The sequence below is a fragment of the Cyprinodon tularosa genome, unplaced genomic scaffold (assembly GCF_016077235.1).
Source record: "Cyprinodon tularosa strain WSP-4 unplaced genomic scaffold, ASM1607723v1 ctg238, whole genome shotgun sequence".
Taxonomy (NCBI): Eukaryota; Metazoa; Chordata; class Actinopteri; order Cyprinodontiformes; family Cyprinodontidae; genus Cyprinodon; species Cyprinodon tularosa.
In genome coordinates, this window is record NW_024038890.1 from 420185 (window position 1) to 474378 (window position 54194).

The window sequence follows — 54194 nt, forward strand, 5'->3', positions numbered from 1 at the left end:
CACTGGTACCTCTTAATAAGATGCAGTAATTGATAAAAAGAGTCCATCTTTTTGAACGTAAACTCAGTTTAAATGCAAGTTTTGTAAAGGCCTCTGAGGTTTATTAGATAAAAATGTTAAAACAAAAAAACAAATACAGAAGTGAATCAGTTTGAAATTGTAAAATTATCCCAGCTTTGAACACCACACTGCTCAATCCATCCACTTAACATGAACAGTGTGGTAAACTGCAAACTTGTGAAGATGCTCTTAAAAATAACTAACAGGATACTAAGGAACTAAGTCTGGAGGAGCTGCAGAGATCCAAGGCTGTCCATCAGCAGACTGAGGGCCCATTTAGAGATTTGGTAAAGATCTTCAGGAGAACCAGCAAACTAAAAATAGACCATTGATTCATTATCGCATTCACCAGCTATGCCTTGACTTTACATGAAGCACACGCCTCCCCGCTCCCCCCATGTTCTATTCATTTTTAATGGGTTTGATTAGTTTATAGATGTTTTTTGTGGGTTTAAGATTTGTTACCATATTGTAAATTTTTTTTATGATGTACATAAAGAAAGAAAAAGGCATATCGGCTTAAAAAACACCCCGTAATTATCAGCAGCACATATTAGGATCGGTTAGGTTTCATGTTTCCAACATTATTTAGCTTCTAACCCATCAAATGACACCTGTCCACTCATGATCTAGGATAATAGATTAATACATAAACATTTTAAGAAAATAAATTGAACCATGGTTGTAATAATATTAAAAAGAACATCATCCGCTTAAGTGGTTGAAGTTTTTTTAGTTCTTAAGTGATTCTTTATAATCTTGAGGCACTTTAACAGAAATGTTTATTGTGAAGTTACATTTCTCTAATGGATTTCAAGACCTCACTCTGGTTGATGGAGGGCCCCAAGTGGGTTATGGCCCTAACTTTGGGATTCAATAGTTCAGACTGATGTCAAATAATCAGCATGGGCCTTTAAAAAAACATGTATTGGTCAATCTCTACAGGAAATGTTTAAGTTTTGACGGGCAGATGAAACAAAACATGAACCTTAAGCTCTAAAAATGCATATTTAGGCCTTAATCTTTCTAGAGATCTGACCACTTTACCTTCTTCTGTTAATTTATAACACTCTAAGATAACTATATTTGGAAAATGATTATACATATCTATATCTATATACTCTATATCTATATTATTAGTCTTGTCATATTTAATTATTCTCATTACTAGCTCCAACTCAGAACCTCGTCTTCCTTTTCCATCCATCCTGCCCCTCTAAGCTGCCCCTAGCACACAGAATTTAGTTAAATAGAGTGGTCCAAAGAAATTTGCACCCATTATCACCATACCTGTCAAGTTTTGGAGGTAAAAACGTGGACATTTTGTGGCTCTCAACATCTGCTGTGAGTCAGACTACCCCAGTCACGCTTCAGTATCAATTATATTTTAAGACATGTGTACAAGAAATCTAAAATAAACACTTGTCAACCAATTTCAAACTTCGATAAGGTGATAAGATTTTGACTTGCAATCCTAGCGACAGTTACATTTGGAGACAGATTTTTTAGTATAATACGGGAAGTATACAGGAGACTGCTAACATGGGAGAACGGCAGGAAAGAGGGGGGAAATACGGTGGTTTCCTGACCAAAATGGGAGAGGAGACAGCTATGGCTATCACTTCACATTACCCTTTAACCAACATCCCAGAACTGTCAAGGGCAGAGTTAATGAGAATATGAGTGGAGTTTAATACAGAGCAGGTCTGGAAAAAAACAGTGGACTTGACAGGGATCCTAAAAAAGAACCAGAGCTACGATGGAATGGTTTAGATCAAAACAGATATGTGAGAGAATGGCCTAGTTAAAGTCATTAATACAATAAAAAATCTTTGGCAAAAAAAAGCTATTCAAAAACATATAGATGGGTTCTGATTATATATCAAAAATTAAAAGTATTATTCGGAATAGACACAAAGTGTTTAAAAAAAAAGGAGGTCTCACAAAGTATTTACTGATGGACTGAATACAAATGCTTGCCACACTTTTTAGATTTTTCAGTTCTAAATGAATAAAAACAAAACAAAACAAAAACGTTTGTAACGTGATAAATTATGATGTTCAAGAGGTATGAATAATTTTGGAAAGCACTGTGCTATGTGTCTGTGTGTGTGTGTGGGGGGGTGCTTTAAGCTCTATGATATGTCTGCAGGTTCATATTTAAAGAAAACTCTAAAATGGATCCCACATTCTGATCCTTCTGTAGTTCTACACAACAGCTAAAGACCTTCCAAAAACCAACAGTTGAACATGACAACAGAATCACAAAACTAGAATTGCAATCTTTGGCCTGAATGAACGCAAAGGCAATGTACAATGTGTTACTGAGGTTGCTATGGTGACATGCTCTGAATGTTTAGGAGAGATCTGAGGTATGAAAGGTGAAATATGGAGAAAGAATAAGTTAAGAGTTGTGCAGATGGTGACACGTAAAGGGGGAGGTGGGGGGTGGATGAAAGAGATGTTGATACAGGATACAGGCCAGAAAGTACATGACTGAAATGACAGGAAAAAAAAAAAATTCTCTCTTTTTTTGAGAAACAAATTTCACTGACCCCAGACCCCGCCCCCCCTCCCCTATTCCCTGTGGTGGTCTTTATTATACAGTGAATCCCCTGAATATCGGCTTGTCATCTATCCTCTTCCGGTACAAGAACAACAACATTGGCTCTTTTCTATAGTCCAACAATCCTGAGGGAAAATAAAGTTTGTCTGAATATTTCCACACATCTCCACAACATCGAGCGTCCTACTACTAATGCCCAGAATCTCAGGGCCAGGTCAATCCACCCCCCTTGTGCCCTCCCCTCCCTTCCCTACCCGTGGGCCGACCATTTAAGCTTTTAGACAGGCTGTCTCCAGCTGCTGCTCAGGCCTTCAGCTGCGGACCAATCAGCAACAGGAAAGCTCTTCCGAGCTCCTTCCCTTCTTGTGAGTGTTTGCGGGTTAAGTAGCTCAAACTCTGTCACTGTGCCGTTAGGGGGCAGAGTTGGACATGGAGTCTACAGAATTTACACTGGAAGACTGCACACGGCTGTTGGAGATGGACACATCTGGGTGCTGTTGTGAATTAAAGAGGGAGATAGAGGGAGGTGCATGGGTTAATTTTTATTTAGCACGCCTGGATCATCAGTGTATGTGTGTGTTTGCATCTGCTTACATGCCTCCTGAAGATCCTGTCCAGCAGGCTGCGTCTGGGTGGCTCCGGCGGCTGATTCCAGTCCAGATCTGGAGGTCTTGTTCCTTGAGGCCCAAACACATTCAGATCTCTGAAACACTCTGTTTCAATCATCTAAAGGATGAAATAGAAAATAAGTAAAGTTAACACTGGTTGATCGAAAAGTGAGCGGAGCATTTAGGAATTTCTTGCTCACCTCGTTTTGCCACGGGATGGGAACACTGCCTGTAGCAAATTTGGAGTAGAAGTCATTGTCAGTTTGGTCCAAATTTACTCCCTTGACAGTGGAGAACTGCTCTATGTCCAAAACATCCTTACAGTACACTGCCCGAGGCTGGGAGAGGGCAATGACCGGAGGGGACAGATAGGGTTGAGGAGAAAATGAACAGAAGCGTTTATTTAAACAGAAAGTGTAACACTGATCCAAACAAACCAAAATAACCGACCACTCACATCAGGCAAAAAGGGAGGATCTACTATTCCAGCCTCCATTCGCTTGAAATTGATGTTTTTGAAGAACGTGTGAGCCTTGATGCCTGCTGCTCCGTCCGCATTGCACCCCAGCCTCTGCTTGGGGTCTTTGGTGAGCAGCTGGTCGGGCAGAAGCCGAGAGATGAGTCACTCGGGTTATTTATTATTTATTTACCTCTTTCTGTCCGTACACTCAGCTTTCCATCCAGTCTCACCAATCTGCAGATCGTCTTTGTGTCCTCTGTAAACTTGTCGTTGTACTCCTCCTCTTCCTCCTGCACCCTTCTCTCCACTTCGTCACGCTTTACTCTCTCTTTCCGGGCACGGAAGGGCGATCTTCCTGCGGTCATCTCGTAAACGAGGCAACCCAGCCCCCACCAGTCTGGACTCATGGCATATTTTTCATTGTTGATCACCTCTGGAGCTGGAAAAAAAAGAACCTATTAAAAATGACGGTAAAGAGTTATCTATGTGTATTTAAATCTTACTATGTAAATATAATTATCGATGATACTTAAACCATAATAACATTAGCTTATTTATTTTGTGAATTAATTCTACACTATATGTTCATAAGAAATAATAATAATGTTTAATGTTTAATTGCTTTTAATAACTTGTACTATTAAAAGTACAAGGAGTATGTAGTCGGGGGCCCTTTATTAGGGGCCATCCGTTCTCTGTACAAGCGGAGCAGGAGCCTGGTTCGCATTGCCGGCATTAAGTCGGACCTGTTCCCGGTGCATCTTGGACTCCGACAGGGCTGCCCTCTGTCACCGGTCCTGTTCATAACTTTTATGGACAGGATTTCTAGGCGCAGCCAAGGACCAGAGGGGGTCTGGCTCGGGGACCAGCGGATCTCGTCCCTGCTTTTTGCGGATGATGTAGTTCTGCTGGCTCCCTCCTGCCAAGACCTACAGCGTGCGCTGGGGCGGTTCGCAGCCGAGTGTGAAGCGGCCGGGATGAGAATCAGCTCCTCCAAGTCCAAGGCCATGGTTCTCGACCGGAAAAAGGTGGCTTGTCCCCTTCAGGTTGGAGGAGAGTCCTTGCCTCAAGTGGAGGAGTTCAAGTATCTTGGGGTCCTGTTCACGAGTGAGGGAAGAATGGAGCGGGAGATCGATAGACGGATCGGTGCGGCTGCTGCAATAATGCGGACGCTGCACCGGTCTGTCGTGGTGAAGAGAGAGCTGAGCGAAAAGGCAAAGCTCTCAATTTACCGTTCGGTCTACGTTCCTACCCTCACCTATGGTCATGAAATTTGGATCATGACCGAAAGAACGAGATCCCGGATACAAGCGGCTGAAATGAGCTTTCTCCGCAGGGTGGCTGGGCTCTCCCTTAGAGATAGGGTGAGGAGCTCGGTCATTCGGGAGAGGCTCAGTGTAGAGCCGGTTCTCCTCCACATCGAGAGGAGTCAGTTGAGGTGGCTCGGACATCTTCTTCGGATGCCCCCTGGACGCCTCCCTCGGGAGGTGTTCCAGGCACGTCCCACTGGGAGGAGGCCCAGGGGACGACCCAGGACACGCTGGAGAGACTATGTCTCTCGGCTGGCCTGGGAGCGCCTAGGGCTTCCCCCAGCAGAGCTGGAGGAGGTGTCTGCGGAGAGGGAAGTCTGGGAGTCTCTGCTTAGTCTGCTGCCCCCGCGACCCGGTTCCGGATAAAGCGGGAGACGACGAGTACGAGTACGAGAACTTGTACTATTCTCATTTATTATAAGTGCTTTTATTATGAATATGTTTAAAAACTTTGCAAAACTGTTTTAAGAATTGTGGTTGAAAAGGTTCCCATTGTAGATGTTTATGTGAAGCATAAACATTAACATCGCCTTTTACAGCTGCTTTTTGTATCTCTGCTTCTGTCTCCTTGAACCCCAGTGGGCCTCAGGAGATGGCCGCTCACACTGAGCCTGGTTCTGCTGGAGGTTTCTTCCTGTTAAAAGGGAGTTTTTCCTCTCCACTGTCGCTACAAGCATGCTTAGTGTGAGGGATTGCATTCGAGTCAATGCAATCAACTTTGAATCAATTTCACTGTATGATCTGGTTGAACTGTAAAGTGCCTTGAGATGACTTGTGTTGTGAATTGGCGCTATAGAAATAAACTGAATTGAATTGAATTAAATTGGTAGCTAATGAGCAGAAGATAGCAGCTGTAGCTGTCAGGGAAAAAAAGCTATGTTTAACCTTGTTATAATTTTTTTATTTTATTCAAGTAATATCTAAGACCAAATCACAAGCAAATTGTATTGTTTTTCCAAAATCAAATGAACAAAATGATCTTAATAATAAATTGAATTCCACCAGGTCTAGCTGAGTAAAAACTGCATTAATTTAGCTGTTAAACTTAGTTTCCACTTAGATCTAAAATATATCAACTTGGTTGCATAGACCTAACTGTTTTAACTCTCATCAAGGGTTTTATTGGCGTATTTGTAGAAAGGTGGCGTAATTTCTTACCCATGTAGCCTACCGTCCCCACCCTTCCTCTGATGAACTCTCCTTCAGGCACTTTGATGGCCAGCCCCAGATCTGAAATCCGAATGTGTCCTGCAGTGAAACAGGAGGGACATCCTCTAGTAATGTGGATAAACAGCCCAAAAATATACTTGTTCTTAAAACAAATACATGGAAAGTAGATCTGCTTTGATTCATTATTAGATATTAGTGTGGTAAACAGCTTTCACACTTATCAGCGGCATGAATTTCTTATTAATTTGGGGCTCTTACTCATCCTTTGTTTTCTCAGGTGGAATGATTTTACAGAAACAAAATGTCCATGCATGAATAAATTGCACATATTGCACATGATTTTTAAAATCTAGATGTGATCATAACTTTACATAAATTCAAACTTGTGTGTTTTTTTTGGGATGCATCCCCAAAGACCCCAAAATCAATTAAACATTTATTCCCATAGTTAGCATATGTTATACAAAGACTTTTATATTATGACTTCAAATGTATAAAAAAAAAAAAAAACTTACCATTATCATCTAGTAAGATGTTTTCTGGTTTCAAATCCCTAAAAGTAACAAAGAATGTAATAAATAGATTTTTTTATGCCACACACGACAAGAGGAATAATAATGTTCAATGAACATGTTTCTTTCTCTGCGTTTAATACCTGTAGACAATGGATTCCCTGTGCAAATGCTCGAGTCCACAGCAGATCTGAGCGGCGTAAAACTGGACCCTGTCTTTGTCGAAGCCCGGCGTGCCCATGTTGTAGATATGGAACTTCAGGTCGCCACCGTTCATGATGGTCAACACCAGACAAAGAGCGTCTTTGGTCTCGTACGCATACGCCAAACTCACCTATGGAAATTCAGAAACGTGTAACATAGTTTGAAATAACTGCGCTAGAACATATACAAAGATAAAATCCAAAATATATGCATTAAGAAATTATTACTCACAACAAACCGACTGTTGACTTTCTCCAAAATCTGTTTCTCGTTCAGGGCCATGGATTCTCCTTTCCTCTTCTTGATTCTCTTCTTCTCTAGTTTCTTGCAGGCATACATTTTCCCTGTTGCTCTGACCTGGCATGCGCACACCTGGGAAGAAGAACAAGAGTACATTCTGTGTGTTGCAGCAAAATCCTAATATTTTAGATCCAGCACCAAACTGATCCTCTTACCTCTCCAAATCCCCCCTTTCCTAGCACTCGGTACTGTCTGAATGTGTCTTTAGTGATTGGTTGCCTGATAGAACACAGATACAGCAAAATCCATTAATAAATAGTCATATGGTATTGATCAGGGCTGAGATATTATCTGCAGAACTCAATACCATCCTGACTCTGTTTCCTGTACAAAGGGTGGAGCTTCTTGTGCCTAATTTCACTTTCCAGACACAGATACGATCAATGCTGCCTTGATAGCCTGCTGTCTACTTTAAACTGACCTCGATATGTGTTTTGCAAAAAACATCTTTTATCCTGGAGAATATATATATGTTTAAAGTAAGATTGCATCCCAAAGATCATCATAAATGGCCTTCTCTGACATGTTCAGGATAGATGTTTAATATATGTATATTTAACTTTAAAAAAATAAAAAATATGGCCCTAAATCATCATGAAAACCTAAAACCCTAAGATCAGAATTAGCAAAAAAATCTTACATTATTTTTCAAATATAAATAACATTCAAATTATGGAACCCCTGCTCAAGATGTACAATAGGCTCTAAGGCACATCCATCTACAAGTAAGTAAATATAGTAGAGGATTGGTGATGCTGTGGGCTCACTTCTCTTGAGAGTCTTAAGAGTTCACATCTCCTAAAACTCTTTGAAATAACAGAAGATTTTAAATAAAAGTGGTGAGTAAAGAAATGTACATGTGGAAAAGACTAGAAGCATGCCAATACTTTGGGACTTTCCAGAGTAGATACACAGGACAGAAAATGACTGTAAGAGCAGTATGGACTTTTCAGTTGTTTTAAAGCTGTTTAAACAGCTTAAGAAAGCTTTGTTTAAATAGCTTACTGCTAAATAATACATTTAGTTTAATATTTGTTGGATTAAACTGCCCGGTAGATTTAGCTGTATTGAGCTAATGTGACAAGCGTTGGGACATAATGTAGAGATTGACTGAGAACCAGAGGAATACTGACAGCAAAACTAAAAGAGTATTTTAGTGAAGGAGCAGAGGGCAGACATTTTTATACTCATCGCTGGAAGGTAATCTGTTGGTCTATTTAATGAAAACATACTAAATCCACTGACTTTAGGTCTAGGTTTCTATAGACCAATGTTAGGACTGGGCTTAACCCTCAGGTGACTTAGAAAACTTTTATTATATACTAAACAAAATTTAATTAAGTACAGCTTTCAGACAGAGATTTAACATTTCCATTCTATAAAGTGCAGCAGTGATCAATAGTAAACTGAGTGGGAGGAAAAATATGGTGCAACAAACACACTCATATGGAATTACAGAGCATTAATGGTGCAAATATGCAGTATTTTCGGTTTGGTGTTATCAGTGCGATGCAGAGTCTGTGACATGATTTAGAGTTTTCTCAACAGTTCAACATTCTGATGGTGGTGGGGAAGAAACTGTTGCAGAATCTGCTGGACCTGCATTGAATGCTGCAAAGCCTCTTCTCAAAGAGGGCAGCAGGGAGAACAGTCCATGGTGGGGGTGTGAGGGAATAAAGTGGCTCTTAGGTTTTCGTCTTTTCCAAAATGTGAATTTCTTTTTGTGTTTGACAGAATCTTGTTGGCAAAAATATATATTATCAAAGAAAAAACAAAAGGCGGTGTTCAAACATCTCTACAAACAGCAGCCAGGAGTCATTTATGTAAAAAAGGAAGGATTAATAGTATAAATTAAAAATTGTTTTGAAAATAAAATCTTGAAATAAAATAATTTAACAAAAAAATACTAAAAACGTCTTCCAAAGTAACACACTTCATTGTATGGACTGAATAAATGCTAGTGCCTAGCCCCTGCAGTAGGGGCCTTTAAAACCAATGTCTTAAGCAGTGCAGAAAAACAGGTGCAAACAACGGGAAAATAAGAGACATGGATGAGAGGAACTACTGATTAACAGAAGGCTGCGGCTGAGAGACAAATGAAAGGAAAGAAAAAAGAATATGGCAAGCAAAAACGATACAAACTAAAACCTAATTTGCAGATCCTGACAACTATAGAAGAAAGTTAACATAGTTTAAAACTATATTTTTGGTTAATAGGAGAAATTCAATGAATACTTTGCACAGACTCTGTGAACAATATCCACAATGGTGAGTTTCATCCCATCTGTGGAATTTATACATCCATACATGTAGGAACTACAATGTTGACTAAATTTCGCAGAACTTCAAAAAGCAACAGAGAAAAGTAAAGCTTAACTATTTGTCTGTATATTACTACTAAGCATTCAGTCGAGTTATTTCAACAAATTCATATGTGCAGCAATAATTGGTACAGCTGTTGTTGATACTTTCTAAAACTCCCAGTAGATTGAAGCTACCAGGTTTGTCCCAGTATTCTAAAGACTCCATGATGTTATAAATTACAATACAGTGGTCAGGATCCTAGGGAATAAATTAGCCGACAGCATCACAAATCCTCCACCTTCCTCACCTCAACTACTTCCACTGACTAGATTATGGATGGTAAAAATGAATCATTATGGATTTCTCTAAATTTCTTAATGTGGCATTATACTGTTGCAAGGTGATTTCAAGGCTTTATCATTTTATCGAAAAATGTAATGGGTTGTTGGATGCAGTGTAAATTTGTGCATTTCCCCCCATTGTTTTTCGAAATATTGCAATTATTTTAGAAAAAAAAATGCACTGCACTATACAACCAGAATATGACCTTAAAGGAATAGTACACCCAAAACATGATCAGCCTTAATTTTCTACTCACCCCCATGCTGAACAACACTCTGGAGTACTTTTTTGATATCTCAAATGCATCTGGAGATCTGGGAGGCTTCTTGCTGTCTGCTGACATTCAAATAATGGAGGTCTATGGTGCCCGAGACAGAAAGGTCCATAAAAGTCCACAAAAAACGTGTCAATATTCCTCCATACTGCTCGTCCAATGTATTCCAAGTGTCCTGAGTGGGTAGCATCCAGAATTTACTCGAAACGAAGTCATTTAGAATGTTTTTAGAGAATAAACATAAGTGTATAGGATTTCCTGAAAGCGCGCACCTGCGCGTTCAGGATGCTACGGAAGCCGGCAGACCAAACCAGATGAAAGTGCGCATTCAGCGTCTGCTCTGCCAATAATGCAAGCGTAGAAGAAGAAATGTGCTGTTTACCTGTGCAAAGAAAGAAACAACGAAAGAAAAATGTCTGAGGACTTCAGTGTTGAGGAAGAGCATGAGTTCTTTGCTGAGCTGAATGCGCACTTTCGTCTGGGTTGGTCTGCCGCGGTTTCCGTAGCGTCGTGAACGCGCTTTCAGGAAATCCTATACACTACTGTTTATGCTCTAAAAACATTCTAAATGACTTCGTTTCGCGTAAATTCTGGATGCTACCCACTCAGGACACTTGGAATACATTGGACGAGCAGTATGGAGGAATATTGAAACGTTTTTTGTGGACTTTTATGGACCTTTCTGTCTCGGTCACCATAGATCTCCATTATTTGAATGTCAACAGACAGCAAGAAGCCTCCCAGATCTCCAGATGCATTTGAGATATCAAAAAAGTACTCCAGAGTGTTGTTCAGCATGGGGGTGAGTAGAAAATGAAGGCTAATCATGTTTTGGGTGTACTATTCCTTTAAGTAGGTAATTGCAACAACTTCATTATCACAGCTTTTCAGTTGTTTCATTTTATTTTTCATTAAAAAAGAAAAAAACAAAAACAAAACAACAAACCTCTCCAGCACCTTCCACTGAAGGAAGCGGTCAAAATACATGCTGTTCTGATAGTCTGAAAATGGCGCTCCACTCAGGTACTCATGGACGGCCCTGGTGCAACAAACATACAAAATCATTAAAAAGGACCAAAAAAAAAAAAAAATCCCAGAATCTTACATCTGTTGATGTGACAAAATTCAGGGAGAAAAATGTGAGATAAGAGGCATAATGAATGGCGACTCACTTGCGGCAGTCGCCGAAGATCTCCTTACATGGACTGAACTCGAGGTTCTCTCTGCATTGCTCTGCAAAACCCTCCGCTATGTCTACCCGCTGAGGTGACTGCATCAACACAAGTAAACACACACAGTCACAAGTATGCACACACACTCACAAATCCATCACCTCCTAACGTATGCACCACTTCAAGATAAGCAGAAAATACAAGGCACATATTCCTGTATGTTAAGTATAGATTTCTCTCAGACTTCATAAGCATGTTCAATATTTGCACCTTTGTCAATTTTCTTTGTGGCTCGTGTCATTGTTGCATCAAGATTATTCTTAAGATTGCCACATCAATGTGTCAAAGGTTGAGTTTCACTTTTGCGGTAGTGTGAACATTTACTTCGGCAGTTAATAACAGGTGTGAAAATACCAGTTAAGGAAGCTTACTTGTTTTGAAAGAAAGGTCTTGATGATTTGCTCCCCTCTGCTTTTTCGTTTTTCATCAGACGTAACCTCATAGTCTTCCTAAAAAAAGAACAAAAAAAAACCCAGAATAATATAACTTATAAAGTCCTGGTAATGACTTGCACTACACTTTGATATTGGAATTATTTTAATTAAACAAACTATTTGCCACTTAATAAAAAACAACATGTCTGTTGAATTTCTTAAGCACTGCCATAGATTGATCTGTAGTAAAGTTTCAGTGGCATCTCTCATAAAAGGGATATTACTCCAACATAATGAAGACATCATGCTCGATGTCTTCTATATCAACCTTTAAAAGCCAATTCCAGCAAAAGCACCTGCAGTCCTGGCGATGCAATGTATGCAGTTGATACTGGACCCATAGGGAAAATAAAGAAAACATTTATTTAAGTTAAACATATGTGATATAGTCTCTAAAACCTTATTATATAATCACAATATATTAATATTACAGTGTCACAAAATCTGTATTTTTAATAATCAGTGCATTCAAAGGGTTGTTTGGAAATATATATATAAACAAGTACAGTAAACAGAGCATCTTAACAAACAGCAGAGTTTAAAAAAGGAGTATAAATGACATTTTAATTTGCCCTAACCTTTCAAAGCCTGGACAAATAAATAATTGACAGAAAATGACATTTTTTTCATTGAACTTTCTGATACCTGAACTAAAAAACAAATATTTCATATAAGGTAAATTAGATCATTTATTTGCATAAATTTTGTGTATAATCTTTTATACGTTTTCTGTTCTGTGTCTGATTGTGTGTCAGGGTTTTAAGCAGCTAAAAATATCACACTGATGATGCAAAGATCCTAAAAACTCATGGATCAAACACGATATATGTACTTAGCTTTAAAGGGTTACGGTAAAAATAAAATACTTTTAAAAATGTCAAGAAAACTATGAGACCAAACGTTGGAATGATTGAACTAATTTCTGGTATGGAGTACCTTTATGATGGTACCCTATGAAGACTGTAACAACAGTCTGGTTGACACACCAAGCTGTAGGAAAAGGCTGGATGTTTCTGGGGCAAGAGTACTTCATCATCATGGGTAAATTCATTAAATGCAATCTTAAAGCTACAGCCAGCATGGGGAAGATTTCTACTAAGCTTTCCAGAGGAGGGTTCATTTTATCTAACTTTTGATAAAAACAATCTTTTGTTTTCAACGCAAATTTGTACAATTAATTAAAATCTGTCCTCTTCATTTCACCAATCCCCTCAGCAAGCATTCTAGGGGCTCAGGGTTTTTGGTCAAGTACCCTGAGTTGCAGTCTGCAGGATTCAAACAAGAGAACTTGAAGCTTTCTTGTAAGCGCCCTGCTAACCTAACCATTAGATCCTTCGAACCAACAACAGTGAAGACAGTTATAAAGAATTAATAATTAACTTTCTGAAAGGAAAAAATGTCCAACACAGATCCTTAGATCAGGGTCTTCTTTACTATTGGTACCACAACTATCAATGCAATGTGACCAGGTGTTAATGGCTGTCCAGAGCCTGATGATCTCTACAGTAAGACAACCCAGGAATAGTTTCATTTCAACTTCAAAATAAAGGTCTCCAAATGCAGTGTGTAAAGCTCTAGGCCCTCACCACTTGACATTAAAAATAACTGCTTTAACTGAAAGAGAAACTTTATGACAATAAATAACATAACATTTTAATATCACGCAATTTTGCTACACCTCCTTCAATCAGTGATCAAAGAGACATTTATTTGTAGGGAGCTTGTCATGGGATGGGAAGGACTGTTCTGGAGAAGAGCTGCAACACTTCATAAGCTGTGTTTGATGTCCGTCATGCAGTCGAAAGCTTATGAGATTTGAAATATCTTCCGGCAGCCATTCCTCTGCAAAGTATAAAGCTGCATTTGTTGTCAGACAGGCTCCGAGACAGAGTAGTATGTCGGGACCTTTATTGCCATTAAGTACTCATCAGTGTTTTGCTCTTAGTCTATTCTATGCACCAGAGATCTCATATTTCTCATAATGATGAAGGAAACAAACTTTCTCCTCCACACTCTCCCTTCTGGAGTTGCTTCATATCCATAATGTTTCCTCCTCAACTCATCAGGGATCTGGCAGTCCTATTTTGAACATTTGTTGAACTTTGGAAAGTTCAGTCAGCTGCTTCTGCTTGTAAACAGCGTTCCTGTCGGCATGGTTACTCGTCATGTCAGGTTTAGCAGACAGGAAACCCATTAGGCAGCACACAGAATCCAACAGATAAAAAAAAAAATCAAATTCAAAATGAGGTTTTAAACTTAAATCAAGCAGTGAGGCAAAGATTAGAGAAAATTACAAGACTTAGAGCCATAGGGACACAAATAAGCTATTCAAGGAATTTTCTTTAAAATGTCAATGATTTACAAAGCGAAGAATATTTCCATGACTGGATGAATATGTTGACAGTCAGGAATTAAATAATGGTGCCAAAAATGTTAGATATAACAGCATTTCCTTTAGAAATACGACAAAATTAGGGTTAACTGGATAGGAAACTGCATTAATCCATGGATTGTGCTGAAATGCGCTGCTAATATGTGAAATGGATCTGTGTCTTGCAGTGCTTTAAGAAAAAATTAGTTGTTAATATTTAATATTTGAATAAACAGATCTGCAAAAGCTTCCTAATAATAAATGTTTCTATTGGCAAACGTATATGCTGTTTTTAAATCAACAGCATACGCAGACAATAATGTTACATCCACCAGAACTGTGAGTAATGTACATTGTTAAACAAAAAAATGGAAAATCTACAGATATCATAAAATGACAATTTTTAATACTCCTCAGTGTTGTAAAGACCTATTTTTCTTTTTAGAATTTAACTTCTATATCTGTTTTTCATATTTGTTGAAATCTTTCAGTTGTTAAAATTAAGAAACCAGTTTTACAACTTAACCTTGATAACATTTTGGACATTTATTGGCCCACTCACATGCATTAAAATTGTAAAGACATATCAATTTTGTATATTTTCCAAACTAAAACGTTAATCTAGAGTGAAAAAAAACCAAAACAAAATGAGCTGCAAAAAACTAAAAACTATATAGATCAGCACATGCTATCATGGATAGCAACCTGACACATAGTCGTATAAGAAATTAAATGCTAATGTTAAATGCAGCCCAGTATCTTTCTTTAGAGTCAGCAATGCTAAGCTTAGCAAGCTTTATGTCTCAAGTATGCATAAAATAAAGATTTGAGTTTTTTATATGTGAGTTAGAGCTGCTTTTCTATTGAAAATTCAACCATTATCTTAACTAAGGCTAAGACAATCATGATTAATCAATTATTGAAATAATTGTCAACTGATTTAGTACTTGATTAATCGTTAACTGGAGTATACAGACTCTAAACCAAGCCTAAAGCTGACAGAGAAACACAACCAGAGCAGTTATTAAACAAAATTGTAAAAAAAATGTATAAACATTTTGCATTTAAGATAAAAAAAATGCTCTTTGCAGAACTCCTTAAGTGGGAAACTTAAAATTTCCCTTGTAAGGAATCTTCTTTAAGCAAGTTTTGCTATCCATTTATTAGGGGTAAGTATTAGCATGGGTGTTTCGATACGATATGTGTCACAATACTTGAGTCACGATATGATATTATCACGATATTGCAATAATCACAATATATTGATATATTTTTCCCACCTTTCAAAATTAAATGTATAGATAAAAAAGAAAGTGCTGTATATATTCGTCAGAAGATATAGATCATCTAGTTATTTTGGCATCCATGTTGTTTGGAGTTTGAGTCAGTTCATGTCTTCCACTGTGACTGCTTCAACTACAGATATGGAGCTGAGTTGCAGAGCAAAAGGGCTCCAAAACAATCTGCCAGAGTGGAGGTGAAGAAGTAGCCCTTTTCCCCTCATTTTATTAGGTGAAAATCTTTTGTTTAAAAAAAAAAATCAATACTAGGAACTGAAAAAAAAAATATATATATATATAAAATATTATATTGGGCACCCGAAAGTCACGATATATAGGCAGAATAATAATCAGCAAAACTATCGACAGATTAATCGATTAGCAAAATGAACATCAGTTGCAGCCCTAATCTTAACCCGCTTTAATCATACAGGTGCTGGTTCCTATCTCCAGCAGTCATTGTATGATGCATCGTATGATGTTACATAATCTGTCTTTTGTTTTGATTTAGTACTTCCAGACATGTAACTTGTTATATGTAAACTTGGAAATGAGTTTATATTTTAACACCTAAAAAAGTTAAAAAATAAGCAACTTGTTTTTATTCAAATTATAGCTGTTAATTGAAACCAAAAATGTTTGGTTTGAGGTGTAAACCACTTTTTATCTAAACTGCTTGTGAACATCTCTGTAAAGGTCAGCAAAGGTCAACCCTAATGAATAAAAGCTGAGCTACATGTCAGTCATTTAAGCACCGTTTCAGTGACCTGTTCAGATAGCAATGTAGAGCTCTGATTACTTAAACAGGCAGATTTCTTGGTCGTTTACCCCGGTTGCCCCCTCCCCACTTCTTACTCTGCGTCTACACTAAATACTTCCCACATGACACATTTAAGTCTTTATCTATCAACACCCGGAATATCTTTGTGGGGCATGTGACAGGACAGAAAGGACAGCATTGTTTCCCAGAACAACCCTCGCCCTCCCTTACTCTGCCTTCTTTTAAACACCCACTCCTATAAGTGACCACCTCTGCGAGAGGAAAACCACTTACACACATTTATTTCATTCACACGCAGAAGCTAATTTCTCTCCCAGCCCATGTGACCAACTCTGACGCTGCGCTCTTTGTTGGGCATTATTTGCGGCACTCAATAAGCCAGGTCTGAGTGTGGTTACGGCAGAGCGGATCCGTGTATACGGAGTGATTGGATAACACTCCTATGAGCCGTGTGCAGTTATGAGCTTTGCTTGACATGTTACGCAATCTAGATGCCGTGCTTTTTAAAACATTTTAGAAACAAGTTGGCAGTTAAAGGGAGACGAAAATGAGGAGGAGAAAGCCTGAATGTTCAATTTCAAGAGAAATATGTTGTTTTTAAGAGTTCTTGGAACAGAGGAGGGAATGCACTTGGGCGCTTCCAGAAAATCCTGCTGCATCACAGGGGGGCGAATGTGTGTATTTTATGTGCTGGATCCCCACTGCTTCCAAAGAGCCAAAGGGACGTCTCCTTTCCCCTTTGGCTGACCCCCCACCCATTGCTGGTGGGGGGGTCAGACTCCATTGGCTTGTGCGTTTGTCAGGATATCTCAGTGTGTGTATGATATCAGTGGAACTACTGATAACAAACACCGTTAACAATCACTATTCTTTGCATTTCAATCATTTTTTCAAAAACTATTTTTCAGTTACTGTTTGGTTTTTCAATCGATTTTCCACTCAAGCTCTTGGGTTTCGTGTGCGTGCATGACTTTCTGTGTGTGTTTTGTAGAGGAAATCTGGTTACGCTTGTGTGACACACTGTGACACTCCAGGACCTCAAGGAATCCCACTGTGTTTACTGTGGTATTGCCAGGCAACGCGGAGCCATGCTGGAAAAGGCCCATCTATTAGGGGGTGGGGGGGTCTCGCTTGCATCACGAACACCATGTTGCTCCCCTCCGTCCCTTCATGAAAGCAAACACCACTTTGAGACATACTGATGCAGAAAGGTCTCCGTCATAAACAGCGTTTGCCAAATCCTCCAAATCTTTACATTTAACATTTATACTGTTCCAAACTCTCAATTATTTTAATAAATTCGCCATGACTTTATGAGAAATATTTTAACAGTGAGGTGACTTTACACATGACTTTACCTCAAGACAATGAGGAGCGATTAGAGCACAAGAAAGGACACAAAGAAGGGAAAAAAGGGAAGGAAACAAGAAATGAACTGAGGATGAACAGAAGAAGTAAAGCAAGGAGGAAAATGAATAAAGAAGGACATTAGGGAAAAGAAATAAAATCTGAAAAAAATATATATATTTCCATGAAATTAAAAAATTTGCCTGCACAGGGACCCTGGATCATTAAATATAAAAATGAGCTCTAAAGCAAAGAGATCAACTCAAATTGACACCCTCCAAATGGACATAGGACTGCTTATAATCATAAAAACTACTGAAATAATTTGTGTTGTGAAGGTTATCAGTCATCCAGGTCATAGTCATTCATAAAAAGTAAAAAAAAAAAAAACATCAACAAACAAACAAACAACTCTGATGGGCTACTGTATAAAACCTCGAACTCAACGCTGTTCCTGACATTTTGAATTGAACACGCTTCAAACTTGGAAACAAAGTACAGTGGATTGTTTTGTTTTTTTTTTTTTTTTTTTTTGGAATACAGAAGTAATTATAGCATTTAAGTTAAGATTTATGTCTTTAATATTCATGGGGAAAATAGATTGCTTGTAAAGCTCTGACTCGAAGCACAAATTGTCTGGTAGCATAGTTCTTAGGGTCTGTTTTTTTGTAGTACAGATCAAACACTCAAAGTTGATCAAATATTAAAGGAATAAGCCCTCGTCTAAATTCCTCAAATCGCCGTTTCTAAAATCAACGACTGGACAATAGAAACCTGGAGAAAACTGGAAGGTCAACAGGAAATTTGTCTCAAATGTGCATCAAAAAATGTTTTGAAATGTATGCAGTACTCTTTAAAGTAGGATCTGTGCCAAGAAACCAGCCGATGTTACTCAGTTACTACCATGCGTAATAATAAGACTGATAAAGCAACAAAACCAAAATTATACCACAACCTTCTGGACTGCTACAAAAAACTTTTTTTTTGTTTTTTAAACTAAAATATTTTTATTTTGTTTTCAATTAACTTTCATAAAAAATTGAGAAATGACTAACTGACAGAACAAAATCAGTATTAAAATGTTATTCATCTAAATCATATAACAATGGAAACAATAAAAAAAAGCATATGATGTTTTTATTTGAGACCAAAATAATTTTTATCTTGAAGAAATAAAAACGTGAACCAGAAGATAACCTGAAGCTGTGTTTCAAGTTTTACTAAACATATCCAGTTTTGTCGATAGACAGAAGAGATTTTGGCCAAACAGTAGCAAAAGATCTGCTTTGCATTTTATATGCAGTTTTCTACATCTATTACTTCAATTTTGACAGAATATGAAGTAAAAATTACACAACTCTACATCATAATCTTTAATGTTCAGAGTGGTCAAACCTGACCCAAATGTTTCCGTTTTAAAAATGAATTATCTGAATAACTTTGAGCCCTTCATTCTGTTTATACTGGGGGGGGTTTCAGCTTGAGAAATATCATAACCTCTGAAATAAATGCAATGTATAATGCTTTTTAACCTGGACACTATGTTTTTTTTATTTGAATACTGTGTTTATTTTTATTTTTTTAACCCAGGGCCCTGTTATGTCAAAGGATGGCACAATTGCTTAAAAAAAAAATAAAAAAGTCAATTGCGACTCTGAATGTGTGTATAGGTGTACCGTTGCATCAAGCAGCTGGATGCATCTTTGCAAGTTGGGTTTGGTCTCACAGTAAAGACGAAACAGAAGCCGTCCAATGGGCTGCTTGTCACAGATGCTGGAATAATCCCTGTCTGGAAAGATAAAAAAAAGCAAATAAACTTATAACCTAACACTTAATTGCGCCCTCTTCAGATGAAAAGAAAGCAGAAAAACGTACCGATGGTTTTTCCCAGTTCAGCACACTGGCTTATGTGGGGAAAGCGAAGGATCTCCTTCCATTTTTTGCTCCTGCCTTTCCGTTTCCCACCTCCACCTGTGGCGACACACAAATGAAACAGACATTAAAATGGTAGGAATTCTTAAAGTTGTCCATGTTAACTTTTACCAGTGAGGGAAAACGGTAAGGACCAATCAGAAGTGGAAGAAAGAGAGGAAGGGGAGGGCAGGATAGTGAATGGGCTTTCCCCTGAATGAAATCACAGTCTCAGTGCGTATATATAATTCATAGATTACATCTCACTTCCTCCATAAATTTCTCCGGTGGCTTTCCTACTAGCTTCCCTGAAAGTGGAACAGTGTGTGTGTTTAGTGGGAGTGTGTGTGTTTGCGTTCGCTCAGACAGAAAGTCTCTTCTGACCCGCTCCTTTTCCACAAGAACTCAGGCCTGACTTGATTCCATCACTCTAAATCTTCAGACATCTAAGGGAATATTTTGAAGGAGTAATTCAATAATCAAATGTGCTTTTCATATTTGGCTGCTCTCACATCTCATATCCATAAATCACAATCCTGTTTGCCTGGTTTGTGCTCCCCATAATAGAATAAAACACAATCAGCAGTGAAAGATGTCGCTTTGAATCTTTTTAATGAACTGACCAGAATTTTCCTTATTTTCCAACAAGTTTTACCCAGTTTGATAGGCACTGTGTGCATGAAAGCAAGAGAGGAAACGACAAGCAGACATCTTTAAGTAATAACTCAGGAATTCAAGAAGCGCTACGTCATTCTGGAGCCTGTGAGTGAAAGCTTTAGCAGTTCTCCCATCAATCCCACTGCATTCATGCCTCATCCTTTCCATTCCTGCTGCCTGAAACATATCTGTTAACCCCAAATGCAAAACTGCAATATATGCTGGGAAAACAACACTATATCCATTCTGTTTATTTGAAACAGATTTCTGTCTTTTAAGTGTCTTACATGGATTTATGTCTCAATATAACCACCATTTGTTTTATAGGTATGTGTGAAGAGAAATTACTAATTTACATCACAACATGCAGCCCAAACCAAGGGAAAAAAAGGTGGTGGCAGCATCATACTGCGGGAAAGAGCAGAAAAAGGATAACAAAAGCTGTTTTTTTCATGTATTTAACGAAACCCAAGTGAGCAGAAAACAAATTGATGCCCAAACTTTAAGAATCGACGAGGGAAATACATTTTGCCACATTGTAACTGTCATGGTGTGATAGACCAGCACCATCCAAATCAAATGAAAATCTGAATTGTATGACAAACTTACTCTCTGCATTTAACCCATCCTCTTGGGGAGCAGTTGGCTGCCACTGTGCGGCGCCCGGGGAGCAGCAGTGTGGGGTTAAGCGTTTTGATCTGGAACCCTGGGTGGAGATTGTGGGGTTTGAACCAGGTACTTACAACCTTCTCAGAGCACAAGCGCACTGCTCTAACCACTAGGCCAACACTCACCTAATTTGCATTTATCAGTCTGACTTTTCTCTGTTCATTCCTCATAAAATCAAGTACAAACAGTGACTTTAAGAATGCTCTTAATCAGTAAATGTTATATTAGGGTTTTGTTTTAAAACTCTGAAAAAGAAGCAAAAGAAGCCAGATTTGATAGAAAGTCATAAGAGGATCTGCTTGCAGTTAGCCATAATCCATATGAAGGACAGAGTAAACATGGCGGTAGATGCTCCTCTAACTTTACTGCTAAACACACTCCAACCTAGAATGCAGACAGCATAAAGTCTCTGCCTATTCACATTTCCTCTGACCTTCCTCTGGATTTAAAACATTTTCTGTCTGACTAAGAACTCCCAGTAACGGCTATTCTTTCTCATTAGTTGAGGCGGACAGGACTCACTTCTAAACTGCTTCCAAATGTCTACATGGAAGGAGATAGGCCAGGTGGTGAAGATAGACAAGAGAATCTGCCAGATCCAAAGTCGGTGGAAATGCCACAGATCCCACCCACACGGCTGATCTGCTGTTTGTCCCATTTCCATCCAGAAAACAGTACAGCAGCATCAATCCAAGGCATTACCCATCACCCACATTAAGTCAGACACTATACGAGTGAAACGTTCCACACATACACACTGCCCCCCTCCAGCCAAACACTCCCACCTTCACGCATACACAACAACCCACCTGACCATCAAACAGAGCAGCAGCCCATCTTATAGACTGGACTGACACCGGCTGCATTTTATGTGCACACTAAACACCACATTTCTATGTCCACATTCTGACTTTTTTATTTCTATTTTTTCTCGTATTTGTTTTTTCTTTTAAAGTGGCTTTATATCTTTATATCTCTAATTTTTGTCTGTGAGTTAAGATCTAATGCAGTTATAGCATCAGGCGCATCTGGTTTACATTCAAGTCTACATTGGACACGCATTAAGGGTGTCAAGAGGTCCTGCGGCACGTTTTGACTGTCTGGTGTTACAGGTCTCGTATTGTTATAAGATTTCAGGCGTTGCCAGGAAGCATGTCCAAACTGTCAGACACAGGAATTGGAAAATCTGAACTTTTGCAGCTTGATAAATATTTTCTTTCTGGAAGGTGGCGAAAATGTTTATAATTAGCACCTACATGAACTCAAAAGGTCAAAATTGCTAAAGAAAAATCTCTGACTTTATATTCCGGAATAGTTTTTACCACATACTTAAAAAAAAAAGCTCTATATTTACTTCCAGCGACCATAAACAGCAAATGGGAAATACCCAAGGGATTTGCCAGGGCAGGGCATTGAGCAGATTTGACCGCCCCAAGCAGATCTGCTACCTACGCTGGCATGAAGGAGTTGTAACTGGTGATTCTTAGCATGACATCCAGGCAGTATGCTGGCATCTGCCACTCATCCAACTGCAGAATATTTAAAACAGGATCATAATCTTGATAAACTGACTGCAGAGATGAAGTTTTAAGGTTTACTTTATTGCTTAAGAACATCTTAAAACTACTTTTCTCTCCAATTAACACAGTAAACAAAGGAAAGTCACCCTTTTCATTTCACTTGCCATTGTACACAAGAGACAGGCGTTGCGCCATATTCATATTTAGTGAATCAAGCTGTCGTGGATTCTCCTCACAGTCTTCTGTCTATAAACCCTAAAATCATAGGATTTCTACCTTAACCTAAAGTAAAAAATACAAATAACTACACCAAAAGAAGTCTGTGATGAAATATAAGTAGCGCCCTTAACGTACAATATATGATAGGTCACAGGATATTGTGCAATACCCGCAACATGCATCAGATGTATGTCTCAGCGACCGTCTGAAAAGCGGCAAAGATGAGGAGTTGGATGATCAAAAGTGTTCACCATGGATGCAGCATAAGGAGTTTTTGCTAAATGTTGTGGTTTCATTACAACAGTAAAGATTATTTATCCTTGAAGAGGCTTCAGTTGATTAAAAAAAGAAGAAGTAGGACTTTTTGTCAATATTTAAAATATTATTTGTGCTGAAGAACTAATGCTTTGCAACTAGACTATATCTACCATTCAAACTTTGATGTACGATGGTGGCAGCATAATGCTGGGCTTTAGGGATGCTCTTTTTTTTTATTTGGGGAGAGGCAGGGATGCCAAAAGTAATTTAGTTTAAAAAAAAATTGACTAAAGGCTTAAGGAAAGAAATGTCACAACTTCCAGATTTTTGAATTAAAATTAAAAGCTATTCATGTTTTTTCTTCCATTTTGCAGCTATGCAGTACAATTGTAATTTTTTATTAAAATCCTATTTAATAGTGCGAACTTTGTTGTTTTAACACTATAAAATCGGAAAGGGTGCAATGGGATACAAATACTCTTGCAATGTTGCAATAAAGCTGCCTTGTCGCCTCAAAATATAGGAAAATATAGGTATTTCCGTTTAAACAATAATTTTTGGAATTGGCATATTTGACATTTTATTGTTGTTCTTTCAGTTTTGGCACACAAAGAAACAGGTTTCCTGGCCCCTTAGGGTCGTGTCACAAACTCAAGTTCAGTTTTTCTTTTCTTTGAGGTAAACCTCAGCAGTGGAAACCAGACACACAGAATAGCCACATCATCATGAACAAACACAAAGCAAGAATGTCTTAATAACCGAAGTCAAAATATCCTCTGAGACAATCATTAACCTCCAGCATCTGCTCCTCATCAACATTACAGTAGACCAAACACGCTACGTATGTGAAAAAAAAAGGCAAACTTCCTTATTAAAGCCTCAGTTGTTCTCAGGAGTTAATGAGTTAAAGTTTGCAGGGTGACTAAATGTCAGCATACTTTTCTATGGTAAAGCATTTTAATCTCTTTTATTAAAAACATAATGTCAGCCAAAACACACAAAGCAGTTCAGTGAAAGGAGAAGGTCATTCCCCATGGGGGGTGAGGGGTTAGTGCTACTGGTAGGGATCTATGGATAAAAGGTTCCACCGAACGGCACAGATTTCCTGCCACGGGTCAACACAGTGTTAAATAATTGTACTAAACACTGGGTTCCACCCAGGCATTCAAAGTGTACACAATGCTGAGACAATTACAAATAATGCAGTTCCTCCTTTTTCCGTCTGTGTCCTGTTTTCTTTCCCTCGCACTGCTCCCTTAGCTTGTTTATTTTTCATCTTCTTCTCCTCCTCATCATCCCGTTAATGTTCCTCCAACTATAGCTCTCCTTCCCAACAAACAAGCCTTTTTCTTTCACAATCGGGTTCCCGGTTCCTGTCACTTTTACAACAACCCTGTTTCACTTCTTCGGTTTTATTTTTAGAGGCACTATAAAAACTAACCTGAAGACTCCTTTATAAACTTTGCGTATGCAGAAAACAGGGCCTGAAACTTCGGTATGCCAACTTCCATACAAAGCTTATGATCTATATAAAAAATAATAATTTTAGGTCTGCATTTTTTAGAAATGGGGGAAATTGGTGACAGTGATGGTGACTGAGTTGAGGAACTGAAGCCAGACTACATCATAATTTCTCTCAGATATTTAATTTCACTTCATATGAAACTATGGGGCTGCTCAGTGGCGCAGTAAGAAAGTTGCAGGTTTGATTCCTGACCCGGAGTCTTTCTGCGTGAGGTTACATGTTCTCCCTGAGCATGCGTGCGTTCTTTCCGGGTACCCTGGCTTCCTCCCACAGTCCAAAAACATGACTGTTAGGTTAATTGTTGTTTGTCTCTGTGTTGCTGTGTTGTTTGACTGGCGACATGTCCAGGGTGTACCTCGCCTCTAGCCCTTAGATAGCTGGAGATAGGCACCTGCACCCCTTGTGACCCAAGCTGGGATTAAGTGCGACAGAAAATGGATGGATGGATGAAACTATGATCGTTGATAAACTTTATCAGATCAAATAACGCTGTGTGACACATGCTGTCCAGAGAAAAAAAGTTAGAAAGATGAAAGTATTCATAATGTTGTGATCAGCAGAGTGAGTCATATAGATCAATATATAAACATAACAACATGTGAGGAATTCAGACAGATTGCTGTAAACATTTAAATATCTCTGAGCAACATGTTTGCAGCAGAGCACCATAGATTCTATGACTTAGCTGGAGACATAGTAAATGGGAAAATTAGGAGATTACCTAAAGTTCCATAGAGCTTTGCTCTTGGATCTATGTTCTGAACGGAGTCCAGTATTGGAGGTCATCACAGGTATAAAAGAGCATGAGGTCAAAATGCAGGAAGAAAAAGGGGGTAGTTTGCTGCAGGGTTCTAAAGAAACACAATTAAATAGGAATAAACCAACCCTGGTTCATTTAGAATTCAAAATATAATCATGAATTATAGGTATAAGAATTGTTTAATATGGACCGAAAATGGATGAGGCTTCTTGCTTCAGTCATTTTTCAGAAATCCAAAATAATCCACAAATTTTGGAAAAATCTAAATATATTAAGATAGTGTAGCCCAGATGTAAAAATTGTGCCCATATTAAATCTTATAGATTGGTTAGATGCTTTCCCAGACCTTTAGGTTTTTTATTTATTTATTTTATTAATTACAGCTCAGTGGTTCTGTTGTTCCCTTACCGGCGTAAATTCATATTTAACATAATCAACAATCAATTGACTCTCTGGCTAAAGACGCTTTCAGGAACAAGATAATTATGTCAATATAATGCCGGCCGGGTCACACCAGTTTCATCCAGGTTTTTTAATCTCAATTCGATTTTTTCCACGTCGCGCTGACTGCATATAGAGAGGCTCAGATTAGGCAGGCTCAGCAGATCTGTGGAGATAGGCCTATGCGCTGTGTGACTCCAAGCCTGACTGTTTTTCCGTGCAATTGATTGATTTTACTTTACATTTCCCCCAAAGTGGATGCATTTTACTTTGTAACCACTTCTCTGTTCCTGTCAGACCAATGAAATTACAGCTGAATTTCTGCATAATCTGACTAGACATGTGGTCTATCTCAGTTTTTTGCAGAATATTATGTTGGGTATGTTCATCTCCATTGACTTCCTATGAGCACTAAATGCCACAACCTCATCCGAAACAATTTTCTGTCGAACACAAAATCGGATTCAGTATGTTCTGGCCTTACGACTCTGATTGTGTTATAAGTAATACTGCCTTTTGTTTGCTGTGGCTACCAAATATATTTATCTGACTCTTCACCTCACCAACACCTCAGTCAAACGTATCTTCTCTCTTGCTTGTGGTTGCCATTGTTTACCATTAAATATCATTGATCAGCCGACTCATCTGAAAACACACTGAGATTCATGTGTGCTTTGTGTGGACCATTAATGGCTGAATGGGCTAAACATGAGGGTGGAGGAACATTTCTTGATTTTGTGCGTGGTACACTTTCAGTCTGGACTCCACTCATTGTTTTATATGCGAGACTCCCAGTCTTACTTGGGATTAAACGTGTAAAAAGTGCCATCAAGTTGTTTTTTTATTAAGTAATTATTAACCCTAATTTGGAAAGCTGTGCATTGAAAATCAAATACACTGTTCCTGTTTCAGTGGCATATATTGATTAATTCATCAATGGCAAGTGTGGCTATCTTTACAAAACTGTCACGTGGCTGCTGGATCAAACAGGTGTGTGTTAATACTATGCCAAACAGAAGAGGTATTTTAAATTAGAGAGGGTAAATGGATCATCAGGGAGGAGAATTTAGTCATGGAAATATTTTTTTCATATGTTGATCTTTTCAGGAGTAGCAAATTCACCTTTATTTAACATGAGGTTGTCCATGGGAAATTGTTTTAAAAAAAAATACCAAGAGCTAAATTTCAGATTCCAAAAGTCTCACTTAGCATATTAAGGTTAAGTTCATGATAAAACTGAAAAAAAAAATGTAGTTGATCTTGATTTGAGGGTTTTTAAGGAGAGGGTATCCTATGGCAGCACAAAGTAAGTTTACAAATTTGGATATATAATGTACTGCAAGACCTGTGGAACAATTTCTTTTTGACCATTGTGGACATGTTTGGACGTAAAGCTTGAAGCCACATTAAGGGCAACATTTATTTCCATATAAGTGTGCTGTAGCCTACATCAAGTTAAACAATCACACCTCAATTACCTAAAGAAGTTGTCAAGCATGGTGGACTAATATTGCTTTATGATTTTGGCAACTGGTAATGTATTTCAGAAAGCAATCACTAAACCATTGAATGGACTTAAATTTAGCAAACAATCTTTCGGTAATAAATAATGATGAAAGGGAATCTGTTGTGCCTTTTCTAAAATGAATTTGAGACTTCTAAGAACTCGGTGAACTAAACGATCATGCCCTGATGTGCATAACCACAGGAAAGGTGGAGGAAGTTTTTTCTTGTGACTGTAGATCGGCAGTTAAACTTTTTTTCAGATCTCTGACCTCCTAGCAGATGAAGGTGATGCATGTGTGTTTTCAAGTGTAGAGAAGAACTGTGGAGATTACAGCCTCTGGTCAGAGAAAAACTGCAGCAGAGCGAAAAATCTGATAGAAGACGAGAAACTGTCAAGTTGTGTGGAGGTTTGCAGAGGACCCAAATGCAGAGAAGGAAGCTGAGGTGGTTTCTTGCAGATATAAAAACGAGCAGTGGCAACAGAAGCATAAATCCTGAAATAATGAATCAAGGAACATAGGAACCAGAAAAAAAGGGGGACACATAGGTTAATGAGGGAATGCAGAGAATTCAACACACAGTAACTGTAGAGGAGTATATATGCCAAACAGAACAAAGACTGGAGACATCTACTGATTGGCAGCAGGTGTGGACAGGAGGAGCTGTTTACTCTCTGTGGGCAGCAGAGAGTAAACAACAAATACATCAGTGCTTAAATATAACTAGAAAATAACTTAGATGTCACTAAATGGAACAGAAACTAATCCCTTAGAAAACAAACAATGATATAAATCAAAGTGTAACTGAAAACCCAAAATGAAACTTGAAGCACAACCAAAAATCCTAATTAGGAGATCATGACAGAAACTCCCTGTCAACAACGTTACAATGCTTCTTGACACAAACCTGCCAAGCTATTATTGTCTTCAATGTCTTTGCCAGACGTTTATACATTCTCACTTCTGACCATAATTAGACTAAGGTTAGGATTAGTGTATGAAAATGAACCAGCCTCTCCTTCAAACATGCAAATATTCTGAATTTGCACATTGCGTCAAAGGCAAAAAAAGAAAGCATGCCATTTTGAAGTTCAAAAGGTTTCAAATTAGGTGTTTTGCATCTGTTCAAACCAGACATGGAAAGCTTACTGGCTTTAGAATAACAAGGTTTTGAAAGATTACATTTTTGAAGGGGCTTCTTTTATATAAGATTTAGAAAAACTTTGATAGCAATTGTTTGAACACCAAATAAGTGCCACTAATCACTCTTGTTAAAGTAACCTATCAATATGCACAAAATGCTGTAGATTGACCTAAAAGGTAATTTAAGATTCTTCTTATTTGAATAAGAAAATGAATCCAATACTTGGTTAAAAATGTACAGTGTCGCTTTAACAGAACACAGTTTGAAACTGCAGATGGTGAGCTTTAAGCATCATGTCTGTTCGTCTGCAGACTGCAGGCTAGCTACTCAAGCATCCAGCCATTTTCTTGCATGCTTAATCCCAAGTGGGGTCACGAGGTGTGCTGGTGCCTATCTCCAGCTGTCTACGGGCAAGGGGCAGGGTACACACTGGACAGGTCACCAGTCCATCGCAGGACAACAAAGAGATAAGCAACCATTCAAACACCTAAGGAGAATCCAATTAACCTAACAGTCATGTTTTTGGACTGTGGGAGGAAGCCAGGGTACCTGGAGAGAACACATGCATGCTCAGGGAGAACATGCAAACTCTATGTAGAAAGACCCCAGGCCAGGAATCAAACCCAGAACCTTCTTGCTGCAAGGCAGCAGTGCTACCCACTGCGCAACTAATTTGCACAACTATTTTCAACTAATAATAAGAAATATCGAATAATTGGTACATGGCAAATTTGGAAAAAAAAACAGATAAAATTTAAATTTATTAGACATGGGACAAAAACAATTTGCTTTCAGATGACCTGGTTTCACATTACAATATTATTTACACAGATACCTAAAACTAAGATGTATATTCTAAGCTAATTGTTTAATGCAGCAAATCGATAGTAACAGATGGTTAACACAAAGGGAACCATCGGCGGTCAGTGGCCTGGAAAATCAGAAAAAACAGCAAATCTGTTTAATCATTTAAAGACGTACCACCCAAGTGATTAGACAGAAAGCATAAAAATTGATTAGTGAACATTTTTTGTGGCAGCCCACATAACATTAGCAGCTCAGCCACTAGTACCAACCCTGCCAGTACCGCTGCCACCAAACCAAAGCAGCAATCAATTCCATCATCTTTAGCATCTGTAGCACTGGGCTTTTTGTCTAGCAAAAGACATAAGAAGACCGTTAGGATCCGAGGTGAAAGACGGATTTAAGCATCTAAAAAATGAAAGTAATCTCTAGTTTCTTCTTTTATTTTCATTACAGATGCTCTAAAACTGAAGTTTGACAACAGATTAGAAAATTGTGATAAAAAACAAAAAATGCTTAATATTGGAAATCAGAAATTGCGATCATCCAGCCCTGCTGTCAGAACATAGCAACAGTTTCATATAACTGCTTTTTTTTTTACAAAACCTACCTACTACACCTCTGAAAGGCTTACTCTCACAAGTATAACTGGTACAAGCTGCTCATTTAGTGAGGCTCCATTTTATTTACACAGCTACAATTTACAACAAATAAAAAAAATATATAAAAAAAAAAAAAATGTATGCATAAGCTAAATTATATCATCAGGCCATTTAAGTTCAGTATATGCTGACATGGAAAAATTTTTCTATCTGAGGAACCTCAGCACACAGTTACTGGCTTTAAAGCACGTTACTCTCACACTGAGCACTTATGTGGTCACAGTGGAAAGGAACAACTCCCTTCTAGCATGAGGTAAAGAATTAAAAACATTGTTTTTCTCAAACATTACACCTCTATTACCTTTTCTTGAAGTGTAAATAACACGAGAAAAAAAAAACGTTATTTGGTTGAAAACAAAAATGTAACATCTACATAATCTAAATCATCTAAATGATGTTGAGCTGTAGATAAAGATATTATACATGCCATGATTAATGGTATAGTAATTCAGTGACTGTTAGGAAATAGAAGTTTTTTATTTCAAATTATTTCTTGTAAATGTTGCGCTATAAAACCGGTGTGGGCTTCTCTGGAATGCGAAGCACATGCCTAACTCTAGTTGGATCCCTGCTGTATATCTGGCTGATGAAGGGGAAAATATCCTGGCAGGAAATGAGAAATTAGACCATAGAGGAAGTTTACAAAAAGATTAGTTATATCAACAAAAGAAGAACCACAAAGATTTTTAAATTAAAACGCAGAGAGACAGAAATCCTTAAAACAACCATGTCTAACTGTTTGTCTGTCTGCCCTGTCAAACAAATCCAGGCTACTAAAAGCATTAATGTGCTTCCAAAAGCCTACAATCCATCCATGCTGTTTATTTCTTCCTTTATAAAAATGCTTTACTCTCTCATGGCCTGTCAGTTACACTTGAGCTGAAATATGCACTGCTCTGTGGATTCCCTGCACACAGGAACTTGTCCGCCTAATTTGTTCCATGCACACATAGAGGTCGCTGCCCTTTATTTATGTTTCTACTCAGATGCTCTGACATCACCGAGACCCGTCAAGTGTAGCAAAAAAAACACGGGCAGAGGGAATGACATACGTCTGGCACAACGCTGTTGGAGGGGAAGGGGGGGGGGGGGGGGGGGGGGGGGGGTTACCGGCGTCCCAAACATCTGCGTGTCATTACTGTGACCTTTCTGCTGCAATGTCCTCATGCTCAATTTAACCAAGACGCAACGTCCTGCAGGGACCATCCGTCTGCACGTTCAAAAACAACTGCTTAGCTGTGAGGTTATGTTCCTAAAGCGTTGACACATAGAAGGAGCTGAGGATGTTAACCTAAGCCACACCCACCTGCACAAAAACCATCGTCCAAAACATGAAGTTAGATCTTCAGTGGACAGCAAGAGGAAGCCACACACTGTAAACCCGAGCATATAGTAACAGCTGCAGCAGAATGTGATGTGAAAGCAGGGGCACTGGAAAAGCAAGGGCACCGTGAATACTTCATGAACTACTCTCTACACCCACGCTGTGCAAAAAGTGAGAATATTTTCAGTAGATTCATACTCATCTCCTGCCTGCACTGACCCTCATTTGTTCACAAACAACTGATCATTCCTTTTGTAATGATCCAACTTTCGCTTCTTCTCACATCACCTCCTCTGTATAAGCTGTTAAATGTCGGCGTCGTGGTTGAGTCATCCTCTGGTAGTCAGCGAGGTACCGAAAACAGTGAGCCCTACCAGCAACCAGACACTGATTCAAGCGCCTTTTTTCTTTCTCACTCCCCTCCCTCCCACAACGTCCAACTGTGCATTTCTTAGAAATGTGTTTGCAACGGAGCTGCAGGTAGAAGGCCAGTGTTCTTGCAAATACAAAGTGTCTGTGGAAAATACACAAGTGGGTTATCAGGGAAAAACAGAAGCACTTGCACTGGCACCTTTCAACATCCTCTTCCTGTGTGTCAGGGATCTGCAGATAGATTGTAAGCACTGTATGGTTTTGCTTTATCGTAAAAGTGTTCAATCTGTAGCTAGTAACCCAGAGAAGGAGCTGCATTTCTAGGCTGTGTAACATTTTATGTCTTGATAATAATTGACAGCACAGAACCAAGTTATTGTAAATTTCTGAACCCCTCAGCAACTAAAGTCTTTTCATTTAAAACTAATTTATCACTGTTTTACTACTGAATACAGCTGCTCCGTATCTCCCACTGGCCACAAAAACTAGTTTAAACCCGGAAACATTTGGATTTTAGTGGCACCTGGAACAGCTCACTGACCCGTGTCTACCCGGGTCAAATGACTGGGCAAGTGATGCGTGTTAAAATCACCTCGGTTCTGATCGGCATGCTGTGGGAACACCAGACCCGGGTGGACTCGTTAATTAAGGTAATACCAATGAGAGGAACATAAGGATGACAGCATGCAGCACAGGTTACGTCTGATCTAACAAGCCGAAACAACTCAGTTTACATTCGATAAACATGGCGCAGCACCGCACGAGAGAGATTCAGAAAGATAAAAGAGGAAAATAATAAAGCAGATTTACTACGCCCTGGCTTCCTTACATGTTGCTCTCCATTGTTTACTTTCCTGATTTCTGTTTCACTGGTGACATCATCAACGCTAATCCGGCATGATGGTGTCACCAGACATACAGCAGCGGGGGAACAATGGCCATGTAGCTTGCCACTTACTTTAGTAGGGATGGTCAAGAAAGTCAGAGTTGATGGATGTGAATACAGGCAAAAATAATAGTAAAAAACTGTTCATAACTGCAAAAATTGATTGCCTTCCAGAATACAAACACACCATAATAATCAATCAATAATTATCTGGTCTCTGTTCTTCATTCAGTCCCAACAAAAGTTAAAAGTTCTAAGTTGACACAAAAGTTCAAAGGGGGGTTGTTCTTTAGCAAGATACTGTGAAGGCTGTATGGTTTTGGAGTAGTTTGTTTTGCGAGTTCTTCTAAGTGTGTGGTCTTTGTGCCACAGAGAGCTGCAGGAAACGTTGGCCAGACCTGAGCCGAAGGGGAGGACTATAGCAGGAAGACGCTCTTTGTTGACCTGTTCCAGCATGATGTCATGCTGCCTCCTCTGCCCAGGCTCCTCATTATTACCGTCCTCGACTAGCCTCTCCGTCCACGTATTCCTCATTAGGATCCATAATAACAACAGAGAGTATTTGGCTGCAGCATCTGCCAATGCGCTCAAAGCAAACAACCGCAAAGGCTAGCTTTTACTTGGTGACTCCAGGCCATTCTTTTGGCAGCTGCGGTGGGGGTGGTCACATGGTATTCCTCTTAGTGAAGGGGTCATGAACTCAAAATCATTCATGGACAATAAAGAGAAGAAGATATCGGCAGCATAGATGCTAGCACGCAGCTGTTTTCCATAGAATTAAGGGGAAAAACTGGACTCTAACAATGTGGCTGCATTTAGGATGAAAGCCACTCATGTGCAGCAGCGTGATTCAGACTGCGGGCAGCGTATTGCCCCTTAGATGTGATATTTACTCAGTGCTTTATGAAAAACTACACAGCTGTGCCTATTATCCTGCCCTTATGTCCTTGTAAACACCGGAGTTAAAAATAGCAGCCAGCTCAAGGGCAGCAACGGTGGCAGCGTGTTAACATGAAGTGGGGTGGTCAAACCAGTTTGTGATCTCTGGGCCAGCAGGCAGTGACCGTCGTCACTGCATGGTTAAGCAGGAAGACGATGAGGGAGAAAACTTGCATGCGAGGACTGAAAATATGTCGTAAAAGCATGCTAGCATGAAGCAAGTATACTTCCTGTCTGGGAACAGTCAGGTGCCCCCAGTTTCCTACTCTATAAATATACTAAATCTGGAATGCTGGTGGGTGGGGGGGCATGAAATACATAGAAATTATATAACCCATGGGGCTGTCCGATCATAAGACCACACGCACACCGACACACACACACACACATGCCGAACATGGCATGCTGGGTAATACACACTGTTTGTTCAACCATAAAGGACCAGGACGACTGAGCAGAGTCCACATGAGTCCCGCCTTAACAAGCTGCTTCTTCACTCTAACAAGGTGTGCTGTTTGCTCACCATCACAAATGTTTTCATACTGTGAATGGTCCGGCTCTGTCATCCCTAAGAATGAGGATGATTTTGGTTCCCAGAAGATGGAAAAAAGAAACTGACTTGGAAAAACTATAATGTTCATAAGAACAAAACAAGGCCCCTCCCTAAAGGAAAAAAAAAGGGTTAAAGTGATTATGCGGCCTCCGCATGTTGTGTCCCTCTTCCTTATTTGTTACCACACACACAAACACACACACACACAGTGTTGTTTGTCATTGCTTTGTTCTTATTTTATGTGCTTTTGTCCCTGCAAGGGAAACATCCAACGAAAGAAGGAAATAATAAAAAACATAATTGAAGTGCCTCTTGTGTCTTAACATTAGCTCCAACTCTTTGGGAAAAACCACAATTTTCAAACGTTTGCTTCTGTTTTCTATAGCTATTAGCTCCTATTTGCCTTTGTTCTTTTCCTAATGTTAAAAACCTCACAGCAGACCTCCGACAGTAATTTATTGCGTTTTAGCAATAGTCTGTGCTTTATTTTATCAATTGTTATCACTATGAAGAATAAATACATCCTGGGCTGGCCTGAGTAATGCCACTTCATTGGCTACATTGGTCTGATTGGTCCTTAACACACAAAGCCATCAGATGGCAGTAACTAGAGCAAGTTTAACTGAGCATCAGAATGAGGAAGAAAGATACATTTTAGTGATATTAATAACGAGGCGAGGTTGTTGGTGCCAGAAGGGTTGGTGTTTCAGAAGCAGCTGATGTGCAAAACTTTTCATGCATAGACAATTGTATCTTTGACTTACAGAGAATCTTTAAAAGAAGAGAAAAAAAAACATCAGCTGTGTGAATGAAAAATGTCCCTATTGATGTCAAAGCTCAGTGAGGAACATTTTGAATGATATTAAGGCAATAGTAGAAAATGGGTTACAGCAGCTAAAGTCGACATCAGGTGCAGCTCCTGTTAGCTAAAAAAAATCAGGATACTGAGGTTATAGTTCCCCCAGATTGACCAAAAACTGGACACTCAAATATTAAAAAATATTCTCTGGTACATCCATCCGTTTTCTGTCATGCTTATCCCTGCTGGGGTCGTGAAATATGCTGTTTATGGATGTGCAAAATAGTGCAAAAATAATATGGATAGTGCAAAAACCTGACTGTTTTTGGACTGTGGGAGGAAGCTGGAGTACCCGGAGAGAACACACACATGCACACTCCATGCAGAGAGACCCCGGGCCAGGAATCAAACCCAGAACCTTTTTGCTGCAAGGCATTAGTGCTACCCACTGCGTCAGTGTGCACTGCAGCCCTCTCTCTTGTCCAGTATTTCAAAATTTTTAATAAATAACAGATCGTCCATCAGCAGCCCAGACTGATGGCAGAGAAACATTTTATGCCCTTTACTACCCCCTGAGCACTGTTCAAACTCCACAGCCTACCTGGTTATTGTTGCTGACCATGTTCATCTGTGTACGACTAGAACAAACCCATCATTATTCTGGTTGCTTCTTCTAAGCTGACATATACAACATGTCAAAAGAAATCCAGCTTCATTGGTTTCCACAAGTAGCTGGTCTCAATCCAACATCTCAAAGTTGAAGTGGAACAAGAGATTCACCTCATTAATGAATAAAACCAACAGCTAAAGACTGTCCAGTGCCATCATGTCAACATAGACCGAAATCTCTAAGCAATGTCTGTTCCAATTTATGCAATGGAAAAAATATTATACTTCCAAAAGCAACATGGGCTCCAGCTTGGTACCAGCAATGTGCCTAAAAACACAGGAGTCACTGAGTGTATGAAGAGACACCACACCATAAACCAAAAACACAGTATATCAAAAGCATGCCTAATGGGTATACAGAACAAGGTAGTATGCACATATGTGGGGGAGTGTTGGCCTAGTGGTTAGAGCAGTTTGCTTGTACTCTGAGAAGGTTGCAAATACCTGGTTCAATCCCAACAGCCTGTACTCTGGCTCTCTGAGCAAGACCCTTAACCCCACACTGCTGCTCTCCGGGCGCCGCACAGTGGCAGCCCACTGTGCCTCAAGGGGATTGGTTAAATGCAGAGGTAAATTTCTCCATTGTGAGATCAATTAAGTTCAGTTATTATTATTATGTGCATTTTTTGGGAATGAATAAAAGATAAAGAAAGGCTGATAAGTGCAAATTATCTTCATTGTTCTGGCAGGATGTCTGACTACCCTGACATCCTTGGAGGAAAAAATTTTATATTTGCCATTAGTGCTCTTTAGTGCTTCCCTGAGTTATAATAGCTTCTGTTCAGGATGCATGGTGTCAGCTGGCTTGTTTTTTTTGTTTTCATGTTTTTCGACGGAAGACAAGGGTGCCCCCAATGATCCTATCTGCAGAGGCAAAAAGGGCACAAAAGCTCTTATAATTCCTACAGGAGAGTCCACCTGCCCCCACCCATCCTCACAAACTTCTACAGAAGCACCATATAGAGCATTCTGACCAGCCGTCTCACTGTGTGGTGTGGAGGCTGCAGCACCTCAGACTGTGAGAATAGTGGCGTGGACAGCAGAGAAGATCATTGGGGCTCCTCTTCCCTCCATTAAAGACATTTCATCCCAGCGCTGCATGTCCCGAGCCCGTAACATCATCAATGACCCCTCACACCCCCACCATGGACTGTTCTCCCTTCTGCCCTCTGGGAAGAGGCTTCAAAGCATTGGATGCAGGTCCAGCAGATTCCAAAACAGCTTCTTTCCCGACGCCATCAGACAGCTGAACTGTTGAGAAAACTCTAAATCATGTCAGACTCTGCATCACACTGAAAACACCAAACCAAAAATACTGCATATGTGCACCATGGAAATTTAATGCTCTGAACTTCCATATCGATGCGTTTTTTTGCAGCATGTTTTTTTCCCCCCACACTTTTTATATTTAATCACTGCTGCACTTAATGGAATGGAAATATTCATTTACTGTCTAAGAAGCTGTATTAAACATAATTTCGTTTTGTATACACTCTGTGTATACAAAATGAGAATAAAAGATTTCAAATTCAGAGCTAATGGTTTATTGCAGTTTGGGCCCCACATGCTGGGGTGGAGCTTAGAGAACTTAAATTCACTCATGGCGGATCCACAATCTGCTAACAGAACATGTACACAAGAAAGTAATTGAAGGTTGGCTTCCCAAATGAAACTCTCCTCAGCACAGGCTTAATGGCGAGTTAGACTTTCACAATATAGGATTAGATATTAGGAGACAGTTATATGCAGTCATATTCAATAAATTAGAATCAGATTAAAAGTACCTTGTGAAAATATAAGTACCGTACGTATGAAACATGTTCCATTGCAACCCAGTCTCATGGGAAAATGTACCCCCACTACGTTGGTCCACACTACAAAACGTAGTGGAGGTACATTAATGGCCATTTTTTTGTGGTACTGTTACGTTTCTTCTACCTATACGCTTTCTATTGTTTTACGTCCTAGTCACGTGACTTTCAAGATTCCAGCTGGGAGAAGAAAAAAATATATATAGATGGCCGACATTCGCTCATTTTTTGTGGAAAGATTAATAACTTGAGTTTGTTTTTGCATTAAAATGAGTTTTGATTACATTTCTAGTGAGAAATGTATAGTTTGTTGCCAGAATATTTACTCAGGGAATGTACATATTCACTTGCTTGTTCGTTTCTTGCAAAGATTTTTCAAGATAATGTGAAACTGTAACATTTTGGTATAAACATGGCTGAGATTTCTCTAACTTTTAGTGGGAAAATCAATAATTTCAATTAATTTCTGCATTTAAATGGGTTTTGATCACATTTATAGCGAGAAGTGTAGGGTTTATTTACATAATATTTACTTAGTGAACATACATAATCACCCGCTTGCTAGTTTTTGCTACGTTTTTCGGATCTCGTCAGGATTATGTGAAATTGCAACGTTTAGGCTGCTACCCATCGCCTAGCATTTAGCTGCCACCCCGATTCAACATTGAATCCTTTGTGATTTTACTCCATCTGACGGATCAAACCCTCGCCACTGCGTGCGTTGCGTCTGAGGTTGATTTTCAGATCAATGCATTACGTCGTGGCATACGGGAGAAACTAATTAAACTAGTTAAAAGAAGGATCATGGGTTAAGATCGGATGTGTTTTATTTGGAAATCTCCCGGATCCTTTGTGCATTTAACTTCCTGTTTGGTGCGATCTCATTGATGGGTTTTGACCAGATTTTAACCAAAGAGGAACTAAAAAAAAACAAAAAACAATTTAAATACACAACCAGCATATCTGGAATCAATGACAGAGAGCAAACATAATCACCCGCTTGCTAGTTTTTGCTACGGTTTTTCGGATCTCGTCAGGATTATGTGAAATTGCAACGTTTTGGCTGCTACCCATCGCCTAGCATTTAGCCGCCGCCCCGATTCAACATTGAATTCTTTGTGATTTAACTCCATCTGACGGATCAAACCCTCGCCACTGCGTGCGTTGCGTCTGAGGTTGATTTTCAGATCAATGCATTACGTCGTGGCATACGGGAGAAACTAATTAAACTAGTTAAAAAAAGGATCATGGGTTAAGATCGGATGTGTTTTATTTGGAAATCTACCGGATCCTTTGTGCATTTAACTTCCTGTTTGGTGCGATCTCATTGATGGGTTTTGACCAGATTTTGACCAAAGAGGAACTAAAAAAAACAGACAGAGAGCGACTGGGACCAGAAGTTTATTAATTTCTCCCCACTGATTTCCATTCAAAATGTTTTCGATCCCACCGGGCTCTAGGGAAGGGGCGGGCATACCGCCACCTACTGTTCATGAGTGTGGAGCAACATTGTTTTACATCTATTAAATTCTATTTTTTAATTTTGTATTCTGAAGATAAATAAATAATGCTTTCCTTAATCTATAAATATCTTTTATATTTCCTTTATTTCCCAATAATCCTTTAAGACTCCATTCTTGGCCTGTCCTCTTTTCAATTTCTTCCTTTCAGGTTCATATGTTTTGCAGTTCATCAATACATCTGCATTTTCTATCTCTCCACATCCTTCACATTTATCATTATTTTTCCTCCCTATTAAGTATAAATTGTCATTTAAATAAGTATGACCTACTCTTAATCTGATCATTATTATTTCTTCCCTTCGGTTTCTCTCATTAATATTTCTATTTAATACTGATTTTTGTACTTTATATAACCTTCTTCCTTTTTATCTTCATTCCACCTTTTTTTTGCCATTTTTCAATTTCTTTCCTCTTAATAAATGATTTTCGTTTCCCTAAAGGAATTGTAATTGTTATTGCCTCCTCTAATTGCTAATTTGTCTACTACTACTACATTTTCCCACTTTGACCTTTTAAGGTTAGCATATTGACCAAAAGCTGACACCAAAAATAAAGCAATCGATTATTTACAACAATATGCTACATTTAATGAAGACTAATACAGATTTTACTCTCTTATAAGAATTAGTTTCAGGTTTTATAGGGGAGAGTTTGTATCGACAGTCATCTGGGAATCTTTAATGTATTTACTGGTAAAGAACAACCTCTCAACCCATTTAATGTAAATGTTGCATCGAACCAGAAAGTTATTTGAAGAGCATAGATGCATAAATATATGCATAGCTTTAACAAGGGCCTCATGAAGGTCTGTTCTGTTATTCTCTTTTGGAGAATATAGACATTGTGGGCATTCATTTCCCTAATAAGCTGGTGAAGACATCCAGGTCATAATCATTCCGAAAAAAAAAAAAACTTTGGACTTTGTTTTTCAAGTTTGAAGACTTCCCATTCAGGACGTTTTTCAATTCAAAATTACAGTAGCCCAACAAATCCTTGTTTTGGCTAGGAAAATATGCAAATTGAACCTGATGCCTGATCCCAATAGCTTGACTCGAATTTGATCCCTATTACTTTTTGGCCACATGCACATTATTGTGCTGCCTGGTCAACCCTAAGAAAATGTTCTGGAACTGCCACTGAACTGACACCCAATGCATGGAGGGTAACCCAAAAAGGGCCATTGTTAGAGAAATTGTGTGCCTACAAAGTGCTGTTTTCAAGCTAATTAATGGAAAGTTAGCTGGAATGAAAAGTAGACAAATAACAATTACAATTCCTTTAGGGAAAGGGGAAGGAAAATCATTTATTAAGAGGAAAGAAATTGAAAAATGGCAAAAAAAAAGGTGGAATGAAGATAAAAAGGAAGAAGGTTGTATAAAGTACAAAAATCAGTATTAAATAGAAATATTAATGAGAGAAACCGAAGGGAAGAAATAATAATGATCAGATTAAGAGTAGGTCATACTTATTTAAATGACAATTTATACTTAATAGGGAGGAAAAATAATGATAAATGTGAAGGATGTGGAGAGATAGAAAATGCAGATGTATTGATGAACTGCAAAACATATGAACCTGAAAGGAAGAAATTGAAAAGAGGACAGGCCAAGAATGGAGTCTTAAAGGATTATTGGGAAATAAAGGAAATATAAAAGATATTTATAGATTAAGGAAAGCATTATTTATTTATCTTCAGAATACAAAATTAAAAAATAGAATTTAATAGACGTAAAACAATGTTGCTACACACTCATGAACAGTAGGTGGCGGTATGCACGCCCCTTCCCTAGAGCCCGGTGGGATCGAAAACATTTTGAATGGAAATCAGTGGGGAGAAATTAATAAACTTCTGGTCCCAGTCGCTCTCTGTCACTGATTCCAGATATGCTGGTTGTGTATTCAAATTGTTTTTGGTTTTTTTTAGTTCCTCTTTGGTCAAAATCTGGTCAAAACCCATCAATGAGATCGAACCAAACAGGAAGTTAAATGCACAAAGGATCCGGTAGATTTCCAAATAAAACACATCCGATCTTAACCCATGATCCTTCTTTTAACTAGTTTAATTAGTTTCTCCCGTATGCCACGACGTAATGCATTGATCTGAAAATCAACCTCAGACGCAACGCACGCAGTGGCGAGGGTTTGATCCGTCAGATGGAGTTAAATCACAAAGGATTCAATGTTGAATGGGTCGGCGGCTAAATGCTAGGCGATGGGTAGCAGCCAAAACGTTGCAATTTCACATAATCCTGACGAGGTCCGAAAAACGTAGCAAAAACTAGCAAGCGGGTGATTATGTTTGCTCTCTGTCATTGATTCCAGATAGGCTGGTTGTGTATTTAAATTGTTTTTTATTTTTTTTTTAGTTCCTCTTTGGTCAAAATCTGGTCAAAACCCATCAATGAGATCGCACCAAACAGGAAGTGAAATGCACAAAGGATCCGGTAGATTTCCATATAAAACACATCCGATCTTAACCCATGATCCTTTTTTTAACTAGTTTAATTAGTTTCTCCCGTATGCCACGACGTAATGCACTGATCTGAAAATCAACCTCAGACGCAACGCACGCAGTGGCGAGGGTTTGATCCGTCAGATGGAGTTAAATCACAAAGAATTCAATGTTGAATCGGGGCGGCAGCTAAATGCTAGGCGATGTGTAGCAGCCAAAACGTTGCAATTTCACATAATCCTGACGAGATCCGAAAAACGTAGCAAAAACTAGCAAGCGGGTGATTATGTATGTTCACTAAGTAAATATTATGTAAATAAACCCTACACTTCTCGCTATAAATGTGATCAAAACCCATTTAAATGCAGAAACTGATTGAAATTATTGATTTTCCCACTAAAAGTTAGAGAAATCTCAGCCATGTTTATACCAAAATGTTACAGTTTCACATTATCTTGAAAAATCTTTGCAAGAAACGAACAAGCAAGTGAATATGTACATTCCCTGAGTAAATATTCTGGCAACAAACTATACATTTCTCACTAGAAATGTAATCAAAACTCATTTTAATGCAAAAACAAACTCAAGTCATTAATCTTTCCACAAAAAAATGAGTGAATGTCGGCCATATATATATTTTTTTCTTCTCCCAGCTGGAATCTTGAAAGTCACGTGACTAGGACGTAAAACAATAGAAAGCGTATAGGTAGAAGAAACGTAACAGTACCACAAAAAAATGGTCATTAATGTACCTCCACTACGTTTTGCAGTGTGGACCAACGTAGTGGGGGTACATTTTCCCATGAGACTGGGTTGTCCATTGAGGCCTTATTTCTGTACTAAAATATTTAGTTTTTGTGTCTGATGTATTATTCTACTCCTAAATGTCATGCTTTCATGAGCTGTAAGTGGAAAATGATCATAACTGACAAAGTTAAAGGCCTGAAAAAATCCGTCTGAGTTTAATTGGTCTTTATAATGTGCTTCTTAGTGGAATGAGTAACTGGAATGAGAAAACTTTTCCATAACATTATAAATTATTGAACGGGTCTGCATGTCTACCTCTACTTTTTGAAACACACCAGCACTTTGCTGCTAAACTAAATAGTTGAAACATTGCTGAAATCAAATATCCCCATGTATTAGCAGGAGAGTTACTGTCAGACATTATGCACAGTCAAGCATTTAGCCCATCATTCAGGAGGTTGAAAACATAGAGCATTGATTATTTGATTAGGGCACATCAAATATTCATGGACTGTTCCATTACTGAGATATGCCAGGAGAGACGCACACAGGGAGGGAGGAATTGCAGGGTAAGCAATCGCCTGTAGTCTAACAATGGACAAAAGAGGTATCAGTTGAGTTGCTGCATTGCTCTTAGGCTACCTGACAGATAAGCTGTGAAAATTCAGGAAAAGGTTTTAATGCTGCTTTAAGCCCACCCTGTCCAGTTCTCCTTTAATTATCTCCTGTATTTCCCAGAATGCCACTCGACAACCCTTGGAGAACAGGCATGAACTTGTTGCATCCAGATGAGTTACGTATACTTTATGTGTGGGTAGAAGCGGCAATAACAATAGAGATAGTAGGAGCCAGAGAGCTGATTTTTTTTTCTACTCAAGAAAAATAATGAGTCACATTCCTACTCAAAAAACAAAGCGAGCCTTGTGGCGCATTGTTGATGGTGAAGCAGGTACCCTGGGCTCCTTCACTGCTTTAGAGAAACTCAGGTAAGACCTCAGCTTTTCAGCTACAGAAGATTCCCTTTAAAATAGGAACAAGATATAAAATATATTGCTGCTGAAAGAAAAGAAGATAGAGTTGTAATGTAATAAAATCCACATGTAGAAATATTAAGTAAAGATTATGCATTTCAATTAGGCTACTCTGTCAGACTTAAAGTACTTTTAAAAAGAAATACGTATAACAAGTCATTCTCATTTGGGCTATATATGGCTGTTAAAAATTTTTGGGTTTTTTAAGCCGAAGGTGAAATAAATCATAATTAACAGAAACAAACCCACAGCATCACAGATCCCCCAGTGTATGTCACAGTGGGCATTAGAGGGTTTTACAAAAATATCCATCAATTCCAACCATTTTCCATCACGCTTCTCCCAAGCGGGGTCGCAAGGGTTGCTGGTGCCTATCTCCAGCTGTCAAAGGGCGAGAGGCGGGGAACACCCTGGACAGGTCGCCAGCGTGTCACAGGGCAACATAGAGACAAACAACCATTCACGCACACACGTATACCTAAGGAGAATTTGCAGAAGCCAGTTAACTTAACAGTCATGTTTTTGGACTGTGGGAGGAAGTCGGAGTACCTGAAGAGAACCCATGCATGCTCAGGGAGACCATGCAAACTCAATGCAGAAAGACCCCGGGCTGGGAATCAAACCCGGAACCGTCTTTCTGCGAGGCAGCACTGAGCAGACATTTTTCCAAAAATAAAACACAGTAAATTCCCACCAAACCCAAAATAAGAGCTAATTGCTCAATTAAAAAAAAAAAACCCTAAGTCTCATCTGACCAGTTAAAATCCCTGAACCACAAATGTTTATGATAGTAAGGCATTTTTTTTCTAGCATGCCTCCAAAACAACCAGTTAGCTGATAACATCTGCTGTTTGATATGGCGATGATATGCTTGTTGCAGTTTTTCCAAGAGTAAAACTTTAAGATTTACTTACATCCAAACCCATCTTGCTCCCTGAGGGTGGAAAGATAAACTGGATGCTTGTCTTGACATGTTTCCAGTTGTTTTAGACCAGTTAATTATTACTCTGACTGTACACAGAGTACGAGCAGCTTTAGAGTAGAAATGTGTGTGTTGTAATTATTCCCTGGCTTAAGAAGCTCAGCTTACATCTATTTGCCTTACCTGGTCGCAACACTTCACTTGTCTTTTGTCTTTTAAAGACAGGCTGGGGGAAACAGACCTCTGAGTATCACACATTATGTATCCAAAGGAAAAAGAAAATTAAAATTCTTTTAAATTTGGTCTCCTATTTAATTTAGAGGAATAGTAAAATGCACAATAGATAAAGCAAAAATCATACTTTTCTCCAATCCTAAACACAAAAGTTACTTAAATTAACAGCTGATAATCTTCCTCCTGCATATAAAGGTATCCTCTAAATATACCCCAGGACAGCATTGTGAGGATTCACTTGCTCACAACATGCTACAGATGGTTATATCTCAATCAAACTCCCTGGCTAGTTATATTACGCCATAAAATGGTCACGTGGTGATCATAAACACTTCTGCAACAATGGGGTAGGTAAAATAACTCAGTCTAAGTGTCCTGATAAGGGTTGTGAGGATGTAAAAGCCATAAAGAACTAAAGTTCATTAATAAACCGGAACATCCTTTTAGAGAAATGGAGAAACAAATGAGGTGTGTAGGAAAGAATTGCCTTTTAGATCAAACATTGAATTAAGTTCTTTTTTTTTCCCTTCCCTGAGCAGCATCATGGACATTTGTTGCATATTAGCATCCCCCCACCTTTATTCAGGTTTTTAATTTAAAGCAGAAAAAAAAAACTTTGGGTGTGACAACACAAACAAGAAGCCCATTGTGTGTGATTCATACTCATATTACCAATGGGCAGGCAAGTGGAGGATCAGGCGACATGTATAAGATCAACACAGCAGCCTTAAATGCACTGAGTGCCAGCGGGTGTCCCCGGCTCGTTTCACTGGGTTTCTGTTTGCCGTGACAAAAGCAAGCGCACTCAAGCCTGTTTAGACTCGCTTTGGCCTCACATGATGAAGCAACTCCTAGCCCACCAGCCCACCCCTCTCTCCACAGTAGCGAGATACTGAGATACGGACGCATGGCTGTTTTTTTGGACACACCTCATTAGAAGCACTAATCAGTTAGCTTGCACTAATCTGAATATTGTGTCATGCAGGGCGGATGCATGACAACAATGTCCTCAAACAGAACACCATCTAATTTGGATATGGAACTACAGGCTAACATTTCCGGCTCTTTGATGATCTTAAGATAACACTTGATTAAAATCTGAAAGGTCTGGATTTGTACTTGGTCCCAGTTTCTGAATCAAATCTGGAGCAGCAGGCTTTGACAGTCATCTCAAAAAAGTCAGAATTGGCGCTCTCTATTTCCTCATGTGTCTGACTACCTTCTTTGTTTACTGTGATCACAATCAGGACGTGGCTGAAGGAAGTCACGGGTACAGGCAAACAGGTTAAATGCACCGTGATTTAGGCACAAGATTGTGGTTGTTTACAGTTCTATGCAAAATCAGCCTTTTCATGTTAAAACCAGAAAGAAAAAATAGGATTTTTTTTGTCTTTAAAGCACAATCTGAAAATTGTATTGCGCATTTGTCTTCAGGTCCATGGAACATAAGTGGATCTGGACGAATCTTAATTGTGAAATCCACTAATATGGCCTTCATGAAAGGTTGAAAATTAATGGTCATTGTTGAAAGAAACCAGTAAGCCATCTTGTTTGCAGACTATTTCAAACCATAAAAAAAGTTTTCTGGGCAAACTTGACCAAAACTGAACTTTATAGTCTAATTGCAAAACACTATCTGTGACAGAACACTACCATCTCACGTCACCCTCGCTGCACCACCTTATGCTGCAGAATGCTTTAAATCAAAGCATATATCATGATAAAATGGCCTAGTCAAAGTTCAGACCTAATTCTAGGGCTGAAACAATCAGATTAATCATGATTAATAGATTTTTTAAAGATAATCATCATCTAATTTAGTAATCGATTGATACCTAGATAATTAACTGGAGTATTGAGACGCTAAAACGTACCTTTAGCCAAAGGAGCACCAGTAATTATACTAAAATTGTCTAATAATAAATAAATATTTTATCTTTAAGATAAAAAAAAAAATTCCGTCTGTCAATATGCTCTAACCTGAACTCCTCTAGTGGAAAAGTTTTAGTTTCACTTGGTTTAATTTTATAAAGAGTCTTCTTTAATGAACCTTTGGCTATCGGATTATTAATCGATTAATCAAAAAAATTATCAACGGATCAATCTGGAAAAGAATCCTTAGTTGCAGCCCTACCTAATTGCAATAAGCAATGTTTCATGACTCAAAGGTTGATGTTCTCATAAACTATTTAATAGTTCTTGTTCAGCTTAAACAATCTTGAAAGATGGAAGAGACATTGACCAAAAAGCTTTCAGTATTAAATAAAGTCAAAGGTTCTGACCCTGAAGGCTGAATCTGAATTGTGCCAATGTCAGATTGTAATTTAAAAAAAGGGAAAAATATTCTTTTTAACAAATTCATGACTTTGTGTTTGTTAATTATATGCATTTTCACCAAATGCATTTATTTTGTTTCAGTATTTGAATCCTACAATGGAGAAATTCCATCTAAAATGCATGTTTTCTGACTGTTCACAACAGCTTTTAGCTGGATTCAAAATAGGTGAAGAAAGTTGGAGTATATGCAAGGAAAAAAAGAGCAAAAAGGCATCTTTGTATCAAGTAAAAAAAGAAAAACTTAAAGTAAATGAACATTATGTCACCAAAGATTTTAAAAAAAGCAGAGTAGAGGCTAGTCCTGCATTTGTTCCCTATCTGGATATCTCTGTTTTAGCTTAAAAGTTAACTTTTTTACAAAAAAAAAGCAAAACTGGCTTCATATGAACCCAGCCAAGCCCAGTATGACTCATTACACCTTAAGTAAAGTTAACCAGTGTGTTTATTTAAATATGAACCCCTCAATACGAGCGTTTTTCTTCTGCAACCATACAGTCAATTAAATACCAACCAATCAATTCTGCTTGCATTTTTATGATCCTTAACTAAACTCTCAGTTCCATCTGTGCTTGTTTCAGTTTCAAGTAACATAATTTGCGGTGATCCTTTTTATTGTTCGAGAGTGATGACAGCATTCGAAAACAACAGCCCAAAATGATGAAAGCCTGCAGGCAAGGGAGTAGGATTCAGTCTACTTGGCTAAACTTAATAACCCCAGATCTGTTACAGCATTTCAGGAAAGGCATCTGAAGGCAGCAGTGCAGTTTTTCCCCCTTACTCTCATTCAGTGGGACAGGCAATGACGTTCGCTCGCCTGCTCTGGAATCTACGAATGCTGCCAACCAAAGTTGTGAATGGGGTGGCAGGCAGGCAGCGCCTCTCCCTCTCTGTCTTATACACACACACACACACACACACACACACACCAAGCTAAGAATCGACAGCACTGATTTCTGTTTGCGTCACAGTGGCTAAGTTCAGGTTACATTTAAACAAAGGAATTCATCCCCACGCCCCTCATCTTTTAACACAGGCACACATAAATCTACAACATACACTGGCATTAAACCCACACTGTGGCAACATGTCAGCCCTAAACGCTAAAAGAAACGACCCACAATCAGAACTGCAGGAACTTCAGTTTATTTTCATCTGCTGTCTTCTTTTCTCAGCTGACAAAACTCAAGAGTGTTAAAGATCAGAACATCTGCCTTTCCTGCTGCCGGAACACACTGGAAACGGTCAGATGATACAGGGATGACCAAGCTAGAGACGGAGACGTTTCGTTTCACTACATTTACACTCATCATCCGTAAAGTAGCTTCAGCTGAGACCGACTGCCAGTAGGATGGAGTTCTAGCCCACTTAGTTTGTTATATAACGATCAATTTGATTAAATAGCTTATGGGCTGCATCAAACCGATGCTGTGTAACACAATTTAGCTTTATGTAACGCAGTGATCACTGAAGAAGGTGCTATTATATAGCCAAAGGTTTTTTTTAAGCCCATACAGCAATGAAATAGGGGCCTACAGCTAAAGGTCACAAATAGGGACCTTTAGCTGTAGGTCAAAAATAGGGCAGGACAATATAGACCAAGAATAATATCTCAATGTTTTTAAATTGTAAGGCAATATAAGATGTTTATCTCAATATGTTTTTCTTCTGAATTGAAGCTTTGTCCCAAATGTCACCCAGGTAAATTTTTTTAACAAACAGCTGTAGATAAACATGAGCTCATGTCTGAAATGGCTGAAAAATGACCTACAACCATTTGTATTATAGGCCATCTTAAAGGTATTGTTGAGGATGTTCTTTGGTCCTCCTAATTGTCAATAAATCTTGTGATATGTTTACATAAGGCCGTCCTGCATTTTAACTTACCGATAGCGAGTCTGACAGTAGAAAAATTACAAATCTTCTTTTGGAAATTTAGCTTGTATGAGCGATGCAAAGAGCAATTTTTAAACAGAGCGTGCACGAGGAGAAATGGGCTTGTGCACGCTCTCGCACGAGTTTAATAGGCGTTCACTCTCGGGAGCAGGTACAAGGTTGTGCATGTGCATTTTTTTTTTTTAAGTGGACTGGGCGAGTCTTTTCAAAACGTTGCCAAAATCCTCCACTATAACTTTAATATAAAAGCTATAGAATCATCATCTATGTCTTTAAAAAAATATATTAATATTTTAAAAATCTGTATATATTGTCCAGCACTAGAGAAAAACTAATTCATAGAAATTCTTATTCAGGATTTTCTGGTAGAGAGGAAAAAGTCACAGTTCAGTTAACTATTAAAATTCATCCAAATATTACAGCAGAATACTTCACTAGTGCCATTTTTGACAGTCAGTATGATCCCCCTCTTTTTTTTTAACACTTTTAGTTTTACGCCGGGCGTAACTCTACACACACTTTGGAATATAAAGCCTCAGAGAGTGTTTTTAATCAAATACGAGACGGGGATTTGTTTTCTTCTGGCCTGCTGGGGTTGGGGCTTTTGAAGTCTCCTATAAAAGTAGTTTTTTTTCCATTCCTGTTCTTATCTGAGGGATATGAGCCCTTCACTGTGTTAAAAGTTCTTCTCTCTTTTGTTCTTGTTGAGTTGTAAATATGATATTGGAGTCCTTTTGTTAGTGGTGGGAACTTTCAACTCCATTTCATGTATTCTCTTTATTTTTGAACAGTTCCTCAGCGTCCCAAATCTTTAAAAAAGACTTATTGATTTTATTTTCATAATAATCCTTTAATTTCTTCATACTCTGGCATAATGGTTTGGATTTTGGTTTCTTTTTTACGGGCTTGGCAATGATCAAGGGTGGGTGAGTAAAATAAAACCACAATGATGTTAATTATATGTAAATAACCATTAAACAATGATGGCGATTATAGCTTCAAATAGTGCCAGGTTACACAAAATCAGCATTTGAACACTGCTTTTCACATTCATTTGAGTTTTCTTTGTCTGAAGTGAATAACTGCTTCATGATCTGAGACATTCAAATGTGATAAAAAGGGGGGGTGGTATCTTTTCACAGTACTGCAGATCTGAGAAGCATCACTTATTTGACAGAACGCCTGTTCTGCTGGTTATATCAGTAGCTTTTTAATTCTGTGCATAGCTGTCACTCACACTGTTTTACTGATTGGGGATGTGTGAGGATGCTGGCATAAACAAGCTCAGGCTGCAGTGTAAACTGGGCCTTCCTGTTGTTCGTAGCTGGGGGCTTTTGGGAAAGGAAAAGCTTGCCTCTCCCTTCAGCTCCAGCTTGAGATGATCTTGCATAAACAATCAAGAATAAACAGCGTCTATTTGCTCCATTTGCATTCTCCGGCCTGTTCTAGGTCGTTGATCCGGCGATGAACCTGTGTGCTCTGTCATGCTTTCACACGAAGAGATGCTCTGAGCACACAGAGGATCTGCAGAGCACTGGCTCTGGGTCGTGTAATACAAAACCTCTAATGATTCTCACTGGTAAACCATTCGGCCAGTAATGGACTCGCAACAACCTGCAACATGTTTTAGTGAGGCAGGGGCGGCTGTAAATCAGTTGAGGCAGTCTTACCAAGAAGAATTTCTAGAGACGTTGATAAAAAAGCGGCTCAGAAACTTCAAATATTGCCTCAGAGAGGTTGCTTTTTTTTCCATCTCAGCGAGAATGCAGACGGAGTGAACCCTGACAGCGCAGCTGGGACAAGCGAGATCTGCTGGGTCATTAACTGCTCTCATTAATTCCTGAAGCCTGATTCGCCCGGCCCAGTTGTGCTTCGCTGACATAAAATGAGCATACCCAAATGTGCCTCTGACAACATGTCATTTGTTTTGCAATTCCTTCAAAACTTCCACAACACTCTGTGCCATCTCTGCGAAGAATACCATTATCTGAAAGTAAGACAAGTCCTAACTCTAGGTGAGAAAGCTGTTAAAAAGTGCTCCCGTCTCACTGAGTAGCTAAACTGAGACCACTGTCAAATGAAACTGTGAACAGCCTGCAGGTTCTTATCAAGAGAAGCACTGATGCTCTCACTTCAGATTACATCATCAACTTATAACCACACATTCTAAAGTATCTAAATTTAAGAAAGACTAAGACGATGTGGTCGGGATCTCACCCAATATTTACATATACAAATATGTTAAGTTTGTGTATTTAAATTTTGCTGCCTTTGATGTGGAACCCTAAAAATAAATTATATTATAGGTTGGAAAAAGCTGTGTGCTGTGGAGATTTAGCACACCTCATCGTACAGATGGTGTGACCTTGTGATGTTAGCAGGATGCTGTGGGGAAGCTTTTCTTCAACAGGGTCAGGTAAGAACAAGATACCAGATAAGAGGTGTTGGAACAATGGATGGAACTACTTACAGACTAATGTTCTGATAAACCTGATTATATAAGATCATCCATTATTCAAACAATCGCAAATGAATTTATTAATCATTTAATTGTTAGCTGAACTATAAAGAGTCTAAAACATGCCTTTAGCTGACAGAGCAACCCACTTATTGCAGTAATTTCACCAAGATTGCAAAAATTACATAAACATTTTTCATTTAAGATAAAAAAAAATAAAAATTTCGCCTGTCTATATGCTCTATCCAGAACTCCAAATTTGGAAAAGTTTTACCTGGTTTAATTTTTTTTTAAATCCTTCTTTAAGGAATCTTTGGCTATCAGACTATTAATTGATTAATCGAAAAAATTATCAACAGATTCATTGATTTGCAAAATTATTTTAGTTGCAGCCCTAGTTACATCGTCTGGATGTGTTAAAATCTAAAACTTAACTTCAAAGTGTGCTTTTGCAGCATTGATGCATTTGACCTAAATAAAAAATGCACTAAACCGGTTTATCTTTTCTCAGCGTTTCACAAATACTTTGTGCCGGTCTATCGCAGAAATCTCCCTTTAAGAATCATACAAATTTTGTGGGTTTGACTCAGAAAAGACTCTTGGGCCGGTGAACTAAATGATGTTACACCACATGAAAATTTTGTTTAACCCTGTTCTTCAGAAAACAAGTAAGGACGGCCATGAGAAATTTAAATAGCAACATGTGGCTCCAAAACAGAGCAAACATTTCATTCAAATTATGTTCAGATAACAAATTGAATGGCCCATTCATCGTTTGGGCAAAGAATAGGCTGCACCCATTACTTGCTTTGCCTCAACATACTTGTTATGAGTGATCCATTCAGCAGAGTCGAATTTAAAACGCTTCTTTGGAAAAGCCATGGTCATTCCCAGATGTTTTCAGAAGCTTCTAAGCCCATTAGTTGGTTTCAGCCTCCAGAAGCAAATATCACAATTTATAAATATTGTTCCTCTCAAGTGTCTTATTATAACTAAAGTTTAGAAGAAAAATACTACTTTTATAATAAGGGTCTATAGCCGGTTTGCACAACTGGCATCAGTGAAAACCGACCTCTTAAGCCTTACCAAAGTTTTACTAATGATTTCTATACCTTTAAGCTTTTTATTGTCATTTCACTGTGACTAGGACAGAGCAACGAAATGAACTCTCTACATTTAACCCATCCCCTTGGGGAGCAGTGGGCTGCCATTGTGCGGTGCCCAAGGAGCAGTGTGGGGTTAAGGGTCTTGCTCAGGGACCCAGAGTGGCAGTCCGTGGGTGTGGGGCTTAAACTCAGAACCTCTGGATTCCATGCCCTAACCACTAGGCCGCCACTCCCCTTTCTAACATACAGTAATGCTTACATTTTATTTCATTTCCCTTTTGGGAACCATGAAGTGTTATTGAATTGAACTAAATGGATCTACTATAGCTCCATATGTGTGGGGGTAGCTGTCCTGCTGGAAAATGAACCTCAAGTTTTTTCTCCAATATGGCTTGCTATTTACCTCAATCAAAGGTGACATCAAATCTGATCAGCTCCACTGCCTTTGCTGCTAAAAAAGCATTCCCCCTATCATGATGCTGGCACCCCCGTGTTCCACTGTAGGGCTGATGCACTGAAGCTGAGTGGCGGTTTCGAGCCAAAGGCTAAATAGTTCCTTCTTCTTGCCTTCTTAGTGTGATAGAGATAGAAGATAGAAAACTTTTAATCAATTTGACTGTATGATCTGATTAAATTGTCTCTGTAAAGTGCCTTGAAATGACACGTGTTGTGAATTTCTGCTATATAAACAAACTGAATAGAGTTTCGCCAAAAACCTCTATCCGTTTTATTCCTCTCACAGATCATGTCTTAAGTGTTAACATTTCTCCCCATTGAGGTAAATTTTCAAAACATGACGCTCTTCTGATATAAAATAGTTACGGACCTGTTGAACAGAAGTAGATTCACACCATTAAACATTTCTTTAGGCTGGATTTAAGAATGTGTTGGTGTTTAATTTTAAATGAATGAAGCATTTTGAGAAAAAAAAAATGTAATCACATATCTAAATATATAGACAACCTGCCTTTTTAGATCTTAAATATTTGGTTTATATTTCCATGTTTGTGATCTCATTGCAAAATCCATCCCAGTAAAGAAGAGAGGAGGGAAGTCATGGTTTTAAAGCTGATGTCAGCCATCAATAGAGGAGGTGAACAGTTAGATCACTGCACAATAAAAGTGTAAAAGCAAATCCCTCCAAAAGAGAAGATTCACACCCCTTGTCCAGAATAAAGCCTGCCTTGTCCAAAGAGGATATAAAGGACCCTGGTAACATCTCAGACCTGTTAAAGCTGCATATATTTGACTATTTCCACTCTGACAGCCAGAGCCTATCCTTGCAGGCCCCTCGCATAGATTTCAATACGTCATCAGATCACCATCCAGCCTACAGCCATGTGTCCCCCCATGCAGAAAGAAGTTATTTCCATGATTCAATACGTGCTTCATCGCTCAGAGGCGTTGCGAAAGAGCGCTTTCATTTGCACAGACATAGAAAGCGGATGTGGGAGGCAGACACCCCTACCCCACCTCACATATGGTAATGGGGGAGGGCAGGGGGCGCACCAGATCTGTCAAAATCAAGAGGAATAAAATCAATCCTTGAGCATGATTAGAGGTTCAAGAGGATCATATCCTGACTGTGTGCTGATGTTGTCTGTTATGCATTGCATAAGCACCCCCCCTCTCTCTCTGCTGCATCCTAAGGGTTTACCTGAGCCTACAATCCGCAGGCTGCCGTCATCTCTGCGATCATTCCCACCTTTTCTGCATACTGAGCGCAAAATGTCCCAAAGCCTGCATAGGCCTGTCTGCTGTTTGCACCTAGAGCTTCTGTACGGCTTCAACTTACCCTCTCTGGCTTTAAGTAGTACAGTGTTGGCTACTATGTTCTCCAGCTCCATCAAAAAGAGGAAAATCCTAAATGCTGAGGGGAGGGGGTGTAGTTGGGTTTCTGGAGCTTCTGCGGCGGAAAACAGCGTCCTTCAGCCGGCGCGCCGGGATCCTTTCTTTCACTCTTCGTCGAGATCCGAGCAGATTTCTCTCATATCAAAGTCGTAAACGATAAAACAGGATGTCATAGATTTGCTTGCAATGTAAGTTGGGCATGGTTCTTGTTGTGGGCTGGACGTGCGGCGCTGCATTTCTACTCCAATCCCCCCAAAACCATTCCATGCGTAATACGGGTGTGAAATGTGTCCCCAAAGCGGAAAATGATCAACTTGGACGATCTCGATGGAAATAAGTGGGGAGTTTTATCTCGGCGGATCCTTACAGCAGGGTAACAGCAGCTTTACAACGGCAGAGGTTGGATGAGCGCACCAGAGAGGACATCAGCCTGCCCCCTCCTCCCCTGTTGGTGCGTAATCAGGGGAGGCTGGGCCTTTCTGCTACACAGCTGCGTCAAGCTGAGCTTTTCACAGCCACCAAAGCTACGCACCAAAATAAAAGTACTCCACTTTGTTGATTTTTATTTATTTTTTAGAATAAATTCAAAAGCACAAATGTATTTCTGTATTTTCATATACCATCTAAAAATGTCTTTATTGCAGCAATTGAACTGGG

At 38.9% G+C, this 54194-nt stretch overlaps 1 protein-coding gene across 2 annotated transcripts; it reads right to left on the reverse strand.

Annotated features, from left to right (window-relative positions):
* Nucleotides 1-1985: 1985 nt before the first annotated feature.
* Nucleotides 1986-53989, reverse strand: grk5l (G protein-coupled receptor kinase 5 like). Of its 2 annotated transcripts, none has more exons than XM_038287298.1 (16): nt 53482-53989; nt 19431-19526; nt 19232-19344; nt 11714-11791; nt 11283-11380; nt 11057-11149; nt 7346-7409; nt 7122-7262; nt 6830-7020; nt 6690-6727; nt 6163-6252; nt 3925-4133; nt 3692-3829; nt 3435-3572; nt 3225-3352; nt 1986-3120 (listed from the first exon to the last, which is right to left on the reverse strand). In XM_038287298.1, the coding sequence occupies exons 1-16, from the start codon at nt 53531-53533 to the stop codon at nt 3072-3074; spliced, it is 1716 nt and encodes a 571-aa protein (XP_038143226.1). In that variant the 5' UTR covers nt 53534-53989; the 3' UTR covers nt 1986-3071. The 2 variants fall into 2 exon arrangements, with proteins under 2 accessions (XP_038143226.1, XP_038143225.1); XM_038287297.1 differs by having other exon boundaries at nt 1989-3120; nt 3221-3352; nt 53482-53988.
* Nucleotides 53990-54194: the final 205 nt, after the last annotated feature.

Bases quoted from the DNA above. Each gene is read 5' to 3' on its own strand.
- grk5l (XM_038287297.1), bottom strand. From the start codon at position 53,533: ATGGAGCTGGAGAACATAGTAGCCAACACTGTACTACTTAAAGCCAGA. The intron at 7,263-7,345 runs GTAAGAGGATCA...TCTTCTTCCCAG, and splicing joins GAAAGGGGGGATTTGGAGAG to GTGTGCGCATGCCAGGTCAG. The intron at 4,134-6,162 runs GTAAGAAATTAC...TTTTTTTTCCAG, and splicing joins GGGGACGGTAGGCTACATGG to CTCCAGAGGTGATCAACAAT.